Genomic DNA, 72,089 nt, shown 5'->3' with positions numbered 1-72,089 from the left:
AAGAGGCACTGCTGATTCGGGCTGCAGGGTGCCATTCTAGGCACCCTGCTAGCCAGATGAGGCTAGCAAAAAAAGGCTAAGAGGGTCAAACCAAATGATTCCGTGGGCCTTATGCTCCTAGATCCCCATCCCTGCCCTAACCCCAACACCTCACTGACCTATGATCTTATAATGCCAAACATTTGTGCCCTCAATTCATAAATAGAGATGGGGGAGGTATTTTATATAGTAAATGTACAACACACTGCACTGCTAAATCCACAGATTCTCCAGGTTGGGGTTAATTAGGACACAAAGTAAAAGGGAGGGCACCTCTGAGTGCTATATCTTGTGAGATGGCATGCGACATTAGGGTATATTTGGGCACACCATAGTCCCTTTGGGGATACGTTGAATATGCCGGTGGACGGGATCCCGGGCATCAATATACAGACGCCGGAATCCTGACGCACAGCATAATGCCGATAACGATATCCCAATGGGGATTAGGATACCGACCCCCACCATTCCGAAAATAAGAAGACGGATAATAGAATACTTAGCCAGGGGATGGTGGGGTTAGGTTTAGGCACCCCTGGGGGGAGATTAGGGTTAGCCATAGCCCCGGGGAGGGTTAGGCTACGAGAAGGGAGAGTTTGGGTTAGGCACAATTGGGGGGAGGTTAGCTCTAGGTAGGGTGTGGGAAGGGGGGGTTAGGCACCACCAAGGGGCGGTTAGGGTGATGCACCACCAAGGGAGGGTTAGGGGGGGAAAGGGGGAGGGTTAGGGTACTTACCAGCCCCAGTTGGGATCCTGACGGTTCGGGCTTCCAGCCACTGGCATATCGTATCCAACCCGTCCCTTTGCATGCATGCTTATGCACACAAGTTGTCGACATGGAAATGGGCACTCACTAGTTCAGACTACATGTATACTTGGAGCAAGAAAAAGGACAAGAATGAGTCCGCACTAGTAATGAATTTGGTAGTTGTCAAAGAGTAGAAGATTATAAGAACCAACGTACAGGTTGATTGCTTGGATAATCCTACATAATTGGTGGTTGGTGGTGCACCCCTAGACTTTGTGCAGAACACATGAAAGAATATCTTTGCTAGAGACAAAGGCAGGGGGAAAGACAAATAACGTCTATGTTGGGGCACTCTTATATACGATGTAAAAGGCCGTATTGTGATAATATGAAAAGGGTATAAAACTTAACCTTTAATCAAGAACCTTAAAAGAAAAAGACAGAGACACTAAAATACATTGGATATACAGATAGGTAATCAATTAACTAGTCGTCCTATTCAAGGAGTTAGTTAAAGTGGAATGAACAGATCTATCGTAATGATATATCCAGTGAGGTCAATAACATTTGACGTACACACTTAACACATATACACATATGTCATCTAATCAAAAAGATGACAATCAAACTCATGGTACCCAAAGGCATAACAACAGATTTTAGTCACAAGAAAACATCTATTGTGACACATGTAATGACTCTGATACACAACAAATATCAAAATATATCATATGGCGTCACAAAAAGACATCTATTGTGACACATGTAATGACTCTGTTACACAACAAATAACAAAATATATCATAAGGCGAAAATATTACTGATGCAACCCTCAATAGACAAATTGTATTCATCAATTAGAATGACACCACACAACAAAGTAGTATGTAAAGTGCTGATCATAGGGATCATCTGGATATCTGTGATCTCATTAATACATATTAATAACCTAAGCCAGAAGAAGAAAGTAAGACCTGGGATGGAATTACGCCCATACACTTCTGCTGTCACCTGTCTATATCAGACAGGGGATGAGAGAGTGTGTCTGATGAGTCATTCCCAGGTGAAGAGTAAGGAAACGCTTCTGCTTTCTGGGACATCTATATGTAAATCTCCTCTGATACAAAATGCATTGCAGAGGGAGTAATAAAGAAATAACCCAGATGAGAGAGCTTGTTAGAGGGATACAAAAGATATGGGAGTGTGTACTATGGTAAATCCAGTCCGCACCTGAAAATTAAAAATGGTCTCATAGATTAAGCTTATAGCTCATGATGGTACACAATAATAATTATTGTACCAAAAAATAAGGTTATGTGTTAATATACCACTGGTGCTGTAAACATAATAGTAAAACAAATATACAGACAGAATAAAAAAATCAGCCGTCTAGCACCTAGTGTGAGTGGGAAAAAGAAGAAGGAAGTAAGTCCTGTGATCACAAAGGAGCAAAACCCCCTTCAATGTCCCCAGTCAAAATCAAACGGACTGGCAGAGGGGTAGCCGCCAGGGTCACAGGAGAAAATGAAGGAACGCTGCTGACAGCAGAGATGTCAGCTGTGTCGTTCCCCTGTTACCATCGGGCATAGCAGGGGGGGTCACCCGCTGGTGTCCTCTGTGCAGCAGCGCAATAGAGAGATAGAAAGGTACCTGTAGTCTGGAAGGTAGTAAGCAGCACAATGTGTGGAGGGCAGCATGCAGGTTACAAACTATAGGACGCGCATTTCGCCGGAGGGCTTGGTCACCTGATCGCTGGACTCTTGCAATGTCTCCTGTTTAAGCTGTTGAAGGACCAATCACCTTACCATTAGTTCAGAGTGACTGCTCCAGGAGCCAATAAAATATCAAGGGTTAATCAACCTATGAGGATGATGGGAGGAGAGAGAAAAATGACAGGGGGAAATTACCATAAGTAAACAAGCAGCGCTTTCTATGCAGGGCTGTAAAAAAATCAAGCTGTCTTTAGAAATGGACTACTAAGATAGATACCTAAAAGAACTCGGGAAATAATGTGGACATAGAGAATAGTACCCATATACTATAAAGTAAAGTGGGAACTACATACAGGAGAAAAATATTGGTCCAAGTTCATGATATTATTAAATATGATACTGGAAAATAAAAATGTAAATATAGCAAAGGTATTCTTTTACATGTATACTTGGTTAGTTAATTCTAAATATTTGTACTATATGTATACCTGGTTAGTTGATTCTATTAATTTAATGTAAATCCAAGATAATATTACAGACCATTATAGTCCTTAGACTTTTCATTAAAGTGTATCCCTCAAAAAAGGTCTCTTAGCAAATGTAAAGTACATTCTAATTAATAATATTTTTTTTATTTATATGGTGCCACCAAGTGCCAATAAAATACAATAAGTTATGGTGGTCTGTTCCATCTCTGTCATGTACAGTGAGACTCCCCCCATCAGCTCCCACCACAGCAATCAAACAGACCACCAAGAGAGGATATACATATAAATGAATGGATAACCTTTTACTGGCACTGTAAACTTCGAGTTGGAAAATTAATATAGTAGTTCACAGAAGTCCACTCTCAATCAGATTCTAGGACGCCACGTATTCTTATGTTCTCCAACGGGATTGATTTTATTCTGCAAATCATGTGAACAGATAAATTAAATACAGGGATAAATATTTAGTGAAGTATTTTGTAAAAATAACTTATATATACCTGTATACGTGTTCTCATACATTGGCCTGTGAGTGAAAAAGTGACCCCAACTCTGTCTAAATAGCAAATTTCCTAAAATAACTCCCTCTAGATGTACACTTACTAGATCGTAGAAAGTATTAGGAATATCAATACAATTTTCTTTTTCAGCGATTCTCCTAGGGTAAAATGCAAGTAGGTCCCTCCAAATCCATAAATTTATGTCAAAATGAGAAAAACACTCCATAGTGCACATTATCTTCCTTCACATGTATTCCCAGACAGAAACACTTAAGATCAAAAATAAAATGGCACAATGTAGCCCAAATGCTTCTACCAGATGGTGATATAATGTAAGCATATCATCAATCGTTTCTCCTCTTAGCTGGAAAACACCAGGGGTAAGAGAGAAGACTGTGATGCTTTCAGAACGGCATTTAAAAAATGATCATCAGGTGCAACACACTCCTCCACACCAGGAGAAAAGAGATGAGGAGCATTGTGCTGGCAACAGGCGATAAGTATAGTGTGGAGGGAGCAGGGGGAGGTTGGGGTGAGGGCAGAGTGGGGGCAGGCAGAGGTGGCCTGACATATCCATACTACTAGTACAGTATGAAAAGGTTACAACAGACAGTACAGGGTCAAATAAACAGCAAGATAATGATTCAACATAATAAGGGGTAAATTTACTAAGATTCGAGATAGGTCGAGATGACCCTCTCGGGTGATTTATTGATTTTTTTTGTCCTGCTTGCAAATTTACTAAGGGCAAAGTCGGGTGAGTTAGAGAGAGATTTCTCTCATCTCACTCGTAAAACTCAGGTGAGATAGCAATATCGAAATTTATCACCATCGGCCAAATCGGAAGTACTTTTCACCAAAAACATACATCTCTCAAATTTACCAAATATCGTGATGACAAGCTCGGGTGAGATAGGAGCAAACTCTCTGTCAAAATCACTTTTCAAACTCTCAAAAGCCTGAGTTGCGAGATGGTCAGAAACATACACAAATCATTGTGATTTGTGTATGTTTCTTTCTGTAAATGGTGAAAATAGGGATAATATGCAAAAAAAAAAAAAAAAAAGACGTGAGGTCCTCCTCCCCCAAAAGACTAACCAGCTCCGGGCTTGCCAGGCTGTCCTGGTTCTTAATTTACAGGGAAAAAAATGTGTAGGGTTCCACTGTAAATTACGAACCAGCAACAGGCAGTAGGGTCAGAGCTGGTTTTAAATATATGGAGAAAAAAAATGATGTGAGGTACCCCGTATATTTAAAACCAACCCTGGACCCTTTCTAACGGGGAACTGATGCCACAGCAAGGGGTGCCCTTTCACCGGGCCCCCCAGCCACAGCATCAGCCCTGATCGTCAGCCCAGGGGAGTTGGGGACCCCCAATAAAGGGGTCACCCTCTCCAGGGCACCCCTGGCCTAGGTTGATTAGCGCAGTGTAATAGCATGCAGAAGCATGTTGTTACACTGTATCCGGAGCCCGTATTGGAATTCTGCGGAGAACATCAAGGGACCTAAAGGTGAGTATTGGATCATTTTTTTACAGGTAATTCGATGGGATCCTTTACGTTGACAAGGGGACATGAACATCTGGAAACAGGTGAGTATGTGTGTGTTTATGGATGCAATAAAGCTTTATTTTCATGGTGTGTTGTGTGTTTTATTTACCATTTCTTTGCAGGTGCACTACAGGTACCAGTGGACCCTTAATGCTCACATGCTGGTACTTGTTGTTCTCCAAGTACCAGCATGCGAGGGAGGCTTGCTGGGACCTGTAGTTCCACTGTAAAGACAATGATGAGAAATCTAATTTTACACTACACCTTACACTATCACCCCGCCACCCACCACCCAGGGGTGGTGGGGATAGCCCTGGGCTATCAACCTAGGCCAGGGGTGCCCTGGCCTGAGCTGACTAACGGTCAGGGCTGATGCTGCAGCTGGGTGGCCCGGTGAAAGGGCACCCCTGGCTGTGGCATCAGTCCCCCTTTAGAAAGGGTCCAGGGCTGGATTTAAATATACAGTGGAACCCACGTAATTTTTTTTCTCCGTATATTTAAAACCAACTCTGTCCCTAATGCCTTGTGCTGGTTCTTACATTACAGTGGATATCCATACATTTTTATCCCGGTAATGTTAAGAACCAGGACAGGCTAGCAAGCTCGAGGCTGGTTAGTGTTTTGGGGGGGGACCTCACGTCATTTAAAAAAAAAAAAAATTAACCCTTTATTACAGGCCCAACACAAGCAGCTTACACATATATCACTGATATGTGCATGCTGCTTGCTGTGGCAAGTTAAAATGATCAAAACATACCAGCCTGGGTGAAGTGACCTTTATGAAAGTGTGGTTAACTCCGATTATGAAACTTTGCATCAATTCACCAGTCTTTAATTTCTGGGTAAACTAGTGGGGCAGACTTTGGGTACCCCATGGAGTTTTTTTTTTCATAATTTTTTTAAAGCTATTTGCATCAGGGGGGGGGAGTGTACAAAGGGTGCAGAGTGGTTGCAGCAACTCTGCACCCCCTAACTCCATTTCTCTATTTTTGTGCTGCACCTATTCATAGGCAAATCTATTTCGCAGATTAAATTGCATTGTCTTTATGTAGCTGTGAAAAACAAGAGATATGGTAAGAACTTACCTTTGTTTCTACAAAGTCCATAGGGTCCACAGGGTTGACCTTGGGGTATAGCTGGATCCACGGGCACCACGCAGTTAAAGCTTTGCTGCTCCCAGGATGCACTTGGGTCCGTCCTCCTCTATACCCTGCCCCCGAGCCACAGGCACCTCAGTTGGTAAGCAGCCAAGGCCGGAGGAGGAGACTAAACAGAGAGAAGGAAGACTGGAACACACAAGAAACCATACTCACAGAAATGGGAGACGGAAAACCGGTGACCAGCCACACAGCCCATATGAAGCCAGGTGCGTCAGGGCGGGCGCCCTGTGGACCCTATAGACTTCGTAGAAACAGAGATAACAAAGGTAAGTTCTTACCATGGCCCTGATTCAGAGCCGGATGCTCTGACCAGAGCGCTCGCTCTGAATCAGGGCCCACCTCCATAAATATGGAGCGTCCTCCTGGACGCTCGTATAGCTGTGGGTCACCACCCACAGCATATACGAGCGTGCAGGATGATGGTCGCGATGGTCTTGACTATCGCGACCATCGAAACTGCGAGCAGAAGCCTGCGGTTGAGTTTCTCAACCGCAAGGCCAGGAGTGATTTTGGCTCTATCAGAGCCAAAATCACTCCCACTGACATCACTAGTGATGTCAGTGGGGCCGGCTTCAGACGGTAGGCATTCCCTTGGGAACGCCTCCGTCTGGCAGGCACGCTGTCAAGTCAACATCGACAGCACGCCCCCATTGATGAGACACTACGAGCGAAGGAAAGTCCTTCGCTCGTCGCGTCTCGCGCATGCGCACGACGGAGCTCCCTCCGTCGTGCGCATGCGCAGACCATCGACCCACTTGCGAGCGGACAGCCGCTCGCGAGTGGGTCTGAATGAGGGCCCATATCTCTTGTTTTCTACCTCAGGGTCCATATGGGGTCCACAGGGTTGACCTTGGGGATGTCCCAAAGCAGTTCAACTAAGGACGGGGACGCTCCTGTGCTGAAAGGAGTACCCGGCGCCCAAAGGATGCATCCTGAGAGGCGAAGGTGTCAAACGTATAAAACCTCAAAAACGTCTGAATTGAAGACCAAGTGGCCGTCTTACACAGCTGAACAGCAGAAGCGCCACGTCTAGCAGCCCAAGAGGGACCCACAGAACGAGTGGAATGTGCCTTAACAGAGGCTGGCACAGGCAAACCTTCCCGTGCATAAGCCTCACAAATAACTGAACGAAGCCAACGGGCTAACGTTTGTTTGCTGGCAGGCCAACCCCTCTTGTGAAAACCAAAGAGGACAAACAATGAATCAGACTTCCTAACCGAAGCAGTCCGGTCCACATCGATTCTAAGCGCCCGGACTACATCTAAGGAAGCCTCACCAGCTGAAAGATCAGGTGACTGAAACACTTGGCACAACAAGTTCCTGATTGATGTGGAACTTCGAAACCACTTTAGGCAAAAGCTCAGGATGAGTGCGGAGCACCACCCTGTCCTGGTGAAAAATCAGAAAAGGAGGGCGACAGGAAAGCACCCCCAATTCCGACACCCTCCTGGCAGAAGCAATTGCCAGGAGAAAAACGGTCTTAAACGTCAGCCACTTGAGTTCCACTGACTCAAGAGGCTCAAAAGGGGGACCCTGCAGGACCCGTAGCACCACCGCCAAAATACCAAGGAGCCACAGGAGGCACGAAGAGAGGCTGGATCCTGAGAACACCTTGGAAAAAGGTGTGAACATCTGGCAGTGTAGCAATCCGTCGTTGGAACCACATGGACAAAGCGGACACATGAACCTTCAGAGAGGCAAGGCGTAAGCCGAAGGTCCAAACCTGATTGAAGAGATTCCAAGAACCTAGAAACTCGGAACACCTAAGGATCATGGCTTGCGTGCCCTGAGCATGGTACCAATAACCGAACTGGAGAAGCCCCGCGACCTCAAGACGGCTGTCTCAAGAGCCACGCTGTCAAAGACAGCCGACCCAGATCCGGGTAAAGGCAGGGCCCTTGAGACAACAGGTCCCGACGCTGAGGAAGAAGGTACGGAGCGTCGATGGAGAGGCTCCTCAGATCGGAGTACCAAGGACGTCTGGCCCACGCCGGAGCCACCAGCACGAGCGTGCCGCCGTCCTGCTTGAATTTCCGCAGAACCCGAGGAAGTAGGGATATCGGAGGAAACAGATACGCCAGATGAAACATCCATTTCACCGACAGCGCGCCCACCAGACATGCGCCTGCGTCTCTTGTCCTTGACCCGTAAACGGGCAACTTGTGATTGTGACGGGAGGCCATCAAGTCCAGCTCCGGCAGCCCCCATCTGTCCACGAGTAGCTGAAACACCTCTGGGTGAAGCGACCATTCCCCTGGATGCACGTCGTGACGGCTGAGGAAGTCCGCCTCCCAATTGAGGACTCCGGGGATGAAGACCGCCGAGATCGCTGGAATGTGGCACTCCGCCCAAGCAAGGATGCGAGACACCTCCGACATCGCTGCCCGACTGCGAGTTCCCCCTTGGTGGTTGATATATGCCACCGTGGTGGCGTTGTCGGACTGCACCTGAACCGCACGTCCGTGAAGAGCGGGGACGGACGACTGCAGGGCCCTGTATACTGCCCGCAGTTCCAGGATGTTGATGGGGAGAAGTGCTTCTTCCGCAGACCAACGACCCTTAAGCGACAATGAGCCGGTCACTGCCCCCCAACCCCGGAGACTGGCATCCGTCGTGAGCAGGACCCAGACCGGGATCCAAAAGGGGCGCCCCTCGACCAGATGAGCTGTCTGAAGCCACCAAGCCAAAGACTGCCGAATCTCCGGGGACAACACCAGCATCTGAGAGCGGATCCGGTGAGGTAACCCGTTCCATTCCGATAGAATCAGCCCCTGCAGGGGCCGTGAATGGAACTGGGCAAATTCCACCATGTCGAATGTCAACACCATGGACCCCAGAACTCTCATAGCCGAATGGACCGACAGGCGGCAACTGCTCAGGCAACTGTGTATCCACAGCTGTAGGGAGGAGACCTTCTCCGGAGTCAGGAAGATCCTTTGCTGACGAGAATCCAGCAGGGCTCCCAAATGAACCATCTGCTGTGATGGAATCAGGGAGGACTTTCTCCAATTTATCAACCACCCGTGCTCTTGCAGGCAAGCGATCGTCAGGTGGAGATGTTGAAGCAGTACCTCCGGGGAGCTTGCCAGCAACAGGAGGTCGTCCAGATACGGCAGCAGCCGTACATTCTGGTTCCGAAGATGTGCGGCCATGACTGCCATAATCTTTGTGAATACCCTCGGCGCCGTGGAGAGGCCAAAGGGTAGCGCCCTGAACTGATAATGCTGCTGAAGGACAGCGAACCTCAGATACCGCTGGTGCGAAGGTGCTATCGGAACATGGAGGTAGGCGTCCTGGATATCCAGGGACACCATGTAATCTCCAGGTTCCATCGCCAGAATGATGGAACGTAACATTTCCATCCTGAATTTGGGAACTCTGAGGAATTTGTTCAGAGACTTCAAACTGAGGATAGGGCGATGAGAACCATTGGGTTTCTGCACCAGAAACAGAGAAGAATAGTACCCCGTCCCTCGTGATTGAGGAATGGGAACAATGACCCCTGCTTTCAGCAAGGACTCTATAGCCTCCTGAATCTGTAAAGCCTTGGTCTTGTCCTGAGAAGGACTCATGCAGAAAAACTGGTGGGGTGGTCTGTGCTGAAAAGACAGGGCGTACCCCTGGGAGACCACTTCTCGAAACCCAGGCATCTGTGGTGGTATTGTGCCAGCACTGGGCAAATAGAAGAAGTTGGCCTCCCACTCTGGGGTCCCCCAGAGGAAGGCCCGTCCCATCAGGCAGAAGGTTTATCTTCCTGCTTGGAAGAAGGGCGCCTGGCACTCCAAGCCTGCTTCTTGGGCTTAGAAGCGGCCTTGGTCGCCGACTGCCTCGGGAAGGACTGACCTTTGGCCTTGCCCTGAACCCGAAAGGACCGAAAAGCAGAGCTCCGTACCTCGGTAGGTGCAGACGCCGAAGGGAGGAAGGCTGATTTAGACTTAGCTAGAGTATCCACTATTTTGTCCAAGTCTGGACCAAAAAGCAAATCTCCATTAAAAGGTAAGGCCTCCAGGCCCTTTTTGGAGTCTGCGTCAGCTCTCCAAGACCTCAGCCACAAGGACCGACGCTCCGACACAGCTGCAGCCGACACCCTAGAGGTCAGCAGGCTTGCATCCAACGATGCTTCCCCAATGTAGGAAGCCGCATCCCTCATTTGTCCAATCAACGCTCTCTGGATCTCCGGAGCATCATCCGGAAAGGTATCCTCCAAAGCGTTGGCCCAGCTCTCGATGGCCTTAGCCACCCAAGAGATGGCCATAGACGGACGAGCCACCGACCCCGAGAGAGAGTAGATAGACTTTAAACAAGTCTCCACTTTCCTGTCCATGGGATCTTTCAGGGAGGAGATCGATGGCAAAGGCAACGTAGCGCTCTTAATTAAGCGGGTGACATGGGAATCCACCGCAGGCGGAGTTTCCCATTTCCTGCAATGAGCCTCAGGAAAAGGATAGTTGGAAGCCAACCGTTTCTGCGGTTGGAATCTCTTGCTGGGCAACTGCCAGGCCCCCGCCATATGATCCGTCAACTGGTCGGACAGGGGAAAAACAGTCAAAGCTACTTTGGCCTTTTTAAAATTAGGGAACTTCGACCTGGGAGCCGGCGCATCCTCCTCTATATGAAGGATGGCCCGCACCACCCTAACCAATGCCGGCACATTAATGGAGGACTTAGCCTCCACCTCCTGGGCCCCGGCATCCGAGTCAGAATCTTCATGGATCTCCCCGTCATCCGAAGACACGTCCGTGAACTGCGCTGCCAGTGAAGCCGAAACGGGTCGCTTGGACGCCTTTGGGGGCAAATCACTGTGCAACATAGACTGAAAAGCCGATGACAAAGCCGCCAGGCTCTGAACAGAGCTGGAGAGGACATCCACCCAGGGAGGGGGTACCGTTTGAGGATACCCCTGAAAGGGTACCATCGACTTCTGCATGACCATGGGAGATTGCACGTATACAGGCAATCCCGCATAAGGACCCACAGTCTGAGACCCGGGAGGAGACTGCACCAGACGCATCACACCCGGTGAACAGGGGATGGTAGGCTGGGGCAACGCCCTAGAAGGGACCGCAGTTGGGACCGCAAGCCGGTCCACGATCGACGCCAGCACTTGTGTAAACATCGCCCAAGGAGGATCCTGAGCCGCTGGGGTTTAGAGGGACCAGGTACCAGCTGGCACCGCCCACACAGACCGTCCTGAGACAAATCCGCCCCATCAACCCCTGCCGAACAGCGTCGGCAGGAAAACAACACAGGAGCCACGGAGCGCTCATTCTCCTCATCAGACATGACACAAAACTTTTGCAATAAAAATGTATCACCGAAACGAGGTAAGGCGTATAACACCTGCGCACTCCCAAGTATGCAACACAAACAGCCCACAATGTGGTACTGAGTAGCACACCGCTGTATGTGACGGACCTCACAAATATGTAGATCTATATAAGCGAGGTACACAGAAAGAACACCCCTCCCCCACGCACCTGCGGGCCGTAGGAGAAGGAAAGGGATAGGTATAAGCTGACAGTAAGTAGAAATAAGCACAGACAGGCAGCACTAGCAAAAGTCACATACCATGCAGAGAAGTTAGTACTCACTGCACCTTCAGCTACAATCAACCTCCCAGATTCAGTGTCTGGGAGGGCTATAGTGCTGCGAACACTGTCCTTTGTAGGGGAAGAGATACGCAGGGGGACCGGTCCACTGTATACCGCCTGGGAGCTCTGCGATGCTGCCTGGAGAAGATGGCCGCCAGAGAGCTCTGAGGAGGAGTGGCCGGGAGATTACAGCCCAGCGACGCCAGCGCGCTGGGCTGAGGGGAGGAGCCGCTAAAGCAGGGAAGGCTGCCTCCCCTGCTAGTAATAAACCCCCAGGGAAGCCGGTTCCCCGCCGGTACTTACACCCTGGTGGTCCAGCGGTCATGCGGGGTATGCCACAGAGGGGGGAGCCCGCCGCCGCTACTAGCGCCGCCGGTCTGTCCCCAAAGACTGCCTTTGAATCCCCCGCGTGCAGCGCTTACCTGGCCCTGTGTGTCTGGCAGCAGTCTGTGGGAGGTCCCGGAGCCACGCTAGTACTCACTCCGGGGTCCCGCTGCGATCCTTAGATCAGTACTGGTGTCGCAGCGCCAGGGGGGCTGTTGGAGCGGCAGCGTGGACGTCCAGATGGACAGTCTGATGCTGCCGCTCTAAAGAATTAAAAATAAATAAATAAAATCTTCTTTTTAAAAAAATAAAGCTATGGAGCTGCTTATGCAGCCCCACTGCCCAGGGTGACCTGACTCCGGCTGGGCACCAACTAAAACTGAGGTGCCTGTGGCTCGTGGGCGGGGTATAGAGGAGGACGGACCCAAGTGCATCCTGGGAGCAGCAAAGCTTTAACTGCGTGGTGCCCGTGGATCCAGATCCAGCTATTCCCCAAGGTCAACCCTGTGGGCCCCCTATGGACCATGAAGTAGAAAGTCTATGTAATTGAATCTGTGTAAAAATGCTAAGGGGCCAAAAATTAACCACGGCCAATCAGTTTTTCCAAACCCAAAAAAATCAAACCTTTAAAAATACGGAAGTCATATTTTCATTGGAGTCTCCCTGTGGTCCCGGGTTTCATTTCAAAGCCACCAGGCCCAAAAAAAAAATACACACTTTTTGCAACCACCTATTCAGTGTTGCTAAGTTTTCCCCTTTTGTTACCTAACACTTTGCACACCTGCGAAAAGGCAGATAACTTCACATTTGTTTAAATACAATCTTGCGAAAAACAGGTCATGCCCCTATTTTTTGCCCTTAAAAAACACTTTGCAACCAAAACAATAATAGGCCCAAAAGTAACTAAACTAAGTTAACAAGCAAAAAGCGAAAAACATTACCAGATAACACACTTCCTCTGACATGCCAGTTAAGTTCGGATTGGCTGGTACATTCTTAACCTTGTGCTTGGATAGGCTTTTAATTTTAGCCAACAAAAAAACAACTAGAACTGTACATAGTGCATTTAATTTTACTACAATTAACATCAAAACGGTATGTTTTGGCAAATTCTACACACAGATGAATAATACATACAAATATTTTCGAAAAAATAGCAAATTAATTCAAAAGGCAATTACAAACAGAAATTAAATTAAAAAAACATGTTTTTTTTGTGGCAAAAAACCTTAACTCAGCCACATTTGCACATGTATATTTTTTGTATATTGTTGGCATAAAAAAAAATCATTAAAGTGTTGAAAAAGTATAATTTTTTTATTAAAAAAATAAAAATGATCCTATCTAGATTTACCCCTGCCACTATAGCCAGTTTGGGTACCACCTCTTGTACGGAGGGTGTGTTGTGGTGGTGTGGCACTGTGTGAGGTTGTGCTTTAAGGGATGTTGGCTGCTGCCTCAGGTAAGCGATTGACTATTTGGTTGCCTAGATTTTGTAACATTGCCGTAAATTCATGCTGTGTTGAATTTTGCTGATCAATTACTCTTATCAATTGCTCAGTAAAGCGATTCTGAGTTTCATGTTATTGAGATTTGTTTGTTCAAAATATAAAATGGCTTCACGTATAGATTCCATTGTATTTGATTGGTGGGTGATTTCCTGCCTAAGAATTTGCATACTTCTATTATGCCTGTGTCCAATTCTGGTGATTGTTGTGTTTTGACTCACATGTGTGATCAGTAAGTCAATTTGTTGCTGCTGTAATGCAGCCATTTCAAACCAGTAGTTATCATGTGGGTGGGGTAGAACTGGCAAGAGTGTTGGAGAAGATGGTCCGAGTGGTGTGTTAGGCATTTGTGGGGTGTATGGTATTCCATTGAGGGTTATAAGTTACTCATCTTCTTTTTGTTGTCCTTCTTGTAGGCTTTGGTCTCCCAAACATAATGGTTCTGGAATCCCTGCCATATCGATGGAATCTGCAATACAGTATTGTGTAATTTTGAGTTCGAATTTCAGGTTAATTTTAGAACCATTTAAAGAGGCTACAGACATGAGGTTCTGTTTTTGTTCTACCTTTAGAAAAACAAAAAATTGCAGACTTTAACCAGGCACCCGGCCCATTTTTCCAAAAAAATATACTTGTCTCCGTAAAAGCTAGCCTGTCTTTTAACATTAAACAATGTTGAGTTTGTTAAAAAAAAAAAAAAAACAGAACAATTTAAAAACACATTCTATGTCCAAACTCAGCTTATTATCTATGGCCAAACAAATGAGGTTCAATGTTACTAATGTAACATTGTGTAAGCACAGAAAGCACTGTGAATAAAAAACACAAGTTATGTGGACACCATAAACGGACATTAGTTTCCCTAAACTGCATAAAAAATAAACTCAGGTTTTAAGCTGATTTGAGATAAAAAGAAACATATTTGCACAACATTGTTAAGGATATATCCCTATTTGACAAAGAATGTAACAATATGATGATATTATATTAGCCAACAGACAAATAACAAAATGAAGAGACCAAAACAATATATTGTAGAGTGCAATTCTTGATCCAGGAAAAAAAAAAGGTATAGGTTTCTGAAAAAGAAAGAATCACACACTCACCATCCATATGGTGAGACAAATGACCAGATGCACTTGTTTCAGGGGCCAAAATTGTGGCTTCAACTGGTGATGTTGTCAGAGTGTCCCTGGGCAAAGATCGAGTTGGCCTTTTTTTGGGAGGTTGGTGAGATGGGCCTACAAAGCATAGTGTATTGTCATATTTGATTTTATCATATTTCTTTAAAAATTAACTTACCTGCCTCCTCTGAGTCTGGATCTTGCTGTTGTCCGCTTCTTTTTCTTGTAGTTGCTGTTGCTTTATGTGTGCTTAAAAAATACATTAGTCATGTTTATTTACAATTATTAATATATGCCATATTTTAAATTTTTTGTTTGCCAAAATTTTCAAAGTTCAATGGTATGTTTCTGACACTTTTTTTTAAAAAACTCACAGATTTTCTGTCCTAATTAAACGGTTTCTCAAACTACATTCATGGTCAAAACATTTAGAATAAAAATTGAACAATCTAAAGAGACAGCTGGAAACCTATAAATAGTTTATACAAAGTTGGTTTACATACTGTTGTTGTAACTCTGGGCCGTAATCAATTTTGATGGAAAAGACGAGATGAGCGATAAAGTTTCGCTGATGACGTCATTTCGCCAGGCGGAAAAGTATCGCCGTATTCAAAGACTTCCGCCTAGGTGGAAAGTTAATGCAATGTAATAGGTGGAAAAGTATCGCCTATGAATAGCAGGTGGGTAAAAGTGTAGAATTGTGGTTTTGGGGTGCAACATTGCAGAAATGCCCGTGCAGCCTTCAGACAGTCACACAAAGGTAAACTGCGTCTAAAATTTTTTAAAAAACATTTAAGGACACCCCAAAAACACTTTGCAATTCTGTGTGCAAAAAAATAAAATATGTGGGGGTACAAACTAAAAAACAAGCGAACTTGACTCTGGGGGGGTACACAAGTATGCCCCATGAGATTTGCTCATTGCAGGGGCTTGCGGCAGGTGGTTTTTTCACGAATATACCAACTTCACTTTAGCAACTTTAAAATAAGCTGACCCTCATTTTCAAGTAAAACAAATTTGCAGGGTTAAGTTATTTTAGAGCAAAACGACCGATTTAGTGCCAGCCAAAAAAACAACACAGGAGAGATAACTCGCTCGAGCTTGCTTACAAGTCACCTGACAATCCCGACCTAAATATAGCATTCAGTGACTCCATGTCTGGGAAGGGTGGACAGAAAGGATCAGAGTTGTGGACTGTCAGTGGAAGCACAAAATAGACAAGGATAATGTAGGGTGAGATCCAAGAGGGAAGAACTGGGAACAGATGTGGACGTAGGACATTGTATGTGAGATAATAGTGTGAGAAGGGCTGGCAGGCTGTAAAGAACAGGTGTGTTTTCAAGGCACATCTGAATTCTTCCCAGTGAGTAGACAGTATAATAGAGTTGAGAGTTTGGGCCTGATTCAGTAAGGATCGCTATTGTGATCACAAATTTGATTACGCATGCAGTTTCACTGCAAAGTTATGCTAATGTTTGCAATGCCATACGCAGCCAAACATAAGGACACCCACTTTGATTTAGGAAATCAGCCAGGAGGCAAGGTAACAATCCAAGGAAAGGTGGAGAAAGCATGAGGGTGTGTGGATGGAAATGAGGTTGGAAGATATTTGAGGGGGAGGAGCAATTGAGTGAGGTATGAGAAGAAGGAGAGTGTGGGTGTTATGGTTTTGTGATGTGCATAAACCCAAAGACTGATACAGAACTAGATGCAGGTGCATAGAGGGTTTAATATCCACAGCACATGTGAATATAGGGTTATATGGAGCCTTTGGGGGCTGAACAGTACAACAAACAGAACTCAGAACACAGTTCAAAGTATGCAGACAGAATAATCCACAATATAAATACAAACATAACTCAACAATGGACAGCAATGTAGTTTTGTCACTTCCAGTTGTTTTATTTGTGCCAATAGGACACACATTTTGAGCGAAAAAGATGCTAGACGTGGCCAAGTTGCCCAGGACTCGGCACCAACAGCGGTTGTTTGGAGCGACTTAGCCACAGTGTATGAGAACACGTCTGTACACTCCATCTTCTGGACATAGTTGCTCAGGATGACTACATTTCTACTTTTTACGTTTTATCATTTAACTCTACATAAAAGTTTAGCTTCAACTTGCTCAGATTGCTAAATAACCCTTATTCTATAGAGCAACTTTTTGGGAGTTCAACGCTAAATCCTTAATCACTATTCCTTGTGATCTAATCATTCTTCACAATGGTGATCCACAAAGAAAACATTTATATTTGGTTTAAAGGGAAAAGGGGCTAGGGTGGGCGTGATAAATAGTTTGCAGACCCTGTCTTTATAATGCATCATCTACTAAGAGTGCTGCTGCCAACAAACAGGGTTTCCTTATATAAATAAATGTGCTGAAGCGCTGTGCAGCTTCCAGTGCCTAGCTTTCTTTTTTTGTGCTTGCCAAACAGCTCTGACAAAATAACACAACATGTTAACCCTCGCCTTTCAGAGCTGGAGCGCATAGCAGACAAAACACAATTTATTTATTATAAGGGATGATGTGGTGAACATGTTTGATACTGTAGAACATTTACACATATGTATATGTAAGTGGTGTTCATCTGTCACATCCTGTGTCCGTCTCCTACAGCTGTTGCTAGCCAGCCGCTCTTCAGCTCGGAATGCAATGCATCATTCATGTTCTCCTAACCTACTTACCTACTGAAAGAAGAATATTCATCTCCTATCCTACGTTGTCCACAGATGATGGTATCTTTCCGAGTAACAAAGGATATCTGAAGATCACCTCTCAGAACCAGACCAAGAAAGGGTGCTCTAAGCCTGAAAAGAAACTCCATGCTTATCTACTCTCCTAGAGACTCACAATTTTTCAGGAAGTCCCCCGGAACCCCAGGAGAGTGGGTGGTGGATCTCCCTCATCCCTTCCACTTCCTAGTGAAGTGGGTAGAATTGAGAGTGTAAGACGGGTAAAGTGGATCCAGTCCAACTTTTTCCGGAGAGGTTAGAAAAGTCAGCAATTATGGAACACGCTAAAAGTGCATGTTTTCCAGGTCTCCTCACAGAATCACAAGTGAAATAATTTTAAAATGTGTCAGTCAATGAATACATCTGTGCTACAGCATGGAGATATGTCCCGAAGCCAGGATTTGAGAAGTACTGGACTAAAGGGCCACTTTTCCTGTTTTTTCTCACTTTTCACTGAAATATTTCCCTTGCTCTAACAAAGTCACATCACTTCTTACAACCTGTGGGCCTGATGATGATTGGACAATGGCAAGTTTATGTACAGTAGTTTAAAATATGCAAATTAGCTTTTCACATCCCTACAAAATAAGACATACAGTATGCATATGCATGTATGCAGATTTGCTCTCTATCTGACACAGAGATTTCAGAAGCTTCCCTGTCCCTTGGAGAGATGGGACAGGGAAAGGATTTTCTAACATAGGTTCTAAGATTGTGTCCTCATAATTGTGAACAGATACAGTACCGACCAACACTGTCAAAGCCACTGCAGGTGCCTGAGGCCTAATGCAAATACACACTGATAATGAAAATAGTGGCCATAATAGTTGGTGTTTGTACATTTACACACTTTGACCAACTAACGGCAACACTTAGGGCCTAATTTAGAGATGTACACAAACTTATTTTGGAGTCTGCGCATGCACAGAACATGTTCTGCGCATGTGCAGGACGGGTCCTGCTATGTTGCTCGCAGATCCCCAAAGCCACAGCATGATTAACAGTTTACTCAGCCTGGCCAAAGAAGCAACCATCGCAACCAATGGACGAGATGGTTGCCATGGCGATTTGAGGCAGCATCTATGGACACTGCACTCGGATCGCAGATGCAGCAAGGAGGTGTCTACTTCCTACAGACACCTCCTGCTGCATTTGCATTGGACGGTATTGCACAGCTGTTGCCTTGCGTGAAATACCATCCATCTCTGAATAAGGCCCTTAGCCTTTTAGTGTAAGGGGTATGATGGGTAGACCCCCCCCCCCCAATGGCAGCAGTGCCAGATATTGGAAGACTATGGGTCGAGCAAAAAAGAAATGCATAATGTGTAAAGTGCACCATTTTCAATGAATTAACAGACTTACAGCTTGTACATATTTACATACATACTGTGTGTGCACATGTATTATTTACTTCAGTTGCTTTATTATTTAACAAAAATAAGTAATGGAAATAATTGCAGATTTTAATCACATTGCTTTTCAGTAGTATTATTGTTTTGGATCAGAGTATTAATCAGGGAATGTTGCAACTAATTATAATAGAATGCTTACATTTGTCTAGGAATGCTGTGTGCAAACATTTATGTGCAGTAACTGTCTGGAGTTAAAAATATGCACAGACTATCAGTCCAACTTTGCAGTACACATACTGTACAAGAAACAGCCAAACAAATTCCCACAATTATGAATTTGAAGGGTTCATTCTAGCTCTCATATTGGAAGGGACCCTCCAAATTAGACTTTATTGAGCTTATTTTCAACATTTCTTGTAAACTTCAACATTAACTTGGGAAAACAGAAATTGTGTATCAAATAAGTCAGTTTTTGCCTAATGGTTATTTATAAAGTTCAAATAAGGTATACACACATAGGGCGCAATTCAATTGTTTTGGCCCCCCCTCGTGCCCAACGGGGCTATTCAATTGTTGCTCCTGCCGGGCACGAACAGCTGCCGGCATTTCAGCCCGCACCAAACACCCTTCCCCCCCCGAGGGTGGCAAGCTGAGATGCATGAAAAGTAACCCGTTCGGGCGCCCAAACTGCACTTTTTGCGACCGCGCTCTGCACTTTGGTCGGGTGCAGCCGATTTACGTGGCTAAACCCAACCTCTGGGTGCGTTCGATGCAAAGATCGACATCAATTGAATACCATCCCGCAATCTCCAGTCACTTTTGACAGATCAGGAGCGCAAAAACAAATTGCATTGCGCCCAAAGTGCTACTGCCTGTCCTACTTTGTTACACACCGATCCCTCCATTCAGATGCTCACAATGAAGACAGATAAACTAACTTCAATTTTGTTATCTTGTTACATAAGGACAGGGATGGGGAACCTCAGGCCCGGGGGCCATATAAGGCCTGCGGAATCATTTGTTCTGGCCCTTGGAGCTTTTTTCTGCTAGCCTCATCTGGCTAGCAGGGTGACTAGAATGGCACCCTGCAGCCATAATCTATGCAGCAGTGCCGCCTGGAGCATCCTTTGGACGCTTCAGACGGTCACACCACTGCCCTTACAGCTCCAGAGGATGCTCCAGGCATTGCTTTAATCACCGACAATTGTGACCTCACCCCTGTATGACGTAACACAGAGGGGGCCTGGCCTGCACCACACCGTGAATAATGTTATATATATCAAAATAGCCCTCAGCAGAAAAAAGTTTCCCACCCATGCATTAGGAGCATACATTATCAATGAGTTTTATCATTCAGAATAAATTATAAAACTCGTTGCGTATGATTAATGGTGCTCCAGCCAATTAGCTTGCAACTGTCATTTTTCAAACAGATGACAGTTTGGAGCTGATTGGGTGGAGCACCATTGTCATATGCTACGAGTTTTATCATTGATACATGAGTCCCATAGTGAGGGATAAGTGTTATCCATTTTACCGGTCACTCCAAATGTGTAGACCAGCTATTCTTAACCTATATCCTAAGTAGTTCATTCTAAGTTGAACATATATGTATAGGTACATTTATAATAGGTACGGTCATCATCAGGCTTAGTCATCAATGAAACACAGGACACCTTTTAAGCCAATCAATTTTATTTAAAAACGCAAGTATACAATGAAAATGGTGCATACTGTGTTTAAAATGAATACAATTGCCCGAGCCTGGACACATTAAAGCAAAACGACCGATTTAGTGCCAGCCAAAAAAACAACACAGGAGAGATAACTCGCTCGAGCTTGCTTACAAATCACCCGACAATCTCGACCTACATCACCATTGGCAAACTCGTTTAGCCTCAAATCGCCTGTTGGTAAATTTGGTAAAAGAAAAGGGATTAAATCACCTGAATTTTGGCGAGGTCAAGCGAGATAAATCACTTTGAAAATCGGGACCATCTCGAATCTTCGTAAATTTACCCCTTAGAGTTATCAAAAATAGCATTCAGTGACTCCATGTCTGGGAAGGGTGGACAGAAAGGATCAGGGTTGTGGACTGTCAGTGGAAGCGCAAAATAGACAAGGATAATGTAGGGTGAGATCCAAGAGGGAAGAACTGGGAAGAGATGTGGACGGAGGACATTGTATGTGAGATAATAGTGTGAGAAGGGCTGGCAGGCTTTAAAGAACAGGTGTGTTTTCAAGGCACATCTGAATTCTTCCCAGTGAGTAGACAGTATAATAGAGTTGAGAGTTTGGGCCTGATTCAGTAAGGATCGCTATTGTGATCGCAAATTTGATTACGCATGCAGGTTCACTGCAAAGTTATGCTAATGATTGCAATTGCAATGCCATACGTAGCCAAACATAAGGACACCCACTTTATCTTACACACATCCATTTGCTTAGCAAGTCTGCGAAACCATCGGTAACATCGAGTACCATCGCAGCCTCACACAAGTGACAAGGTCTGACCGACCGTCAGCATCCCGACTGTCTAATCCCGGCAAGTGTCTAATGACAGGCGTCATAATCCCGACGCCTGTCATCAGACCTATGCTGGGAGCCCGACACCCGGTTACCAGTCGAAGGTAAGCCAGACGCGGACAGCCGCGGGGGTGGAGGGCTAGGGCCTCCCGGGGGGGGGGGGGGGGACAGGGTTGGGCACCCCCAAGAGGTTAGGGTTAGGCTAGGGGAAGGGGGGGTAGGTTTAGGCATCCCCGGTGGGAGGTTAGGGTTAGGCTGCGGGGAAGGAGGGGTTAGGGTTATGCACTTAGAGGGGGGTTATGTTTAGGCTTTTAGGGGGAGGTTAAGGCTAGGCACCCCTAAGGGAGGGTTAATGTTGGGGGGGGAAGGTTAGGTTAGTAAATAGAAAAAATACTCACCTGTCGGGATCTTCACTGCCAGGCTTCCGCTGTCGGGATTTGAACCGCTGGCCATGCGGCCTGCGGTAAATCATACTGGTTCCTAATCTGCATATGGACATAGGCGTACACCTACAGTATTTTGTGGGCTTATAAAGTTACATATTTTCTATAAACAAAATCACATACACCCAACTCAGCATGGGCCCCCAGGAGTTTTACAAGTGTATTAATACAGGATCGGAACGAAATACCGCCGGACGCATGTCCACCGATTCAAATCCCGGATGCTGGAAGACCGGCAGTGAAGAACCCGACAGGTGAGTATTTTAACTATGACTAACCTAACCCCCCTCCCTAACCCTCCCTTAGGGGTGCCTAACTCTAACCTCCCTCCCAAGTGCCTAACCCTAACCCCCCCTGTAAGTTCCTAAACCTAAACCCCCCCTGCCCCGCAGCCTAAACCTATGTCTCCCGGGGGGGGGTGCCTAACCCTAACCCCCCCTTCCCCTAGCTTAACCCTCCCGGGGGGGTGCCTGACACTAAGTCCCCCCTGGGAGCCCCTAACCTAACCTTCACCCCCCCGCAGCTGTCCGCACCCATCCGCCCGGGCTTACCTTCGTTCAGTATGCCGGTCGTCGGGCTCCCAGGGTAGGTAAAATGACAGGCGTCAGGATTTCGATGACTGTCAGACCCCTGCCGGGATTAGACAGTCGGGAAGCCGGCGGTCGGCATTTCGACAGTCGGCTTCCTGGTTGCATCCCATTAATACAGTGCATGTAAAGTGCATGAAACTTAACTAAAATCATTATACCAAATGAATCTATACCCTTTAGAATTACATTCTGTCAGCATTTGTTGGAATCTACTTGTTGCATTTCTATGCATTTGCCAATGTTTCAATATATTTAAACTACTCTATGACATGCTTGGAAAAACAGAAATAAAAATTCATACTGTATATTGAGTGCTTTTGGATTTGCTATGTCTCTACTAGCATTAAAATAACACAAACTCCAATGGCCATGTATAAATTCCAACTTCACATGTTTTAATTGTAAGAAACGTTACTTTTAAACACACTGATCAAAACTCTTGAAACTATAGCACTGTACAGTAGGTGGTCACACATCACACTGCTGTACAGCAAGAGTCACTTCTGTGACCTGTGATCCCTGGAACCATTATGATTTGGCAGGCTGTGCTTTGCTTTAGAAATATTTACCCACAATTTGCTTCTCTGTTTTGCAGAGCTTATGTTATTTTACTTACTTGTCCTCATACACCTAGCCTATAGCGCACCGACTTTTTCTTAACATTTTGCAACTAATGCGTATTCAGATGCAGCGAAACACCTCTCACAGTGTACTAGAGATGCTGGGCTGTGACTTTGACTGCGCAGCAATACGTTTTAAACTAGATATGTGCGCTGACCCCCATATTTTGGATCTAGATTTATCTTCATGTTTTGGATCTGCGTTTTGTTTTCAAAAAAATTGATAAAAAGTTTTAAAAACAGCTAAAATCATATGATTTATGCAATCCAAAATACGAAATTCAGAATTAAAATCAGAATATGGAGCCACGAAAAGATCAGAACAGCAACACGGATTTATTTGGATCTCCTCAGGAGGTCAGAACCGCAACTCAGATTTATCCGGATTCACGAAATGTGGGTGGATTTGGATCTCTGCAGAACCGAACTGCACATCTCTATTTTAAACAAGTACTAAGTCGGAGAAGAAGCACAATGGAACTTGGCATGATAAAAAGCGGCTGCCAATGCATAATAGTACTTTGAATTCAGATTTATTCACAGATTCGCACATCAAATTGATCAGTGCAATCTGGAAAAGTAGTTTTGTCTCCTCCAGAAGTTTTATTGGTGTGAATGAGATGCACATTTTGATAGAGAAAGACACTCTGCATGGCCAGGTCTTCCTGGTGGGGCTATTTGGAGCTACTGAAACAACAGTGTATGAGAACACATCTGAATCTTAATCATTGATGAAGAAAACACTTTTGATTTCATATCAAAACTGAGATTTGGAAGAGATTTCAAAATGTATTTTTGTTACAATTCCTGATTGACCTGATTATACAATATTTATGATTTATTTTTAAAGATTTATTTATATAATGGCAGCATATTCAATTGCTCTTTACAATTAGGAATACAGTACAGTAATAAAGCAAGACTGGGTATGAACAAAAAGAGAAAGAGAGGTAAGAGTTCACTGCTCACAAGTTTAAAATCCGTAGAATAAAAGGAGTTTAATACAGAGGATAAATTATACATATTGCATATTGGTCCAGACAGATTGCAGTGGTAATAAGTGCATAGTGGGCTAACAAGATCCATGTTGGCATGGGGTCAGGGGGTTGCTTTGGTATGGAAAGATTATTAAATGTTGTGTAAATGTTTTGTGTCTGTGTAGAGAGGCGGTAATTGGGTAGAATAGCTTATAGAGGCTAACTGTGCAATTCTGGAATATAATAAGCTTGCCTGATGATGTGGATTTTCAGAGAATGCTTAAAGGTTTGGAGACTAGAAGAAAGGTTGTTATGTAAGGGAGGGCATTCCACAGAGTATGTGCAGACCAATGAAAGTCATTAAACTGGAAATGGGAGGCAGCATTGTATGTGCATGAGCAACACGTTCTTGTGCAAAGTTACAAGATATGTTTTAGACAAGTGAAAAGATGTGTGTGGGTGTAGTCTTGCTTATTGTCTTGAATATTAGTAGAAGTATTATAAATGGGATTCACTAAAGTATAGGTAGCCAATGTAACTGACAGTGGGAGCATCAGTAAAAAACAGTTTTGCTAGGAAAAGGAGTCTAGCCACTGCATTCAAAATACTAGCGTTAAAAGTCTTGCATTAATAGACCAGTATGAAGGTAATTGCAATAAACAATGGAGATAATGGGCTTGTCATGTTTATGTTATACTTACCAGCATGGTGACCTGCAAATTACTCTTGATGTGTAATGTCCAGCTGCAGGGCTATTTATTTGAAAAGATGCAATATGAGGGGGAAGCTGACAGATGTATGTATAGCCAAATAGGACTTTCAGCAAAGGATTCAACAGGCAGATAATGGTAAAATTATGGGGTGTACACATTCTGAGTTTGACACACACACACACACACACATACACACACCAAAGTAATGTTGTTTCAACACTCAGACATGTGTTGCGCTATGGGAAATGGGTATTTCTGGGTGGCACCTGGGCATATGCACAGAAGAGAACAATCACCTGGGCGTGTTATGGGTCTTTTACTAGATTTACCATTCTCAGTCATGTGTATGCCGTATCTCCTGTACTCAGCATAGAGTAGGAGTAAATGCCAATGATAGTGTTGACTGCAGCATACGCAGATGGAGCTGCTGGGGCGTTGCATACACAAAGATGCATACGGCTCAGAGTACTGCTGTATCATTGCTTATGCTTACTAATGATAATGTGCATGCATTACCTGTGACTCAGAATCAAGCCCCATGCAGTGTCTTGTGTATGATGTGGGTGTATTCTGGAAATAGCTCTGGTGTATGGAAGAGGATTTGGAAATAGATTAAATGTGGACAGCAAAGGTCAGTTCCAAGTCATGACACAGATGGGTCCATTTACTAAGCTGTGTTAGGAGATAAAGTGAACGGTGATAAGGTACCAGCCAATCAGCTCCTAACTGCCATTTTTTAAACACAGCCTGTGACATGGAGTTAGGAGCTGATTGGCTGGTACCTTGTCACCGATCACTTTATCTCCTAACACAGCTTAGTAAATAGACCCCCTAGGCAGCAGATTGGTTTGGTAGGGTTGATTGTTATGTTACAGGAAAAGGTATAAAAAGACTCCTTGTGTCGGGGCACTGAGAGTGTCCAACATGTGAGTGTCCAGCGTCATCAGGCTGTGACTGTTTGTTTCCATTCCTGTGTGTTGCAGAGAGGTCCGTGTCTTGATCTGCCTAGACTGAACGAGTGAACGTTCAGTCTAGGCACAGCACTAGATATACAAACGAGAGCACGATTGCAATGGCGTAATCGTGCTCTCGTTTGTATATCTAGTAGTGATACCCGCCTTAAATTTTCATAAAACTACCATCTACAGCCTCTCTATATATTAGTACTATAATTATTCTAATAAAATGTCTGGGGCCTTAAATTATACTTCACTATCTAAAGATTCTTGATATATTATCTATGGCCATATGTTTCTGGTGGTGCCCATGAAGAGTTGAAAGCCAACCCAGGTTTGATGTCCACAAATAAACTTATTTACTTCTAGATCTCCGAATTCTCCATTAGTTGTTTAACATGCATCTGTGTATTAAGAGCAGGACTTCTAGAAGGATCTCCTTCTTTATTTCAATAGGTGCTCCCAGTTGTAGGATTAAGATTATTAGCTGTTTCCACTTCATATGAGGTTATTAGTTGTCTGTTGTATATAAGGTTAATGATCTGTCTTTTGAGCCAATAATATTAACAGCTGTTTCTAAAGTAGGAGAGTGCAGTAAATAGTGCTCTTTACAATAGATCCTGCACCTCCAATGATTAATATTACCCAGTGTGAATAAGGATGTTGCACACCTTGTAACTGCAGTGCTGTGTCAGCACCATTTACTGATTGGATACCTCCAGAGGACTGGTACCCTTCCAGTGGGCTAGGACCCAGCAGATAGCTCCAGGTACTGGGCAATCTTCAACTGCAGCTCTGCCCTCAGGGAAGGACTCTGATCTTCTCCCCTAGGGGCCAATTTATCATTGCCTATTCGAGGTGTAATCCCAAAAAACATCAGTTTTCAGGGGTTAATCACAAATATTACGTTTCCCCCGGATGTATTAAGGAGGGACTACAGCAGGTACAGATACTTGCAGCGATCCCTCTATTCCCGCAGGCCGCCACATCCCCAATAGGTTTCTATAGGGGTTGCGATGTTGCCAGATTTACCAACATCCGGAATGTGATGCATTCCGGATATTGGCCCCCGCAGCTAATGCCATCTGAAGAATATGATTGCATATTGCAATGCGATCATGGGCGTTAATGTCATGCCCAGATCTCATTGCAATAGCTATCATTAATAAATGGGGGCCCTAGTCCTTTTGTGCTCTTGCTCCCAGCCATGTTGTTGCTGAAAAGTGAGATAACCAGCACAGACTGCTCACTACTTCAGGTACCTCAGACATACTGCCACTCACCAACTGCCTCTCCTCTTCTATCAACTATCCCCTGCCTTCCAACTAACTTCTCACGGGAGTCCTCTCTACCTGCACATGTGCACAATGCTGCTTCTCTGCTTGCGCACAGCAGCCGTAATACCCCACGTCGGGGGTATTACCCTTATATACCTGATAATGATATCCAAAGGAGCTTATTATATGACATCACCTGGAGATCCTTCTAACTTGCTTACAGCATATATCCAATCGATTGCATTTAATAAATTCAACAATTAAATTAATATTGTCACTAAGATTTGAATTTAGACCATTCTCTATTATATAGCTTCCTGGTGCAAAACTGGTGTGGTAGATATTATGCATACCAATTAATATATGGTATTTTCCAAAGGAGGGTTAATTTCCATACCTAAAATGTATACATTAAAGAATGACTTCTGTCTTTCCTCACATTGCCGCCAACATTTCCCTCCATATATAATTATTTAGCAATGCTTCCATAGGCAACACTTGGTGGTCAAATCTGTATACATGACAATACCAAACAACCATAGTTATTTGCTATTTCCTCTTCTAGTTTTCAGAAGTTTCTAGATAAAGCTTTTCTGGATGATATATCCCAAACCTGTATATATTTTAACTATTATTATTAACATTTATTAATATAGTAAATTTCATTGTGCATTACAATTACACAGCTTCTAAAAAATATATTTGAAATGTAGACAATATACAGCCTCAGTAAAGAATATTTGTTGTCTGTCGTAAATATGAGTGTCCCCAGTCCAATGCACGCTTATGTTAAATGCTTTAGTGAAAGGCTTGATAATTTGATGCTCAATATAATAACAGTGATTGCTTGTTATATAGCTAATTGTTTACATATAAAGGTGCTTTACAAGCATTTTTTTAATTACTGTGCAGTGCAATCATTTCCTTTGCTCAATAATAAAATTTAATCTCCTCACATCATGTGATTAATTTTGTCCACAGAGATTCATTTGATGTGCAACTAATTACTAATCCCTGGAGAGGTAAATTATTTAGGGCAGGAAATGTTCATTTTATATAGAGAATACAGGATTTTTTTCTTTAAAAGGTAATTAATCTTCTGTAATCGCATTTGATCATATTGTGTTGTCTTAAGCAACTACTTGGATGCAAATTAGTGGTCTAGTAACGTCAAACTGTATGTTACTGCTTTTTCTTGTTATAAAACCATCTGAATGGTGATGATGCTCCACCATATGCAGCCAGGCCCGGTATGCCCTGTGTTTAATACCAACTAAATCAATAACTTTAATTGTGCAGGAGGGATATAGCACAAGTTAGATTCCTGATACCTATTGTGAGATGTAGTTTTACAAGCAGTCCAGTGCAAACTGAAGTTTGCCCTGCCACATGGGCAGGGTCAGTATTGATATACAAGCTGTATTATGACCAAGTTCTCTGAGCGAAATGTATGTCAACACTGACCCTCTACATCTGGCACGGCAAACTGCAAGTGTGCCCCAACAGGCAGCCAGCGGCACTCATTTGGGGTCTTGTGCCATGGGTGACCGAACCGGCCCTGTAGATTACTATTTATTAACAGTTATACACACACAATTAGGGCCTTAGTGGGAATTGAAAGAACTCAGTACTGTGAGGCAGTAATGCTAATCACTACACCAGCCATGCTGTCCAGATTGTATTAATGAAAGTGCTATACACTAATGTTTATTGAGAACATGGCACTGCTCCAAGCTATTTCAACAAGAATGATGGGTTGTGTTTAATAATGCTAGCGTTTAAAATGTGAACTGAGGGTATACATAAAGCATATGTAAATATTTTATTTCCGGTCAAATGTGTATTTTTTAATGTACAGTTTTACAAGGAGGAAAGTACAAGTCTGTCATCGTTAGGACATTAGTGTTGCTTCAAAAGTGAGCTGAAGCCTGGACTGTTTTATAACGTCCTATGATTTAGCTGTGAAACACTGTATTGCTTCCTTTGTGGCACTGTACAGGGATAGTATTAAAACCAAGTTAGAATGATACAAATATAAAATTCCTCCTTAGAGATGAGAGAAGATGCAGTAAACTTTCATGACAGAACAGGTCATTACAGAGAAATGTGAACTTCAGAAGACACAGTCATTAATATTTGTTGTTGCTTTGCCAATGAACACATACACTGTAGATTTGAATGTAAATGCATTTTATGGGGGGGTTTCACACACAGAATGTATTTTTGCACGCTGGAATCCTGGTCGGCGTAGGGCAGCAGGCGGGGAGTCCTCAGCACCTGCTGCTAGTGTACCTGTCCCTGCTCCTTCTTTTCCCCTGGCGGCGTAAATTTCAGTCGGCCGCGGCTCCCCCTATGGGTGTGCTCGCCGACCTGCAAGAAGATTTAAAGGGACAGACATGCCAAACATGACGTCACATTTGATGCAAAGAATTGAACTCCTCCCTATAAAGGGAGTCTCTGGGCACTAGGCAGATGCCAGAGTACAGACTCCCACACCATACTCCAGTGTTTCCAGTGATTGCTGCTGCTCGTTCCTGACCTTGGCTACGTTCGTGACCTGAATCTATCTCCTCCCTGGTACTGCGCTTGCATTCCCATTTTGACCTTGGCTATCCTCCGTGACCTGTTCTTGTCTTCTCCCTGGTACCGTCTTGCCTATTTGATTCTGACCTCGCTTGTTGACTATGTGGAACGCCTGCATTGCACTCCACTCTATCCAAAGAACACCAGCACCTGTACAAGGGAACCACGTCTGAGGGCAGCGACCTGCATGTCGGATGCAGCTAAGTCCAATCCTCCTTGCAGGGGTCCCTGGTGAATACCACCGGCGTGTTAGACTCCATACCTCAGTACTGGGTTTCGGCAATCCTGAAGTACGGGCTAGTATCCACTATCCATCTGTGAGTTGCAACAACATCTCAGTCTATTAGCAAACTGAGACATATACTCCCGTGGTGACTTAGTAAAGGGGCAGGTTGACCGAGTACAGTCAGTAGTGGTGTGTTAGAACACAATACATCTGATTCAGGGTTGAGCAAGTTGCAGATATGCCTCATCAGGAGGTATATCAGTTGTGACTGCCTCTATACCAGTGCAAGATCAGTGCTGCTAATAATAATGATCACCATCATGGATTTTTTTGTTACATGCAAAAAAAAAAGAAAATTTAAATAGTCAGGGAGCAAGGTCACACATTTTTTCCCAAGTACATTTTCTGCTGGTGGGTGAAAGCATGGGTCAGTCCAAAATTGCTACTACCAGCACTAAACTTTGCCAGCCAAGGCTGAGACCCACAGTGTTGTCCCCCCATAGTGCCAAAACAGTCTTATGGAGCATACACACGGTCAGATTTGTCAGACTTGTCAGATTTGTCAGATGAACGACTGAACTATTGAACGATTTGAACGATTTTACCAAAGTTTTGAACGATTTGAACGATTGAACGATTTTTGACTGCATTAAAATGAATGGAATCGTCCAAGTCTGACTGCAAACCCATCAGATGTCAGATATCGTTATCTGACAAACGGGAACGCGCATCGTTGATCGTCCATCGTTCAGGCATGTCAGATATGAACGATTTTCCTTCAGATATGAACGACTGAACGATTTTTAAATCGTTATCGTTCATATCTGAAGGAAAAATCTGATCGTGTGTATGCACCATTAGGCTATTTAGCAGAGGCTGTATTTTCTAGAGAAATAGGGCCTGCAAAAAAATTGTGACTACCCACCTTTCTAGGAACAACCAGTACCATACTAATAGCACTAAAGCTTTTCCCAAAAAGGGAGGAAGAATTAATTATTTGGGAGATTTTCTCAGTAGGTTTAAAATGGCAAGTTTATTAAAGGCAAAACAAGGCATGTTGGGTAGGAAAAAGTAAATTTCCCTACCTACAGATGTGTCCTCGTACATCTAGCCTCCTTGCGCGATAAACAGCCCTTCTAATCGCGCCATGCATTGGCGTGACTCGGTAGCGTCGAGCTTGTTTCATGCGACATTTTACCTTCAAAATGCTTGTGATAGCTATTCGCAACACTGTGTGAATAAGACGCATTTGAAGGTAAAAAGTGCAAAGAAAGATGCTCGGCACTACCGAGGAACATGGAGTTCCGGTGTTGTGTGCCGCGACTTGTATCGCATGGAGGATAGATGTATGTGGACATATCTGTAACATGCTGGGTATTCTTTTAACGTCTATGGTGGCTTTCTAAATAATAGGTTAGCAACCTTACATCATATAATTAAAACACTACAATACTACTGTATTAACATCATAGAAATATTTGAATGGAAGGATTCTTAATAGAGGGATACAATTGATCTACAATAACACCATACATCTATTATATATAAAGAGGCATAGAGGCTTGTAATGTGTTTTGATGCAAAATTAAAACGGGAAAATAACCATTTAATTTGCTTATATTAACATATGATTTACATTTATCTGCAGTTGAGTGGTAGTGCATGGATATCATTTTTGCTCCTAGTTTTGCTAATTTGCTAGTAGGCATTTTTGGAAAATATGTTAACGCATATAATGCTCACAGACAAAGGGTAATCACATGTCCTGATAACTAAGGCTTTACTAAAATTAATGGTGCGTACACACTAGACGATGTGCTCACTATCCGATACCGTGAGCTATTTCACTTGAACTCACTCCAGCATATGATGTGCAGCAAAAGTTGCACGATGTGTCACAAGATCTATCATGCACAATCTAAAGATTTGCCGATCTTTAGATTGTGCAAGATTGCAGACAGATGCTTGCACGGGTCAGGGAGATCCGTGATGCATACATCTGTCTGTAAAAAAATAGACACAGATGCACAGACGGATCAGTAAGATCCATCTATGCTGCTGTGATTAAAATAAATAAAAGCCCTTGTAAGAAAAAAAAAAAAGAAACCAATGTGGCACCCCCTCCAAAAGAACAACCAGCACTGGGCTTTGGAGATCTAGTTCTGGTTGTGCAAAATACAGGGGACAAACGATGAAGGGGTCCCCTGTATTTAAGCACAACCAGCATCGGGCTAGTCAGAACCAGCCCTGATTGCCAAAATACAGGTGACAAACTATGTAGGGCTCCCCCATATTTTGCGCAACCAGCATTGAGCTCTGATCCGATCCTGGTTCTGGAAATACAGAGGAAAAAATGCGTAGGGTTCCCCTGTATTACCAGAACCAGCACCGGACTTTTTCTAGTGGGGGGCCAATGCCACAGCCAGGGGAGCCCTTTCACCGTGTCGTGTCCCCCAGCCGAAGCATCAACCCCGACCTTTAGTCACCCCAGGCCGGGGATTCCTGGGGAGCTCCAATAAAGGGGTCCCCATCTCCAGGGCACCCCGGGCCTAGGCTGATAGCCCGGGGATATCCCCAGCACCCCTGGTGGGTGCCGGGTTGATAGTGTAGTGTAGTGCATTTGAATGTATTGGAAATATTGTATTTTGCTGTGGAACTACAGGTCTCAGCAAGCCTCCCCCGCATGCTGGTACTTGGAGAACCACAATTACCAGCACGCGGGTCATTACAGACCCGCTGGTGCCTGTAGTTCCGCAGCAAAAGCAATATTAAAATAAACACAGGACAGACACAAAGTACAAAGTATAAGTTTATTAAACATACATGTACACACACACACACTCTCACATACTGTACTCACCTATATATACCTGAAGTCCATCAGTCCTCTTCTCCTAGTAAAATCCATAAGGTACCTGTAAAAAAAAAATAAAAAAAAAATAAAAATATCCATACTCACCGTCTCCTATGCGAAGTTCGGGTCCTCTTCGTTCCATGTAGGCAAGCCATGGGGTCTTGGCTAAACAAAAAAAAATGCAAATACGCTAACCACTGGACACAGTACCATCCTCTATGGACAGTACTTCCCAAATGAGAGCTCAGTGGCGGGATTTCGTTGATAAGCGCTCATTGGCTGAAAGAGGCGAGCCTTCCCGCCTCTCAGCCAAAGAGCGGTTCCCACCATTGAAGTCAATGGTGAGAGCCGCAAAAGTATCCTCAAGTTACATTTGCGGTTCTCACCACTGAAGTCAATGGTGGGACCCGTTCATTGGCTGCAGTAGGCAAGATCTGAAGATGCGATGTATGACCCGCGGGGTCGCGCATCAGCGAGTGGCCACTCACGATTTGAAAATATTTTATACGATCTGTCATTGTGATTTGTCAGAATCGGGCAAATTGTGTAAAATATCATCTAGTGCAGAGGTTCTCAAACTCGATCCTTAGGACCCCACACAGGTCACATTTTCCAGGTCACCCAGCAGGTGCACAGGTGTATTCATTACTCAGTGACACATTTTAAAAGTTACACAAGCGGAGTTAATTATTTCACTTGTGATTCTGTGAGGAGACCTGGATAGCATGCACTGTTTGGGGTTCCAGTTTGCAAACCTGTGGTCTAGTGTGTATGCACCTAAATAAAATAGAAATATCTGCTGGAATCTTGTGAAAAGAAAAAAAGTTACTTTTATCTCCAGGTTTAATTATCACAAGATGCTCAGTAGAAATTCCCCAAATAAAATATGTAATATATTTAAAATGGAAGCCATTTTGAAAAAGTTACAGTACTGTACTGTATATCAGACAACCCTGATATAGTTTAAAAAAAAAATAAGTTTCAAACTATTTTTTTATCTCAGTTTAATAATACAGATCAGAAAACAAACAAAAATAATGTCTGCAAATATGCATTAATCTAAAAAAAAAGTTTTCTATCATTTCAATAATACTAACGAGCATAAAAATAAAAACTTGACTTGCATGTCAACATATGCAAAATTTAGTTGAATGTTATTGTGGAATATGATGGATGGAAAGAAACAAAATAAATACAGATAAAAGAACGTATACATAGCGTTAAAAATACACTGAATATCCATGCTTTATAATTGAACAGATCAGAATTTTTCAGTAAAATACTCTCATACCACATGGCTTTAACAAAACTTTTAAAAAATGACATTTTTATGAGTGTTTTGTATAAATATTCTAGGGGTTTATCATATTACAGGTTGAGTCTCCCATATCCAAATATTCCGAAATACGGAATATTCCGAAATACGGAATATTTTTAGCATGACTGAGAAAGTGAAACCTTTGTTTTCAGACGGTTTAATGTACACACACTTTGTTTAAAGCACAAATTATTAAAAATAGTGTATAACATAACCTTCAGGCTGTGTTTATAAGGTGTATATGAAACATAAATGAATTTCATGTATTTACGCACACTTTTTTTGATGCACAAAATTATTAAAAATATAGTATAAAATGACCTTCAGGCTATGTGTATAAGATGTATATAACACATAAATGCATTCTGTGTTTAGATGTGAGTCCCATCCCCAAGATATTTCATTATTTTATGCAAATATTCCAAAATACGGAATATTCCGTTATCCAAAATACCCCTGGTCCCACGCATTTTGGATATGGGAGACTCAACCTGTATATCACATTTATTATCACTTTTTTGTATGATTCCCAGAAAACTGAAGTATCCCCATAAAATAAGCAGGGGTGAACGCAGCAGATAAACCCTCCATTCTCGATGGAGATATCAGTTGGAGATATCTGCTGCGAGCTCTCCATAGTACATCTAGGGGATACTTAACATTTGCGGGTATCCCCCAAATACAGGTGTTTTCTGGAAACATGCTGCAAATATTTAATAATAAATAGACCCCTAAGAGTTTACTTGTCCACAATGAAAATATAGCCTGGTACAATCTGTCTTATACACCTTTTATACCAGAGCAAAAACCTGGGTTTTTGCTGGATCTACCTGAGTTGCAGATCAGAGTAAAAGTGTCCCTGAAAAATAACCCGGGTCAAGCGACCCGGCAATCCAACCCAGGTAGCTACCAGGGTCAGACTCAGGATGGACCGGGTAATGGTGCAGTGTAAACCGTGCAACCCGGGTTATCCGACCTGGGTCATGACTAAAATGAGTTGATTGGTGGTTGTGGAGCAGTCACCTCCCACTTTCTATGACCTCACAAGTTTAGTAAGGCAGACCCAGGTTCAGTGTGAACGGGGTTGACCTGAGAATAACCCAGATTGTTGGTGCTGTGTAAATGGTGTCTGACCTGGGTTGGATCCATGTCTGAAAAACCAGGTTGGACCCGGGTTTTTGATGGAAAAGAGCTACAAGTGTCCTTAAACAAAAAAGTTGCCTTTTTTGAAAGTTGAACTTTTGCAAGCCATTATATAGTAGATCGATAGATAGAATATAAAACCTATTTTAATTAGCTTTGTGTTTAATGTCTGATCTAGCACGAATTTGGAATTAATTACGAAGCAATTACACCAGCAGTTTATGCCATAGACATACCAATAATAACACAGCTCTGCAAAATTTAAGGTATTGAAAGCTTTCTTAATAATACTTTTATATTCTTAATTATTCTCCTGTGTACATCAAGAAATAGTATATTTAAAAAAAATTACCACATCACATTTACCTATAAGGGGGTTACATACATTTTTAAGAAAAAACAAGAAGTTTAATTGTTTTTTACAGATTTATTTGTGAAACACGAAGAAGTGTAGATGATATCACTGTTTTTGTCTTAATTACATAATAAAATAACAATAAAATGAAACAAAACCATAATTATTGAAAAAATCGTTAATAACTTGTTTTTTTTGTCTTCAAACTGCGTTTTTCGCTTTTCGCTCATAAGCTTTTTCTGTGTTGTCTCTGTGTATCATCCAGCAGTAGTCAGCCATCATGCTGACGCCCAACGACCCTGGTATCTTTTTGCTACACCTTTAACGTCTTGATGGAACCGTTTACCCTGTTCTTCACTGTAGTCTCCGAGATTATTGAGGAAATGCTCAATATGGGAATTAAAAAAATGTACCTTTAAACTCATATTGCAGCCAAGGTTTCTGTAACTATTAAGCATTTCCCTGACAATTTCTTTGTATTTTGATTCCTTGACCTTGCCTAAAAATTTTGAAATCACTTGTGTTGTATGAGTGGTGTGTACTGTGTATGTACTGTGTGTATGTGTGTGTATGTGGTGGTAGGCAGGTGTTAAAATGAGCTGGTACAGGGCAAAACTGTGTTGCATCTGTTGTATTTGGTTCTACCTTCACCAGCTCACCTTGTAGTTGTTGTGTGTCTGTGTGCAATGTTCCTTTAGATAGTATGGGGTTTAGGCCCTTTTTTAAATTTCAACTCCAGGACCATGTGCACCTTAATCTGGCACTGGGTGGGGGGAAGTTTTATGACGAGAACTAAATTGCAACGTTCTATACCACCGACTGAATTAATTTAAGACAATGTTTTATAATAAATGTAGGCAGAATACATTTATTACTTTAAAGAATATGAATAAAGGACATTCATAAATACACGTTTTGCAGAAAAACGTGATGTAATATGCAAAATCAGAAGCCAAAAATCTATAAGTATCCCATGAATTCATTAAAAAAGCATTTTCATCGCAGACCTGTGTAATTACCTTCTACTAATAAAAGGAATGTCACTAAACAATAAAGAGAAAGTAGACTTGTGTAGCTTTGCACTGTACAAAGGGAATCGGTATGATTAGAATCCCGACAGCGGCTGCCCGATATGGATGAAAATCCTGATCGTCCCCAGGTAAGTATTTACTAACCTAACCCCCCCCCCCTAACCCTCCTTAGGGGTGCCTAACCCTAACCTTCCTCCCAGTGCCTAATCCTAAGTCCCCCGGGGGGGTGTTAACCCTAAGTCCCCCCCGGGGGTGCCTAACCCTAACCCTCCCTCCCCCTAGCCTAAACCTAACCTCGTGAGAGGGTGCCTAACCTTAAGTCCCCCCCGGGAGCCCTAAACCTAACCCTCCCCCCCGCGGCTTTCCTGGCTCGGCGCCCAGCATCACTTCGATCGGGATGCCGGGCGCCGGTCTCCCGGCGTCGGTAAAATGACAGGCGTCTAGATTTAGACGCCTGTCATTTAACCCTCGCCGGGATAAAGCAGTCGGGAAGCCAGCCGTCGGGATTACGTCAGCCGGCTTCCCGACTGCATACCGTACAAAGTGTCAGTAGTTAATTTTATCGAGTGATGGAAGAATGTGTTTTTGTGTGTGTAAAGTAATTCACACATTCATATAGCACAGTGCATTTTCAGCTCTATATTTGTAACAAAGTAACACATCTGTGAACTTACAATACGGCCTGAGAACAGAATGAGTACATCCACTATGTACGTAAATACCAATTACAATGGTGCATATTTCTGTCCCATCATATGCAATATAATATATCCATACTGATGTTCTTTCCCTACAGGTGCATTACCACCTAGCCTGCCACACCTATTGAGCTCATCACTTTAATATAGCTGTGGGGGGGGGCGGGGGGGGAGTGTAAGGGAGAAGACCCATTAGAAGACACGATCTTCATGATTGCAAGTTGTCATAACTCCTTCCTCTTTCTCCCTCACTCAGATTTTGGGGTCTATTTACTAAGCTGTGTCACGAGATAAAGTGAACGGTGATGAAGTACCAGCCAATCAGCTCCTAACTGCCATGTCACAGGCTGTGTTTGAAAAATGGCAGTTGCGAGGTGATTGGCTGGTACCGTATCACAGTTCACTTTATCTCCTAACAAAGCTTAGTAAGTAGACCCCATAATTTTCTTCATATCTCTAATGCTGGGCATACACTATACAATTATCTGTCCAATCTGGCTGGTTGGAATGAAAATCTGGTAGTGTATGGGATCAAATGTTAATTGACCATTTGCTAATGAACACTGGAAAATAGTCTAAAAAGTTTGATTTGACTAATTTGTCTGTACAAACATATTTAACCAATCTGAACAATCGGTTTTGTCCATTTTCATGTGTTTGGGACCAGATGGTCGAATCTCATTTGCTCCCATACACTACCAGGTTTTCATTCCAACCAGCCGATTGGACATACTGTATATCTGACAGATAATTGTATAGTGTATGCCCAGTAAGTAGTCTCATTATATTGTCATATAACTAATGTTGTAATATTCATTTAGAATTACTCATATAGATAATTGTGGTAATCAAACTAAGGGACCTATGTAAATAATTGCGGCACTGCAGCGATTATTAACACTGCATCGTGGCGGATATTATCAAAATGAATAGAAATATCCCCGCTATGTACTAAACTGAACCCACAGGTACAGCGGTAGCGATAACCGATGTCCCATCAAGTTTTTTTCCCTGGCATTTTGGAGGAGTCTGTCACATTTTGAAAAGACTCCTCCATGAGAATCTGACACTGCACATGCGCACAGTCTCATTTTCCAAATCCAGCCAGAGGCTACAGGGGAGGAATCGAAAGATCTCTCTCCTCCGAGTAAAGCCTCCATAGGCTTAAAGCGGTTTACACCATCTGAAGATTGTGTAAACTAATAGGGCCAAACTACGAAAAGCTTTGCTTTTATGAGTTTAATACATAGGGGTCAGATCATAGTCCCCAATGGTTATAATGGGGACTACGATCTGCAGTACTAATCAGCCTTGTGCTGAAGATTTCTCTGAAATCTCCTGCATTAAACTATTAGTACATAGCAATAATTCATAAAATTATGCAGAAACTGCAGTTTCTACAGTACATCATTTTATGGAAAAAAAACAACTTGATAAATAGGCCCCTAAGTGGTGATAAGGTCTATGAAAAATATGATTCTAATCACAAACACAAATACAGAATTTGCTTTGGATCTTATCAGTTGTTTAAGGAAACATTGTATACAGACATGACAATATTGCTACAGATCTGTTATTATTGTAAAGCCGACCACACACAAACACACGCCAAGCGTCAGTTCAGTGTCCAGTTTGACCACACACCGTGTCTGGAACACTTCTACCATCACTGGCTATTGGAAGATTAACTCACACAGGTTGAAATGAGTAATTCTCCAAATTGCAGCAGTTTGTATGTAATCTCCAGTATAACTCATCTCTAATGCTAAACACAAACAACCATTTAGGATACTAGTATTTATAGATGAACAATATTAATATATTTTTTAGAAATGAAGTCAAACACACTGTATTTCTATATTCTCTCTCTGCCAATTATGTTGGTATACCTTAAATATACTATAGTCCTCCATTACTGAATTAAATATTTTGTTAATGGTTCTAAGGTGTTACACAATTGTATAATATCTGTGATAGTTACCTTTACCACTCCCAATCTACACGAGTAAGGGTAGGTCTAATCACAGTATAGTGTCATAGACACGATTCATTTAAGCGCCTGAGAATCCTTCTTTCTATATCTATCTCAATATGTGTACAACTCTGCATATGGGCGAGTATATTCTAAAAATACATGTGTGTATTGGAGATATGCGCAGAGCCCCGTTTTTTGTTTTGGTTCTAATTCATCATAGTATTTTGGTTTTGGCAAAACCGCCCTCAAGCGTTTTGGTTTGGATTTCCTTTTGGTGCAGTTTTGGATTCCTTAAAATTTGATTAAAAAAAAAAAAAAAAAAAATTCGATAAAACTGCTAAACTCATGTAATTTGGACATGTTTAAATCCCAGTTCCCCAAACCAAACCGGGACTCTGTTCTACTCTGATCCCCACAGTAATTCAAACCTGGGACTCAATTCAATTTGGATCCCCAAGGTTCTGGTGTGTTTGTAATTCAGGAAAACAGAACCACATATTTCTAGTGTGCATACAGTTATACAACCACAGTTGGCCAAGTGTATCAATAATAATATCTGCTGTCATTAGGCAAGGCAAATGATTGCAAGGCGATAGTAATTTTAAAAATACAACATGCTTTAATTCAAACATTCACTCAACTGCAAATTTACAATAGTTATATTAAAAATCAAGACATACATTATCACTGGAAATTGTTCATATAGTAAAAAAACTGTGGGTATCAGACCATAAATATACAGTAATTAGATTGTATTAAGTATAGAACAAACACACATATAATTATTTAGTAATAGAACAGATGGTAATATCAGCATATTAGTAAAATGGAGATCTTAGTACATAAGTCTGTATATAAAGAACTCTAAAGCCGGGTACACACTGGAGCGATGTCGGCTCGATATGCTGTTTCGGAACGACAAATCACCTACATTACTTAGTGTGTATGCATGATTGCGTGCTACCGCGGTCGCTAACTGCAGTCAAACATCAAACCTAGTGATATCGCAAACCTAGTGATATCGCAAGTGACCAGTGCATTGTTGATGAATGACGTAACGGTGCTCGTTCCATCGTTCATTAAAGTCGTCCAGTGTGGACTCACAATCACTGTTCACGGCATTCGTTCCAATGTCGGACCGAATCGCCATTGCTCCAGCCTATACCCAGCCTTAGCTGGAATAATGCTGCCTTAGGGATCAGCAATACCGAATCCTGTGTAAATGTAGATGTTACCTTTTGTACACAGCTTTGATTTTGTTTAGAACTGAAGTAAAGCAGTAAAGCTCCATAGCTTAACATGGACCACTACATTGTATAAATACTGAAGTCTCTTGCCGGCATGCTGAAAACAAACAGTTGCAATCAGGGTTTCACTTTAGCTTCAGTGTTGCCATAGAAGAGTTTCTAGTGGATAAAGAACAATGCAAGTCAATGCACTTCATTCCAATGCTGTGAACTTTCTCAAAACATGTCCATTACTCTAGGGGGTACATTTACTAAGGTGAGAGTTTTTAGAAGTGGAGATGTTGCAGATAGCAACCAATCAGGTTCTAGCTATTATCTTCTAGAAGGTGCTAGTTATATGTTAAGTAAAATCTGATTGGTTGCTATGGGCAACATCTCCACTTCTAAAATCTCTCACCTTAGTAAATTTAGCCCTAGGTTTCCCTTTATTATAGGGGAAGTGGGTGTGTTTTTAAACTGTAGGTTTCCCTTTATGATAGTAGAAGTGGGTTTGTTATTCTGCACTTTAATACTTAATTATTTGATTCCTTTGCAAATAACACATTTTTCACATTAAATAAAATGTAATACAGACAATAGCAGCCATATTTATAATAGTTCATTTGCTCTTTTTTTTTATATATACACAATATAATATATTGTGTATATATAATATATATATATATATATATATATATATACACACACACATACACACTATATATGTGTGTACTTGTGGCTACTGCTGTAGTACACCACAATACGTGGTGTAATACATCAGGTGTCCTTGTGGACTTCTGTATGTAGGGAAAACCATCAGGCAATTTTGCGAAAGGATGGCCCTGCACTACAAGGTAAGGATACTGAGCAACCAGTAGCCCGTCATTTCAGAGAAAGCAGACACAACCTGTCTGCTTTACGCTACAAAATGATAGATCACATCCCTGATAGCTTAAGAGGTGGTGTTAGAGCAAAAAAAATACTTAAAATGGAAGCTGTAGAATGAAAAAAGAGAGAAGAAAACTCTTTTTGTTGGGGGAACAAAGTTAATATAATCTATTAAAACTAAGTCTATTATGATATCTTCAACTTACAAACATACATAAAAGACATGACACCATATATAGACTGACAAATTACAAAAAATATATATGCGTCACACCAGATAAATGACAATAGACGGATAATTCTTTCATATTCTGGTCACATTATGGCCATAGAAAATTCACATTCCAGTCCAGAATATATCCTCCAAGTGTGATCCACCGTGCTCCAATGTCAAAGCAAAAAAAATTATTGGAACATATAAAATGAAGTATTAAATGAGAATATCAACAGACTATTCCCTTAAGGTGAAAGGTGATATATGTCAAAGATTTGACTGAAAAAAAGAATAGTGGGTTTAAAAGAACTGCACAGATTGAGGAGTGAGATACTGCTGTTAATTCATCTGCATGCATCGAATGATATCAATGAGTGTTAACCTCCTCAGTGGCAGTTATAATAGTCAGAAAATTAGAATTAAGTTGAAGATATCATAATAAACTTTGTTTTAATAGACTATGTTAAGTTTGTGCCACCAACAAAAAGAGTTTTTTTCTCTCTCTTTTTTCATTCTAAAGTATCTTAACTCTAGGGGAGCACCGCCAATCTTATTTATTATTTGATGGCATTTGATTCAGTGAAATTTCTCATTACAATTTAAGACTTATGATCCATTGTCATACAATTTCAAGTATTTGGCTACATTTATCTTAGCTTTTAAGCCTGTGCGGGGACACTCTCTTTGTTTTTTGACTACTTAAAATGGAAGCTCACTGGATGCATGTCCTGAGAGCCAAACCTGTGCTAAAATATATATACACACACACACACACACATACATTTATTTGCCTACTCTGTCGGGGTGCCACTCCTGGAGCCCCCCTTACAGGGCGAAAGTGGGCTGTCGGGTGGTGTGGGGGGAATATCGCATTGTAAAATGGGGCAGGGCCGCAATGATGCCACCCCCCCGCACACTTGAACCGCCCCCCCACTACACTGACCTGGCAGCCCCCTGCCAGAATGAAGTGTGAGATACAGATATATATATATATATATATAGTACTTAAGATATATTAAACTGAGCAAATCCATCCACATAACCTTTAGAAACTCAGAACATACAGTGGTACAATAATTACTTTGATGAGTAATTCTCCCATCAGATCATGGTTTTAATAAAGAAAATAACATATGAAGGACAAAAAGTGAAAGAACATGTATACAGTACAACAAAGCTTACTACCAAATCTGTTTCATAGCAACAGATGAAGGCTCGATTCTAACATGTGACATTTTCTGCAGAAAACAAAAATCTAGAATGGAATAGCTCCACTATTGGGACATCAGCAATGTACAGTCTTGCCTTTCCCTTTCACATAAAGTCTTACTGGAGAATCATAATGCAATAAAATACTGCGTGACTAGAGTCACACCAGAGTTTAAAGGAAAATTATCCTGCCAGTCGTGCATTTATGATTATTAAATAAAATAAATGTGCACCATTCATAAACCTGTATGTGATAAATTGTGTCTCCTTCAAGATAGTCCTGGGAAATGTATTCACTAAAGGATGATTTTGTATTTCAGGGTCTAAATCATAACTAACATGACTTGTGACATATTTCTTTTAAGCCATGTCAAAAGTCATCTGTTAGTAAATATGTGATTTAGGGTTATATTTACTGAAAGTCGATTTGGGCAGATTTTTGGTCGATGTTGGGTCGATTTTGTGTTTCAGGATCTGACTTAGGCCCTGATTCAGAGCCGGACGCTCTGACCAGAGCGCTCGCTCTGAATCAGGGCCCACCTCCATAAATATGGAGCGTCCTCCCGGACGCTCGTATAGCTGTGGGTCACCACCCACAGCCTATACGAGCGTGCAGGATGATTGTCGCGATGGTCTTGACCATCGCGACCATCGCCAGTGCGAGCAGAAGCCTGCGGTTGAGTTTCTCCACCGCAAGGCCAGGAGTGATTTTGGCTCTATCAGAGCCAAAATCACTCCCACTGACATCACTAGTGATGTCAGTGGGGCCGGCTTCTGACGGTAGGCGTTCCCTTGGGAACGCCTCCGTCTGGCAGGCACGCCCCCGGCACGCCCACCAAAGGGGGCGTGCTGTCAATCAACATCGACAGCACGCCCCCTTTGATCAGACACAACGAGCGAAGGAAAGTCCTTCGCTCGTCGCGTCTCGCGCATGCGCAGGACGGAGCTCCCTCCGTCGTGCGCATGTGCAGTGCACACCATCGACCCACTTGCGAGCGGACAGCCGCTCGCGAGTGGGTCTGAATCAGGCCCTTAGAGATTAATTTTTGACATTGTTTAAAAGAAAAAAAAAGAAAAAATCATGTTAGTAAAAGGTGTAATTTAGACAAAAAAAACAACCAAAAATCTACCAAAATCGACTTTTATTAAATATACCCCCTGAAGTCAGCTTTGGCAATGATGTACTTATCTCTGACATATTCTTCAAATTTCCGTGGTCTGTTCTACACAAACAATGAAATTAATTGTATTTATAAAAGCCCCACAATGCAGTAATTAATACACAGAATCAGACACCAAAAACACTGAAAAACCGTTGGCCTGATTCAGAGACGGACGCTCTGAAAGAGCGCTCACTCTGAATCAGGGCATTTTTTTTTTTTGCGGCCTCCTGGCCGCTCGCATAGCTGTAGGTGACCACCCACAGCTATTGCTAGCGGCCAGGATGATGGATGCGATGGTTAAGACCATTGCGACCATCGGGGCTTGCGACGAGACCCTTGTGGTAGGGTCTCGTGGCCGCGAGTCCCAGAGAGCATCTGGCTCTAATAGAGCCGGAAGCTCTCCCACTGACATCACTGGTGATCTCAGTGGGGCTGCCCACAAACGTCAGGCGTTCAGTAGTGGACTTACTGCTCTATTAGAGCAGGAAGCCCACGACCCTCCCGCAGGGTCTCGACGCAAGCCTGATGGTCGCGATAATCGCGACCATCACCAGGTCGCCTTTGCAAGCGGCCTGGAGGCCGAAACAAACAAACAAAAAAACTCCCTGATTCAGAGCGAGCGCTCGCAAACAGCGAGAGCCTCTGAATCAGGCCTTAAATCTTTATTTCTAGTTAAATGAAGACACTTCTGCATGTAGGCTTATGTGCTAATGAATGAAATACACTACTGCAAATGCAAAAAGATCTGGTGAAGGGACGGGCGACCCCACGGGAGAGCGCAATGCACGATATCAAGCATACACACGTAACGATATTGCTGAATTATCGTTCTAATCCGTTGGATCATTGGCAATTCGTACCGTGTGTAGGGGCTTTTAATGCAAATGGTCTTCTGTAAACAAACGCTCAAAAAATTGTAGGGTTCCAGGAAGTTTCAGAATGATAAGACTTACAGTTAAGATAATGAGAAAATTACACCAAATAGTAATAGGGTCAGCGTGGGTGCACGCAGACTTCCTGGCCTCGCAAACTACCAGGACTCGGTCAGGCTGCGGTAAGCTTCAGCTACCTAAGCCTGGCAGAAGGGACAACAATCTTGACTGATGGTTGTGATTGGTCCGATAGTGATCCCAGGCTGCGACCTCGGTCATAAAGGCTGCGATCACACGGATGCAGTAAGGAGGTATCTGACATCTCCTTCTGCATTTGCATTTTAAATGGCCGAAATTTACAGCCGCTTGTGTGCGCCTGTGCAATTCCGTCCATCTCTGAATCAGGCCCATAGTGCCCCTGATTAAGATTACACCAAATAGTACTGTAGTGCCCCTTATTCACGTTACAACACACAGTAGTGCCCCTTATACACAATTCCCACAGTAGTGCCCCTTATACACAATACCCACAATAGTATTTCCCCTTATACAATGTCGCCAGTAGTAGTGCCCCTTATGCAATGCCTCCAATAGTAGTGCCCCTTATGTAATGCCCCAAATGCAGTGCCCCCAGTAGTGTCCCTTACCCATAAATACACAGACACACACACATACACAACACTATACTTACCTGAATTCCCGCTCATGCGCCCGCCGCCGTCCTACTGCTCCTAGTGCACAACATTATTAGAGAGACATCATGATGTCTCTCCCTTCACCCCTCAGGAGCGAGCTCCAGCCTCCGGCTGCAGGAGAGGAGCTACCAATAAGAATCTCCCTGACTCTTATTGGCTGTTGCTGGCTGCTCCCTGATGTCCATCGCCATCAACCGATCACATGTCTGCGGTCGACGCTTTGTCCACCCTCAGCTGTAGATTATTATGTAGTTATAATTAATGGACTTCTCCCAGTATTCTTTTGTAAATAGTGTTATTTTATCCTATTTATTATGCTTTATTACACAATATTGTTTTATTGCCTAATCCTATTTATTAGCATTATGGGGGTGATTCAAGCTCTGAGGCTATTGCTATCGCAGTTGCTACCATGGTAGAAGCTGCGATAGAACTATTATGGTAATGCAGCAGAAGGCATCACGCCTCCTGCATGCATTACTGTTCTGCTGGCGCAGAACGGGTACAATCGGAGATGTACAATAACCCGATGGTGATGGTTAATGCACATCTCTGAATTAGCCCCTATATCCCATTCCCCAAAGTCCTTGTCCGTCAACTTTTCTCAAGGCAATATAGGAGACTTGCTTTATCAGATTGCGATAAACTTTGCAGTTTTACATTCCTATTCATCATTTTACTAAAACAATTTCAAAAAGGGTGTTTTCACATTACTTTAGTTTCACTTGACTGTATTAAAGGGCTTTTGGAGCAGTTTTAGTTAAAAAAAAAAACTACAGTACTCCAAGCCCTTTAATTCTATATATTTAGTAAGCAAATGCTTTCTCATTCTTAAAATAGGAAATGTGATCTGCTCAGATATACAAAAAATTAATTGTAAAAAAAGCCCTGTGATAATATACTGTATAGGCTTTCCCCCATTTCCCCGACTCCTGCTCTGCTCTAACAGGCACAGCAGAGCCGGCCACTGTGATCAGCTTCATGTTTCTAAATAGACCACAAGATGATCACTTTGCGGTAGCAGGGGGGTGGCGGGGGTTTAGCTAGTGGTGCATGCACGGTCATACTGCCAGGGTATTGTTTTGTAAAAAATACCCTGATTTGCAGGGACAGAACTTTCTCGTAAGCTCTGTCCCTGCATGCGATATTCAATAGCTCTTTGTGATGTATTCAAATATTGCAATGCAAATGTAGGCGATATTGTCACAACTCATCAGCATTTTAGATGTGGATTGTGATAAATAGAGCCCTAAGTCTTATTTTGAATACCGCCAAGATCAGAATATATTGGTAGTGTGTACTCTAGGTGCAGGGTGCTGATCAGTGAGGGGGCATATTTAAATTTTGAAGGACAAAATTTTAGACGTGATGTATCACTACAGCTGCAGTGATTAACAGCAATAGGCATTTGTACATCGTGGTTTGCACATGGTTTGCTCTGTGTAAATGCAAATTGCTGTTAATCACGGTAGATATACATCACCTCTAACATGTTGTCCTTCAAAATATAAAAATGCCCCCCTCATTGATCAGCACCCTGCACCTAGAGAAGCTAAAGTGAATGATTACATAACAAATTAACACACATCATGTTGTGCTAAAAGAGCTGACATGATTACAGCAAATTCAGGACACGTCTCATGCAAGATCAACTCGGACTGTACCAACATGGTATCCCAAAACTAACGGCACACATCTCTTACAATCTGGTGTATCAGTAAAACCAAATCCTGTTATCCCATCACATTATCACTCGACTGCGCCTACCACCACATCATTAAATTGTTGCCCCGCCCACCTCACGCCCCCAGTATGGAGGCACTGATCTCTTTATGTGCTTCATGCTAAAGGCCCACATACATCAGCAATTGATTGCAGCAATCGTGCAATTTGCAATCGATTGTGTATAAAAATCTTTCCCTTTTTCAATAGATTGTGGCAATTCTGCAATCGATTGAAAAAGGGAAATATTTTTATACACAATCGATTGCATATTGCACGATTACTGCACTCAATTGCTGATGTATGGGGGCCTTTAGCATGAAGCACATAAAGAGATCAGTGCCTCCATACTGGGGGCGTGATGTGGGCGGGGGTTAGGGGCAGGCAGTTCTTGGGGAAGGGAGGGGGCAAGGGTAGATAGCAGCTGGGGCAGTACTGCCGGCCAGGAGGAGGTTATGGACAGGCAGTGCTGGGTGTAGGAAGGGGGTAAGGGTAGATAGCAGCTAGGGTACTACTGGGGGTTCAAAGAGGGGGTTAGGGGCTGTGCTGGGGTCAGGAGAGCAGCTGGGGCACTACTGGGGGTAGAGAGGGGAAAGTGTAGATAGTAGCTGGGAAAATATGGGAGGTAGGGATGAGGCAAGGGTTAATAACAGCTAGGGCAGGACTGGGGGTAAGAAAGAGGTTAGGGGCAGGCAGTACTGGGGGCAGATAAGAGGGGTGAGCAATAAGTGGCCCCCAAGCTGTTGTGGAACTACACATCCCACCATGCCCTGCAACAGTTTTACTATTTGGCCATGATAAAACTGTTGCAAGGCATGCTGGGATTTGTAGTTCAAAACAGCTGGAGGGCCACTTATTGCCCACCCCTGGTAGGTGCAGGCAGTACTGGGGGTAGGGAGGGGGGTAAGGGTAGATAGTAGCTATGGCAGTACTGGGGGGCAAGGAGGGATTTAGTGGCAGGCAATACCTGGGGCAGTCCTGGGGGTAGGGAGGTGGTCAGGATAGCTGCTGGGGCAGTACTGCGGGTAGGGAGGGGGTAAGGGTAGACAGCACTTGGTGGTTACTTACTTGCTTGCTTTTGCTGGGAGCCCCGGTCAGGTCACTGTTGCAGCTCCCGTGCAGTGTCCACATCCCCGCCTACTGCATGCAGGAAGCTCAGCTGGCTAAATGAGCGCAGGCTGCTAGAGGGGTCCGCCACCACAGACAATGCTGCTGCAGCCAAAGAAGAGATGCCCGATGCAGTGCAGACAGTGACAGACTCGGGGAGAGAGCGCTGGCGGGGATAAGGAGGTATCAGGACTCAGGAAAAATAAGTTATGGTATGAAATACCTTTGTTAACTCTTTTTCTTCGCGGTCCATGGGGTCCACAGCCAATACATGAACCTCGGTCACCAAACAGTTAATACAAACGAGCTCTCTGCTCCCTCCTCATATACCCCACCCCCTGCCTCAGGTAGCCAGTTTGTTACCAAACTTAAGCAGGCAGAGACAAAACAAAGGGTAAGAAAGAAGCAACCCATATTCATAAGTCCAGACTCTCAAGAGAAGACATTTTCCGGAAAACTCCCACGGAACTACAGGTGGGAGTCCTGTGGACCCCATGGACCTCGAAGAAAAAGAGTTAACAAAGGTATGTCATACCATAACTCTTATTTTCTTCTTCAGGGTCCATGGGGTCCACAGCCAATACGTTGGGGCTATCCCAAAGCACTAACCCTACGGGCGGGGACGCTCCTGACTCTTGGAAGAGAGGAGAATCATACGCGCGAAGGAGGCATCCTGCGAGGCAAAAGTGTCAAAGGAATCAAATTTGACAAAGGTATGGATGGAAGACCATGTGGCTGCCCTGCATAATTGCTCAGAAGCACACCGATGGGCCGCCCACGACGGACCTACCGCCCTAGTAGAATGTGCAGTTACTGAATCCGGTATCCGCATGCCAGCCTGTGTATAAGCCAATGAAATTGCCATGCGAATCCACCTGGCCAGTGTCTGTTTATTGGCTGGCCAGCCACGCTTATGACAACCATAAAGCACAAAGAGTGAATCAGACTTCCTCCATTTGCTCGTGCGTTTCACATAAATTCTTAATGCACGGACCACATCCAGGGAAGCCTCTCCTGTCGAGAGACTAGTGCCCTGAAACGCTGGAACTACTATTTCGTCATTAATATGAAATTTTGACACTACTTTCGGAAGGTAACCCTCCCTAGTACGTAGTACTGCTCTATCTTGATGAAACACCAAGAATGGCTCACAGAAGGAAAGTGCAGCTAAATCCGTCACTCTGCGCGCAGATGCTATAGCAAGAAGAAATACTGTCTTTGCTGTTAGCCACTTCATGTCTATTGAATTTAAAGGCTTGAATGGAGGAGCCTGTAAAACCCTCAGAACTAGAGTCAAATCCCACGGAACAACCGGGGGAACAAAGGGAGGCTGAATCCTCAACACTCCCTGAAAAAAGGCCTTTATATCTGGTCTCAGAGCAATTTTTTGTTGGAACCAAACTGAAAGAGCAGACACCTGTACTCTCAAAGAGGCCAGGCGGAGCCCTTTTTCCCAGACCGCTTTGAAGAAAATCAAGCACCCTGGAGATCAGAAATTTCTCTGGGTCATACCTTTTCAGTTCACACCACTGAAAGAAAGTATGCCAAGTTCTAATATATATACGAGCTGAGGATGGTTTCCGTGCCTTCAGCATTGTCCGTATGACAGACTCGGAAAACCCCTTCTTCCTCAAGATGGAGGCCTCAAGAGCCATGCCGTCAAAGATAGCCGATGAAGATCCGGGTACCAGCAGGGACCCTGTAGTAACAGATCCGGTCTCAATGGCAGAGGCCATGGAGTGTCTATGGAGAGAGACTGTAGATCTGTGAACCAGTGCAGTCTCAGCCATGCTGGAGCTATTAATATCACGGTACTGCCCTCTTGTTTGATCTTTCTGATGACTCTGGGAAGAAGAGCAAACGGGAGGAACAGATATACCAGCTTGTAATGCCACTTTACTGTTAGTGCGTCTACAAACTCGGCTCTCGGATCTCTGATCCAGGATCTGTACCTGGGAACCTTGTTGTTCCTTCTTGAAGTCATAAGATCTATTTCTGGTAGACCCCTCCTGTCCGTGAGGTTCCGAAAAAACTGTGGATGTAGGGCCCACTCTCCTGCATTTATCTCCTGCCGAATGAGAAAGTCTGCCTCCCAATTCAGGAACCCCGGAATGAACACGGCATATATCATGGGAAGATGAGTCTCTGCCCACACCAGGATTTTTGATATCTCTGCCAAGGCAGCCCGACTCCTTGTGCCCCGTTGATGATTTAGGTAGGCAACAGCGGTGCGATTGTCTGACTGTATCTGCACCGGCCTGCCCTTTAGGATTTCCTGAGCCTGCACTAAAGCTTTGAATACAGCTCTTAGTTCCAGGATGTTTATCGGTAGCCGGCTTGCCACCACTGACCACATTCCTTGGAAAGTGTGTGACCCCGTGATCGCCCCCCAACCCTGAAGACTGGCATCGGTTTTGAGCAATGTCCAATACAACACCCAAAAGGGGCGACCCTGCCTGAGATGCTTTTTCTGCAACCACCAGGACAGGGACAACCGCACCTCTGGAGAGAGACGCAGCAACTGAGACCTGATCGTGCAGTGATCCTTGTCCCAGCAAGACAAAATTAATTGCTGCAGTGGTCTGGAGTGGAATTGAGCGTATTCCACCATCCTGAAGGTGGCCACCATCGACCCCAAGACCTGCATGGCCACTAGAACGGATATCTGCCTGCTGCGGAGCAATCTGCGTATTTGCGATTGTAAGGCAAGAATCTTCTGCTCCGGCAGATATATTTTCTGCACCACGGAGTCCAATCTTGCTCCCAAGTGACATCTGTTGTACCGGACAGGGTGACGACTTCTTCCAATTTATTAACCAGCCGTGACTGTACAGACATGACACTGTCAGCCCTAAATGATCCTGTAACTGCTGCAGGGACTGACCTAGCAACAGGAGATCATCCAAGTAAGGCAAGATCCTGATGCCTTGGCGTCTGAGGCATGCCATCATCACCGCCATCACCTTGGTGAATACCCAAGGGGCTGTGGACAGGCCAAAAGGTAGGGCCCGGAACTGATCCTACCTCAAAACGAAGAAATTTTTGATGAGCCTGTGTGACTGGTATGTGGAGGTAGGCATCCTGTATATCTAAGGATACCTACCATATAGTCCCCCTGCTCCATTGCCAATACAATTGATTGCAATGTTTCCATCCTAAACCCGGGGGCTCGAACAAATTTGTTGAGCTCGGTCAGATTCAGAATGGGCCGGTACGACCTGTTCGGTTTTTGAACCAAGAATAGATTGGAGTAAAACCTCCTGAGAAGAGTCCTGTGCCTGTACCTCGGAGGAGGAGGCACTGGAGTACTCACCCATGTGAGATGGTAAATGGCGCCTAGATTTAGTCTGCTTTGGTTTGATAGCCTGAGAAGGCTGAAAAACCCCCGAGGATGATGCCATAACCTTACCAGCACCAGGGTCCATCCAAGGCACCCACATCATGGGCATAGGATGCATCTGCTGAGGCAAACCCCAAACCAGTGGTACCGGGGCAGCCAGCCGCTCCGCCACCTGAGCCATAACCTGATAAAATGATGCCCAAGGGGCTCAGAGCCTGTAACAGGCAAACTTAATTGGTGTGGTGGCTGTCTAAAACAGTTCCCACAAAGCCCATTTTGTAGAAAGTCCTGTGGGGACAAGCCTGCCTTGTAGGCTACACAGGATATCAGCAATGGGGCTCCCGCCACCTGACCCTCAGACTCCTTAGACATGTCAACTATGCCAATGGTTCTGAGTGTATATGTGCTGCTTTCTACTCTCAACCCACACACCTGTAGTAAGGGAAGGGGAGAGGTAGTGACAGTTTACAGTAATTACAGTTGTTTTACAGAATAAACAGTATCCACAGACAACAATCACATGTCATGCATAAACACTTCTATGAGTCATACGCATATAAGCTCTCACTATCATAATCAGCGCTAGGGTTAGTAGGATAGAGCCCTTTAAAACCTGAACCAGCAATAGGAAAGGTATACAGAGAGACTGCCCAGCGTCCTGAAGGAGCAGTGATCAGAGAGCAGCCGACATACACACTGGCTGCCTTTTATGGAGGCTGGGAGGAGCAACCCACCCCGCTGCGCCAGAAGACTGGACTAGCGTGTGGATTTGGGGAGGGCGGACCTCCCCTATGCTGCTTGGACCTGCCCGGTAAACGGACATGGCCACCGCCACAAGCCCCGGCTTGTCAGGAACATCACATCTTGGCGGTCTAGTGTAGGCGACAGGCTGTTCTGCCTCTGACTGCAGCTGGCCCCCGGAGGCCGGACCGCCACGTGGTCCCGGCGTCAGCGGCTGCCGCGACCACCCGCTTACCTGCCATCCCCTTGATCCGGATGCGGTCCAGGGCATGAGAGCCCCTACCAAAGCCCTAGCCATGGACCTGCCAAGGCTAGCAGTGCGGCACCGGAGGAGGTAGTTGCAGCGTGTGGCCGATGCATCTCTGATCAGACGCGAGGCTGCTTCCAGGACAGCTCAGACCACCCGCCTAGATGGAGAGTAAAACTCTCTTTATTTTTGTTACTCGTCTGCAGGACTGCTCCTGCAGTCCCACTGTCTATGTGGTGTACACACCAAACAGGAAGAACTGGCTACCTAAGGCAGGGGGTGGGGTATATGAGGAGGGACCCGATGCATCATGGGACCAGAGAGCTCGTTTGTATTAACTGTTTGGTGACCGGGATTCATACCCCAACGTATTGGCTGTGGACCCCGAAAAAGAAAGGAGGTATCAGGAATCAGGGCAGCGATTGGCTGGGGACACGCTGCCAGGCCGCGATTGACTGTGGACACACTCTGTTTTAAAAACTGGGTCCACAATTGCCTGTAGCACGTAAAAATGCACTATAGCGCGTATTTTGCGATCACTGGACTGTATGTTTTTCTATATACATTGCTATGGAGCCCAGAGGCAGTATTTTGCGTAGGGCCCTGTGGGACTGAGCAGAAGGAAGGAAAGGTGGAGCCATGGGCAATAACAAAGAGGGAGGAAGAGGCGGTCCTCTCCCATCATCACCCCTGGCTTCTCCTCTTTGCCACCTCTGAGGTTGGTCCCACCTACCACACCCCTAGCCCTGACATCAGCTGGCCCAGTTCACATGGGGGAGAGAAGAATGGCGACTGTGTCCCTGCTGCTGAGGGGAGGCCTGAGCCAGGTGCTGCTGCTGCTGTTGAGAGCCTGGGTCGTGGCATCCATGACTGGGAGGAACCTGAACAGTTAGTTGGTGAGATCATGCCTGACTGCTCTGATGCCACATGCCAATGGCAGGTGTATAAGTAGCACTCCTGTGGCGTAAGGTGTATAGAGGGCACTACTGTGGCATAATGTGTTTAAGGAACAGTATGGTGGCATAACGTTAACGTTAATAAGGGACACTATTGTTAGGCATAATGTGAATAAGGGGCACTACTGTGACACAATATGAACTGCGGGGACATCTGTGTAGCATAATGTGGAAAAAATAGACAAAACTGTGGCTTAATGGGCACTACTGAGTGGCATAACATGCAGTGTGGGCATTACTGTGTAGCATAATGTGAATATGGGCACTACTATTGCGTAATGTGAATAAAAGACACTACTGAGTGGCATAATGTGAATTGCGGGCACTACTGTGTGGCTTATGTTTTATTAGTGGAATTTGTTTTGTGGGTTGGACTATATCTAGCCATGCATGCCCGAGTTTGATACTGTTCCCTTTAATGTGCCCCTACATGCTGGACAAACCCACTGCATGGCACCTGGCACATTTGGGGGAGGAGGGGTAGCACCATGAGTACATGCTACACCCCTGCCCCCACCCATCACACCAGACTGCACCCTCCACCACATCATTACACCAGGCCACCTCCCCCCACCACATCATTACACCAGACTGCCCCCACCCCCCCTATTACAGCAGACTGGGCCCCCCCACCACCACCCCCTTCCCATTGTTACACCAGACTGGGCCCCTATCACATCATTACACTAGACACCCCCCCCCCCCCCCCCAATCATTAAACCAGACTTTTACGTACCTCCCACCCACCACATCAATACACCAGACCGGACAAATCAGTAAACAATTACATAGCACCTCACCGCACCATCCCCCATTCGTTACCCCACAGCATCGCCCCATTTTACTGGCAACTCCTCACTTTCCGTCCCACATACCATGTAGTAATGGACCAGCTATAAGTGTGATGAGCCTCTCCTCTGCACAGGCTCCGCTAGTAGCGTGCCTGATGGGCTAACAGCACTCAGACTGGGATCCGCCAGATACGTCCTGCCCTGACGTGGGGGAAGGGCCGGAGCGCACGCTAACCACGCCCACCGGGAAGAACTAGGATGCTCAGCAAATTTCATGGCTATCGCTTTAAGCCAAGCCACGCCCACTCCAACAGATTTCCAAATTTCCCACTCCCAGTAGCGAGAGATCTTCCGTTCCCGTCACGGTGATGGTCACGTGCTGTATGTACCCCAGTAATGTAATGTAATGGTGTCTGTATGTCACTAGCATAGCATGTGTAAAACATCAATGCCATTAACATCGGAATAGAGTATATTTACATGTCACTTGCATAGCAGGTGTAAAACATTGATGGCATTATGGGGCCCATTTATCAAAGTTAATTTGAGGTAAATTCCCCGAAAACACCTGTTTTCTGGGGTTTACCTCAAATATTAAGTATCCCCCAGATGTATGAAGGAGGGTCCGCAGCAGGTATCTCCCGATACCTGCTGCGATCCCTCCATTGCCGCCCGCAGCCGCCTCCCCCATAGGTTTCTATGGGGGATGCGATGCTGCTAAATGTATCAATATTGGGAATGCGAAGCATTCCCGATATTGGCCCCAGCAGCTAACGCTATGTGAAGATGGCGTTAGCCGCTGTAGTCTATGGGGACTTACCGCATTTCAGCCGGCGGAGCGATCTCCCAGATCCCTCCGCTGGCAATGGGCGCCGCTCATGTGCAGTCCGCGGGACTGCGCTTTCGCAGCAGTCCTGCATGCACTCCAGCCACATCGCAGGGACGGGCTCCTTTCGGAGCCCGTCTCCCTGCATGTGCCGGATCATACATTCAGCCGGTATGATCGCATTTTGCAATGCGATCATGGGCGGTACTGGATGCCCTGATCGCATTGCAAAATGCGATCATTAATAAATGGGCCCCTAATATTGGGAGAGAAAGGGGTTCTCTCTGTTGTGTCTCTTACAGCTACAGTGCCCTGATACCACAGCATGCTGATGTGGTGCACTGCAGGTCAGTAACCCGTTATTACCTGGAAGTGACACTTCTGTTATTTTTCCTGAGTACCCTGTAGGAAGCTGTGGGCAGGAACTGAGCCAATCCTCATTGGAAGAGAAGCATTGGGGGGAATTAAATTGTATGCAATGTGCCACTGGGCATTGCCACGATATGTCAACTGCGCACATATTGGCCATATACAGTAGGGCCGGCATTGCAAGTTTTAACTCAGCTCCATGGCATGATGTGATGTTACAAAACGGCACATAGCATTCCTGAATTGATTCCCCCCCCTCCCCCATTGATGGTTATTAAACTTCGAAAAATCACCAAACCACCAATGGTTCCGAAATTACATAATTGGATTCCCATCACTAGTGTATGAGATAGTGGTCAGTGTTCTCCTCAGCTTCAGTTCGGTCTTTTTTTTAAATGCCGTCCAGCACTATCCTGCTTCAGGGGTCTGAATGTCAAAATCAGAAATCGTAATTAAGAGGCAGGGTGTTGTTTGGATGCCAGGAACATTACAGAGAGGGTAGACGGAGAGTGCAGATGTGCACTGTGTCTCAGTGTAAATTGCTGGACACAGTTATACCTGTGTCCATCCAGCAATGAGCAGTATCATTATTCCACAGTAATACACTGTCTCCTCCTGGATACTTCTTAATGCCACCCAACTGGCAACATTTTCTTGGGAGAACACTGGCTGTATATACCACCGTTATAGTGTTTGAGATACAGTCAGTGCTATATGCCACACTTAGGGGTAAATTTACTAAAGTGAGAGTTTTTAGAAGTGAGTTTTAAAAGTGATGTTGCCCATAGTAACCAATCAGATTCTACTTAACATTTAATTAGCACCTTCTAGAAGATAATAGCTAAAATATGATTGGTTACTATTGGCAACATCACTTTTAAAACTCACTCCTAAAAACTCTCACTTTAGTAAATTTACCCCTTATAGTGTATGAGATAGTCAATGGTATAGCGTTCCCGCTAGGGTGTTTCAGCAGGGCGTTTCACCCTGCCCGGTTTTAAAAGGCAAAATTGCACCTTGTTCTTATGGAGGCGCCCCACTGATCACAGCCTGATAGCGATGGGCCCATGATGCCCGACCTTCCACTGCTCCTCTAACTGTCCGCGTCGCACCGCTCCCCTCGTGGGAGCAGGGAGAAGTTGAGGGAGCAGAGGGTGAGTAGATAGTTTGCCCATGCGCACAACATCTATTCACAGTGTGGGGAGAGATTGGGGGCAGCCCAGCATCTCCGTGAGTGCTGGGCATGCCCCCTGAAATGATGTAAAGGGGAGGGGTAATGTGAGGCCACGCCCCGCACAAGAGGCCACATCCCTTTCCAGGCACGCACGCAAAAGTGCCCTGCTTCTTTATAAGCATCCTGCCTGAGCCAAGAAACTAGAATAAACACTAACTGTATATATCACATTAAAGGGCATATTAAATTACTTTCCTGCCAATCCTCCAAAGACATTCGCTTGAGGCATTTATTATGTAATGGTGATATTAATTATAAGGGTACTGTAGCAGATATCAGAGATCTGCTGTGGTCCCTTTTCTGTCATTCACAAATGTAGTCCCTACTCCCTTTGTTGTCTATGGGGTTGTAATACCCTCCTCCACTTCCTCCTCCTCCTCCTCCATGAGTCACAGTGTGAGACTAATGGTGCGTACACACGGTACGATAAAAATGCACGATATGAATGCTAACGATATAGTTATTGTTCAGATCGTTAATTTTTTTGGTGCCTTCCAACCCACGTATGGACGCGGGCACGTATGGACGATATCAACCATCAGCATGCCGGCCAACCTGGTCGATATCAACCAGGTTACATAGGGATCGCGGGTCACTGGCTCATCGTTGGTGGTGTGCTGGATGAATGATAATTATCATCCAGCACATCGGGAAGGTGCAGAACGATCAGTCAGCGATACCGTTATCGCTGACTGATCGTACCGTGTGTACGCACCATAAGTCCTGGCTGAATTGAAGTCTCTTCTGTTTCTAGTTGTCAGTGACATCTACAGTCTGAAGCCCTGAGGTACTGTAGTGTCAGTTGTAATATCAGCTAAAATTGAATATATGTACTTTAATATTTATTTTAATCCTATTTTGTTTTTCATTTTTAAATAAGAAAAACATGAAGGTCCATTTATTAAATACTATTATACCTGTTGCTATGTATATTTAGCACTGTTGTGTGGTGGAAGGGTGTATTAAAGACCATGGTAAAATTGTTATTATTACATGGTTATAGATATTTCAAATAAAGATAAAGTGCATATGATGTATACACTTTTTAGTGTGTAAGTCAATATCTTAATTTAAAATATGTTTAACAATTATCATTACCGTCGTCCTCAGTACATGCATCATCTCCCTCCCTCAGGGCCGGCCCGACCTATACGCCTGGTATGCTGCCGTGTAGAGCGCCAGACTGAGAAGGGCGCCCCGGCAGTTATGGACAATGAGTAACCGTCCCCCACTGGACACTGATAGACTACTCTTACATGCAGACAGCTGTTTCGCTATTCAGAGGAGACTTTGTACTCAGTGCTCCACCTGCCAGGAGACCGCCCTGACTGGGAACCTCTGGCAGCCCAGAGCACACAGCAGCAGCCAGGAATATGATTTGTGCTAATTGCCTGAGTGGGGGCTCAGTGTTTTGTCAGTGCCGGCTCTCGGCGGGGGAGATGGGCTGAGACTGCAACTGGGCCAGGAGGTGGTGATGGAGGAACGCTACTTCAACGTCCCATACTGTACTTAGTTGAACGACCTCCCCAGCCCTCCCCCGATGCCAAGGAATAAGGAGAGAGAGAAGGCGAAGATGCCTTGGTGCCCTCCCAAAGGTAATGTACAGCAATGGAAAAACAGGCGGCGCTCAGAGGGCTTGTATATGTATAACACAGCACACAGTCAAAGGTAGATGTGTCCGACGTTTTGATTTTAATAAACTCCTTCCAGGACAGATATCTATCTATATATTTTTAGACCTAATAATAGTAATTATATATTTGTACATATGTGAACATGATTTAAGGCCCCCATACATCAGCAATTGATTGCAGCAATCGTGCAATTTGCAATCGATTGTGTATAAAAATCTTTCCTTTTTTCAATCGATTGCAGAATTGCCACAATCGATTGAAAAAGGGAAAGATTTTAATAAACAATCGATTGCAAATTGCACGATTGTTGCAATCAATCTCTGATGTATGGGAGCCTTTAGGTATGTGTAAAGGCCCCCATACATCAGAGATGGATTGCAGCTATCGTGCAATTTGCAATCGATTGTGTATAAAAATCTGCAATGTATGGGCTTCACAGATCGCAGATTGCAACCAAAAAGTGATTGGAATTGTTAAATCTCATTGTCCAACATGTTGGATTTCACAGATCGATTGGGGCTGTAGATTGCTAGTGTATGGCCATGATCAGCAGATTTGCAGACCGTTACCAGTAAAATGATGGGCCTTTCAAGATTGTCCGATCTGTGTTTTCTGCAATCGATCTGCAAATCACTGAAAAAGATCTGTAGTGTATGGGTACAGATTGCTCGATTGGGAAATCCTAAGATCGGGCAATAAATCTTCAAATTGTTCAATTGTGGTTTTCAGATTGCTGATGTATGGGGGCCTTTAAGCTTTTCCCACAAGACCACGCCCCCTTATCTTCCTCAGGCACGCGCCACAATACCCCTTGGGGCAATGAAAAAAATATTCGCTTACCTAAAAATTTGGGCTTGGGCCGGCCCTGCCCTTTCTGGATCTCTAGGTATAATCCTCTCCTTGTGTCTCTAAGTATCATCCCCTCCCCGTGTCTCTAAGCATCATCCCCTCCCTGTATCTCTATGCATCATGACCTCCCTGTGTCTCTTATGCTGCGTACACATCTAAAGATTTACCTGTCCAATCTGTCTGGTGGGATGGAAAATCTGGTAATGTATGGGAGCAATTGATAATAGAAATTTGCTCCCAAACACTAGAAAATGGACCAGATTTTCTTTCCCACCAGACAGATTGGACAGATATATCCAAAGGAGTAGCGTGGAACCATGGCGTCCGGAGAAAGTGCACGTAGCAGCACCCTGCTCCCTGTACTCAAGTGTGCCAGTGGGGTATGGCCAGCCTGCGGGGGAATACTGAAGTGAAGAGAAAGACAACAACAAATAGTAGCAGTATCACGCTGGGCAAAAGGTCCCATTGGGGGAATGGAATGCTTCGGTGATGCACATCTGACATTAAGGGGTAGCTCCTTTGGCACTGCTTTATTTATGTATAGCACCTAGGATCTGACTTTTATCTCATTTGAATCATTGTTATTAGTTAATAGAGCAGATTCTATTATATATTCTGATCATTTAACTTAAATTGACAGAATACATGTGCTAGAGTGAGATTCCACAGGGTGCACAGCTTATTACTGCAATTACTGCCCCAAGCCGTATTCACTGGAGTGGGAGCACCTATGGGAAGCTCCATTCTCAGCTATGCTCCTACTTTGCAAATATACATTGCACCTATGTTAATGTGAGTACTAATCATGTTCTGTTTACCACCATTATTTCAAGTCTCCTAATACAGTATTTTTTAAAAGACCTTTCAAATAACACTTTGTGGTCATGCCTAGCAACACCTCATTACTTTACATAGCAAAGCAGTGACTTTTTATTAAACTCATACCTGCCAATAAGAAAAGGAGAGGAGAGGGGTGGAGACAGAAGCCAATAAGAACGGAGAGGAGAGAGGTGGTGACAGAAGCCAGTAAGAATGGAGAGGACAGGGGTGGTGACAGAAGCCAATAAGAACGGAGAGGAGAGAGGTGGTGACAGAAGCCAGTAAGAACGGAGAGGAGAGGGGTGGTGACAGAAGCCAGTAAGAATGGAGAGGACAGGGGTGGTGACAGAAGCCAATAAGAACGGAGAGGAGAGAGGTGGTGACAGAAGCCAGTAAGAACGGAGAGGAGAGGGGTGGAGACAGAAGCCAATAAGAACGGAGAGGTAAGGGACAAAGAGTTGATCAGAGAGGGGTGGTGACAGAAGCCAATAAGAACGGAGAGGTAAGGGACAAAGAGTTGATCAGAGAGGGGTGGTGACAGAAGCCAAAAAGAAAGGAGTGGACAGGGGCAAAGAGCCGATCACATAGGGGAGGGAATTAAAGAGGTGAGAAGTGAATATAATCAATGTGACAGTAAAGAAGAGTTGACAGAAGATGATCATAGAGGAGGGGAGACAATCTGGGCAGCTTGAGGGAACATGAAATGTAGAAATGGATCTCAGATTCATAACTTATATAGGATATAGAGCAAACAAACCAATATAATACTAACAGGCGGCCATCATACTGTGCAGCGCCCCATGAATTTCGGAAACCTGAATGGAGCCCTCTGTCCATTTTGGCGCCTGGAGCTCATGCTCCACTGGAACCACCCTCAATACACCCCTGGATATATCTATAGGTGTGTACGCAGCCTAAGCATCATCCCCTCCCTGTATCTCTATGCATTATCACCTCCCTGTGGGGTCTTATTTACTAAGCAGTGTTAGGAGACAGAGTGAAAAGTGATAAGAAAGTGATAAGGTGCCAGCCAATCTGCTCCCAACTGTCATTTTTCAAACAGCCTGTGAGATGACAGTTGGGAGCTGATTTCCTGGCACCTTATCACTTTCTTATCACTTTTCACTCTGTCTCCTAACACTGCTTAGTAAATAGACACAATCTCTAAGCATCATCTTATTCCTGTGTCTCTAATCATCATCCCTACCCTGGTCCATCCTCTGGCTCCGGAGGCTGGTCTGACAAGTGTTCTCCCAGCAGAACACAATAAAGTTTAGAAAAAAAAAACTCATCATCCCCTCCCTGAGGGCCTCATTCAGAGGCGGTCGGAGGATGCAAGCGGTCGCTCAGAAACTGGACGGCCACTTGCATCCTGACCGCCCGCCTCTGTTGCGGTCGTTAGGCTGTGGGTTAACACCCACAGCTCTAACGACTGCTCTGGTGATGGTCGCGATGGTCAGAGACCATCACGACCATCGGGGCTTACGATGAGACCCTAGGGTAGGGTCTCCCTTGTCGTAAGCCCCGGAGAGCTTCTGGCTCTGTCAGAGCCGGAAGCTCTCCACTGACATCACTAGTGATGTCAGTGGGGCCGCCCCCAAACGGTAGGCGTTCCCATGGGAACGCCTCAGTTTGGGCTGCCACCCCCCTGGCCCGCCTTCCAAACGGGGCGAGCTGTCAATCAACATCGACAGCTCGCCCCCTTTGGATCGAGATCCGCTACGACCGGCGCTGTCGGTCGTAGCGGGTCTCACGCATGCGCACGCCGGCACCGGCGCCGTCGTGCGCATGCTCTGTGGGGGGCCATCGACCCAGTCCGAGCGCATCGGCGCTAACGACCGGGTCTGAATGACCCCCTGTGTCTCTAAGCATCATCTTATTCCTGTGTCTCTAATCATCATCCCTTCCCTGTGTCTCTAAGCATCATCACCTCCCTGTGTCTCTAAGCATCATCCCTTCCCTGTATCTCTAAGCATCATCCCCTCCCTGTGTCTCTAAAGGTGCCCACACACATACCGATGTCCTCACGATACGATTTTATGGACAATTTCCTCATGAACTTTCACGGGAGCTCCCTTGCCGCCGTGATCACGATTTGGAGTTAAAAATGTCCAATCTGACTAAAGATCTATCTTGCAGCCAATGCATTGTATCCCAGATTGGCTAATCTGCCCTACAGCACGGCAGATCAGAAGAGAGTCTCTAAGCATCATCCCCTCCCTGTGTCTCTAAGCATCATCACCTCCCTGTGTCTCTAAGCATCATCCCTTCCCTGTATCTCTAAGCATCATCCCCTCCCTGTGTCTCTAAGCATCATCCCCTCCCTGTATCTCTAAGCATCATCACCTCCCTGTGTCTCTAAGCATCATCCCCTCCCTGTATCTCTAAGCATCATCTTATTCCTGTGTCTCTAATCATCATCCCCTCCCTGTGTCTCTAAGCATCATCACCTCCCTGTGTCTCTAAGCATCATCTTATTCCTGTGTCTCTAATCATCATCCACTCCCTGTGTCTCTAAGCATCATCCCTTCCCTGTGTCTCTAAGCATCATCCCCTCCCTGTGTCTCTAAGCATCATCCCCTCCCTGTGTCTCTAAGCATCATCCCCTCCCTGTATCTCTAAGCATCATCCCCTCCCTCTGTCTCTAAGCATCATCTTATTTCTGTGTCTCTAATCATCATCCCCTCCCTGTGTCTCTAAGCATCATCACCTCCCTGTGTCTCTAAGCATCATCCCTTCCCTGTGTCTCTAAGCATCATCCCCTCCCTGTGTCTCTAAGCATCATCCCCCCCTGTGTCTCTAAGCATCATCACCTCCCTGTGTCTCTAAGCATCATCACCTTCTTGTGTCTCTAAGCATCATCCCCTCCCTGTGTCTCTATGCATCATCCCCTCCCTGTGTCTCTAAGCATCATCCCCTCCCTGTGTCTCTAAGCATCATCCCCTCCCTGTGTCTCTAATGGTGCATATACACGGTCAGATCTTTCAGATGAACGATTGAATGATTTTACCAACGAGTTGAACTATTGAACGATTGAATGATGTTAGACAGTATTAAAATTAATGGAATCTTCCAAATCTGACTGCAAACACATCAGATGTCAGATTTCGTTATCTGACAAGCGGGAGCGCGCATCGTTGATCGTTGCAGGCTCACATATCAGATTTTCTTTCAGATATGAACAATTGAACAATTTTTAAAATCGTTATCGTTCAAATCTGACAGATAATCTGACCGTGTGTATGCACCATAAGCATCATCACCTCCCTGCGTCTATCGGCAACATCCCCTTCTTGTGTCTCAATGCATCAACCCCCCCCTGTATCTCTAAGCATCATGATCTCCCCATGTCTCTTTACCTGTCCAATCTGTCTGGTGGGATGGAAAATCTGGTAATGTATGGGAAATATGCTCCCAAATACTGGAAAATGGACCAGATTTTCTTTCCCACCAGACAGATTGGACAGATATATCTATAGGTGTGTACGCAGCCCCTCATCATCATCCCTCCCTGTATCTCTATGCCTTATCACCTCCCTGTGGGGTCTATTTACTAAGCACTGTTAGGAGATACTGGGGGAAATTCAATTCAATGCGCTTCGGGAGGGACTCCCGAAGTTATTCAATACACCGTGCTGTTTGGGCGCGCTAAGGATTTCTTCTCGCACCCCCCCTGGGGATGCAAAGAGAGATCCGACCAAAGTGCCGGGTGCGCGGCTGTTTTTCTGCATAGCTAACAGCCGCGCGCCTGGCACTTTGGTCAGAGAATGCCGGTTATCGCGCCTTAACACCCTTGTTAAGGCACGAAGACCGCGATAACCAGCATTCTCCGACCACACAGCGCACTGAATTGAATAGCTCCGGGAGCTCGCTCCCGGCACTATTCAATTCGTGTTGAATTGAATCGCCCCCATTGTGAAAAGTGATAAGAAAGTGATAAGGTGCCAGCCAATCAGCTCCTAACTGTCATTTTTGAAACAGCCTGTGAGATGACAGTTGGGAGTTGATTGGCTGGCACCTTATCACTTTCTTATCACTTTTCACTCTGTCTCCTAACACTGCTTAGTAAATACACCCCTGAGACTTTTCAGAAACTGCATGTAGCCATAGGTATCATTGTGCCTTATAACCAATTCAGGGAAATTATACTAATGATCCGATTTGAATGTATATAACAGGTTCATAATGGGAGCAAGGTGCAATCAGTGAGATTGATAAATGCTTCAGGGAGTCAGGGAGATTGCAGCTATTTCAGGGAGTCTCCCTGACAATCAGGGAGAGTTGGTAAGTATGATTTTAACCAATGTGTCTCTATTCTCTGGCCCCTGCATCCACTTCTAAATAAATAGGCAATACTGTGTGCACTAGTAGTTGGTAACTATTAGTCCGCTGTGGTTTCTCCATGTTAAATTCTGTGGATCCTTAATATTTGCAGGTACCCCCGAAAATTGGTGTTTTCGGGGGATATCTTCCAAATTTTAGTTGATAGTCCCCTACTGTATGTGCTTTTTTTGTTTGTTGCTGTCTATTAAACAGTGTAACCTATGGCTCCCCAGAGGCAGTGATAAGCATAAAGTATTGTTGCCTGGAAGCCACCTACCTTACAGCATGCAGTCTGGACAGTCTGCCTCACCTCTGTAGCTTCTCTGTAGCAGTGCAGGAGGGCGGATTCCATCCACATGGCCAGCTTGTATTTGCTATACAAAGTAAATATGATATTTTAAGGGCTCTAGAATAAAAAAAGACCCCTTCTTACTAAGTAAAATAAATGGCTAAAAAACATTATGGCCAAGTAGGTGGCACTTTCTCATGTATTATTGGGTTTTAGACTGGATAATTAGGATGTCATTTATAGCCTCTTATTGTGACAATAAGTAATTCTTTACCGCCCGTATGTTTTAATAATCACGTCCAGAGACAGAGGATCCAATAGTAAAGTGATCACATCAGGGACCTACTGCATACGCACAGTCATCAAACAGTGCAGGGGCTATTACCAGGGTGGGGTCTCGAGGATCGCTTTCCCAGTTAAATCTGTGATTTGTAGCCTATGGGCTACAGTACCAAAGACAATCATAAGATGGTGTTAGCTAACAGGGCCAAGCTTAGTAAATCCCACAATATAGCAGCCCCTATAGAAACCTGCAGATCCCTGTAATACATCCAGGGGATACTTGGCTTAATAAATATATCCAGTAGGATTCTATTTATCAAGAAGACAACAAACCCCATCTGCCATCATATCTCCCCACAGTGTCCATCTGACCAACAGCATTAGGATTGCCCGACGGGACCGTCTTATGACCAGTGGGAGAACACAGAGTGACAAGCGCCATAAGGAGAGGAGCGCGCTTCAGACACTGGACTGAAAACTCTTAGACCCACCGTCCACATAGGCCTCACCCAGGGAGGTGTATCCACTGTGTGAAATGGCAGCAGAGACATCCCAAAAAAAAGGGGGCAGACTGGATGACAACTCCACTGGACTGCCAGAGCCTGGGCTACATCACTTAGCGGTAAGCTATAAGTGCGGGACGCCGCCTCTGCCTATAATAACAGTGCCACACTGCACAAAGGCATACCACATTGCAGAAGGGACACGTATGCATTTAAAGTACATACGGAGAGAGACCCCCTAAAAGGGCACTCTCACATCCCAAAACAAACAAAGAAGTTGTCACACTAGAGATGTAGACATATACTGTAGGTATAAAATATGCACTGCGGAAAGAGGCACCCTAAAGGAGCCATCTTATTTCCCAGACAGGCATAAACCCACCATTGACAAAACGGATGGTTCACCCCTATATGTAATACTTTATGAGAGCACTGTGTCACCAATTTATTAAACTAGGAATACTACCACTTTAGGTTGTCAAGTTCTTTTTTCTTCCATCACATAACTAATCACACAAAGGTGCAGCGCTAAGTGCAAACCCTACATACAATAATGTAAAAATATATACATATATACATATACTGGCTAGCCTCTATTAAATATTGCATGCTAAAGCAGGTAGATACATAAGTTAGGGACCCCAGGTATTTAATAAACAATTAGGTTTGAGCAGGGCCAGTGCACGATTTCTCGGCACCCTAGGCTAAACGTTTGCGGCTGCTGTATTGGGTGTTTGGCAGTGCAGGTGCTCTGTCCTGCACCGTATCTCAAGCAGCTTGAGGGAAACTTCACTCGCCAGTTCTCAGCGGGACTTGTTCCACTGGCCGCCCGACATCTCTCACAGCAAATGCCGGGACATCCTGTGCATGCACCTTGCACCCACTGCAAACAACTTCCCTGCCGGGTCTAGCTGCGTGGGGATTTTTTTTTTCCTTGTCTGGGGGAGGGGCGGGTGTAGATGGGCTCCCATCGCTGGGGTAAGCAGCCTTTACCGGGTGTCCTCAAAGCTCTTCAGGGGGAAGGTCCCCATACATCAGCAATCTGAAAACCACAATTGAACAATTTGAAGATTTATTGCCCGATCTTAGGATTTCCCAATCAAGCAATCTGCGCCCATACACTACAGATCTTTTTCAGTGATTTGCAGATCGATTGCAGCAAACACAGATCTGGCAATCTTGAAAGGCCCATCATTTTGCTCGAAACGGTCTGCAAATCTGCTGATCATGTCCATACACTAGCAATCTACAGCCCCAATCGATCATGTGAAATCCAACATGTTGGACAATCTGATTAAACAATTCCAATCACCTTTTGGTTGCAATCTGCGATCTATGAAGCCCATACATTGCAGATTTTTATACACAATCGATTGCAAATTGCACGATTGCTGCAATCCATCTCTGATGAATGGGGGCCTGGAGGCAAGACCATGCTCCCTCTAGAAGGCAGCCTCAGTGGGCCGCCCATCAGGGTCCGGCGCCTTTAAGGCCCCCATACATCAGCAATCTGAAAACCACAATTGAACAATTTGAAGATTTATTGCCCGATCTTAAGATTTCCCAATCGAGCAATCATGCGCCCATACACTACAGATCTTTTTCAGTGATTTGCAGATCGATTGCAGCAAACACAGATCTGGCAATCTTGAAAGGCCCATCATTTTGCTAGAAACGGTCTGCAAATCTGCTGATCATGGCCCTCATTCAGAGCCACTCGCTAGCGGCAGTACGCTTGTTCCGAGCGATGTTCGCACATCTGCGCATGCGTACGGTTTTTAGTACGCATGCGCGAATCAGTCAGTGCGGCCAAAAATCATTTGTACGCAATATAGCGAGTGCCTGCTATTTTGAGTGACAGAATGAGGCGTATGTGGGTGGTAACAGGGGAAGGTGCTTGAAAACGGGAGTGGAGATCCGATCGCAGGCGTGCTTAAAGGTCAAAACGGGCGTTTTATGGGTGTGCATAATTAATACAGCAGCGTCAATGACCACGTCACTTGGTTTTTTTTAACTCAGAACTGCTCGCAAAATAGCAGTTGAAAAAACCAACCACAAGAATAGCGAGCAGTTCATATCCTGTTCGATGTACTCGATTAATCTAATAAATAGCGGACATGACGCATGGTGCGAGCGGCCAGGGGGCGTTTTTATCAAATAAACGAGCGTATGTTTTGCTCGCTCGTTCAGACTTAGAGGTGTGAACAGATTGCAGTGTGCGAACGGATCATTTGCATAGCCACCCCTTGTTTTTGAACGAACGAACGCAAATAGCGAACGGCTCTGAATGAGGGTCCATGTCCATACACTAGCAATCTACAGCCCCAATCGATCTGTGAAATCCAATATGTTGGACAATCTGATTAAACAATTCCAATCACCTTTTGGTTGCAATCTGCGATCTATGAAGCCCATACATTGCAGATATTTATACACAATCGATGGCAAATTGCACGATTGCTGCAATCCATCTCTGATGTGTGGGGGCCTCTCATTCAGAGGCGGTCGGAGGATGCAAGCGGTCGCTCAGAAACTGGGCGGCCACTTGCATCCTGACCGCCCGCCTCTGTTGCGGTCGTTAGGATGTGGGTTAACACCCACAGCTCTAACGACCGCTCCAGTGATGGTCGCGATCGCGACCATCGGGGCTTACGACGAGACCCTAGGGTAGGGTCTCCCTTGTCGTAAGCCCCGGAGAGCTTCTGGCTCTGTCAGAGCCGGAAGCTCTCCACTGACATCACTAGTGATGTCAGTGGGGCCGCCCCCAAACGGTAGGCGTTCCCATGGGAACGCCTCCATTTGGGCTGCCACCCCCCTGGCCCGCCTTCCAAATGGGGCGAGCTGTCAATCAACATCGACAGCTCGCCCCCTTTGGATCGAGATCCGCTACGACCGGCGCCGTTGTGCGCATGCTCTGTGGGGGGCCATCGACCCGGTCCGAGCGCATCGGCGCTAACGGCCGGGTCTGAATGACCCCCTGTGGCTCTAAGCATCATCTTATTCCTGTGTCTCTAATCATCATCCCCTCCCTGTGTCTCTAAGCATCATCACCTCCCTGTGTCTCTAAGCATCATCCCTTCCCTGTATCTCTAAGCATCATCCCCTCCCTGTGTCTCTAAAGGTGCCCACACACATACCGATGTCCTTACGATACGATTTTATGGCCAGTTTCCTCATGAACTTTCACGGGAGCTCCCTTGTCGCCGTGATCACGATTTGGAGTTAAAAATGTCCAATCTGACTAAAGATCTATCTTGCAGCCAATGCATTGTATCCCAGATTGGCTAATCTGCCCTACAGCACGGCAGATCAGAAGATGCGATATAGGACGAGCGGGGACGCGCATCGGCATCGTGCTCGTGAGTATAAACTCACGATTTGAACTTTTTTTACCCGATTCGTTGTCACGATTCGTTGAAATCGGCCAAATCGTGTAAAATGTCGCTATGTGTGTGAGCACCTTATGCATCATCCCCTCCCTGTATCTCTAATCATCATCCCCTCCCTGTGTCTCTAAGCATCATCCCTTCCCTGTATATCTAAGCATCATCCCCTCCCTGTGTCTCTAAGCATCATCACCTCCCTGTGTCTCTAAGCATCATCCCTTCCCTGTATCTCTAAAAATCATCCCCTCCCTGTGTCTCAAAGCATCATCCCCTCCCTGTGTCTCTAATCATCATCCCCTCCCTGTGTCTCTAAATATCATCCCTTCCCTGTGTCTCTAAGCATCATCCCTTCCCTGTATATCTAAGCATCATCCCCTCCCTGTGTCTCTAAGCATCATCTCCTCCCTGTGTCTCTAATCATCATCCCCTCCCTGTGTCTCTAAGCATCATCCCCTCCCTGTGTCTCGAAGCATCATCCCTTCCCTGTATATCTAAGCATCATCCCCTCCCTGTGTCTCTAAGCATCATCCCCTCCCTGTATCTCTAAGCATCATCCCCTCCCTCTGTCTCTAAGCATCATCTTATTCCTGTGTCTCTAATCATCATCCCCTCCCTGTGTCTCTAAGCATCATCACCTCCCTGTGTCTCTAAGCATCATCCCCTCCCTGTGTCTCTAAGCATCATCACCTCCCTGTGTCTCTAAGCATCATCCCCTCCCTCTGTCTCTAAGCATCATCTTATTCCTGTGTCTCTAATCATCATCCCCTCCCTGTGTCTCTAAGCATCATCACCTCCCTGTGTCTCTAAGCATCATCCCTTCCCTGTGTCTCTAAGCATCATCACCTCCCTGTGTCTCTAAGCATCATCCCTTCCCTGTGTCTCTAAGCATCATCACCTCCCTGTGTCTCTAAACATCATCCCCTCCATGTGTCTCTAAGCATCATCCCCTCCCTGTGTCTCTAAGCATCATCTTATTCCTGTGTCTCTAAGCATCATCCCCTCCCTGTGTCTCTAAGCATCATCCCCTCCCTGTGTCTCTAAGCATATCTTATTCCTGTGTCTCTAAGCATCATCCCCTCCCTGTGTCTATAAGCATCATCCCCTCCCTGTGTCTCTAAGCATCATCCGCTCCCTCTGTCTCTAAGCATCATCCCCTCCCTCTGTCTCTAAGCATCATCCCCTCCCTCTGTCTCTAAGCATCATCTTATTCCTGTGTCTCTAATCATCATCCCCTCCCTGTGTCTCTAAGCATCATCCCCTCCCTGTGTCTCTAAGCATCATCCCCTCCCTGTGTCTCTAAGCATCATCTCTTCCCTGTGTCTCTAAGCATCATCCCCTCCCTGTGTCTCTAAGCATCATCTTATTCCTGTGTCTCTAAGCATCATCCCCTCCCTGTGTCTCTAAGCATCATCCCCTCCCTGTGTCTCTAAGCATATCTTATTCCTGTGTCTCTAAGCATCATCCCCTCCCTGTGTCTATAAGCATCATCCCCTCCCTGTGTCTCTAAACATCATCCGCTCCCTCTGTCTCTAAGCATCATCCCCTCCCTCTGTCTCTAAGCATCATCCCCTCCCTCTGTCTCTAAGCATCATCTTATTCCTGTGTCTCTAATCATCATCCCCTCCCTGTGTCTCTAAGCATCATCCCCTCCCTGTGTCTCTAAGCATCATCCCCTCCCTGTGTCTCTAAGCATCATCCCTTCCCTGTATATCTAAGCATCATCCCCTCCCTGTGTCTCTAAGCATCATCACCTCCCTGTGTCTCTAAGCATCATCCCTTCCCTGTATCTCTAAGCATCATCCCCTCCCTGTGTCTCAAAGCATCATCCCCTCCCTGTGTCTCTAATCATCATCCCCTCCCTGTGTCTCTAAGCATCATCCCTTCCCTGTGTCTCTAAGCATCATCCCTTCCCTGTATATATGTATATCTAAGCATCATCCCCTCCCTGTGTCTCTAAGCATCATCTTATTCCTGTGTCTCTAATCATCATCCCCTCCCTGTGTCTCTAAGCATCATCTCCTCCCTGTGTCTCTAAGCATTATCCCTTCCCTGTGTCTCTAAGCATCTTCCCCTCCCTGTGTCTCTAAGCATCATCCTCTCCCTCTGTCTCTAAGCATCATCTTATTCCTGTGTCTCTAATCATCATCCCCTCCCTGTGTCTCTAAGCATCATCACCTCCCTGTGTCTCTAAGCATTATCCCTTCCCTGTGTCTCTAAGCATCATCACCTCCCTGTGTCTCTAAGCATCATCCCTTCCCTGTGTCTCTAAGCGTCATCACCTCCCTGTGTCTCTAAACATCATCCCCTCCATGTGTCTCTAAGCATCATCCGCTCCCTGTGTCTCTAAGCATCATCTTATTCCTGTGTCTCTAAGCATCATCCCCTCCCTGTGTCTCTAAGCATCATCCCCTCCCTGTGTCTCTAAGCATCATCCCCTCCCTGTATCTCTAAGCATCATCCCCTCCCTCTGTCTCTAAGCATCATCTTATTCCTGTGTCTCTAATCATCATCCCCTCCCTGTGTCTCTAAGCATCATCACCTCCCTGTGTCTCTAAGCATCATCCCCTCCCTGTGTCTCTAAGCATCATCACCTCCCTGTGTCTCTAAGCATCATCCCCTCCCTCTGTCTCTAAGCATCATCTTATTCCTGTGTCTCTAATCATCATCCCCTCCCTGTGTCTCTAAGCATCATCACCTCCCTGTGTCTCTAAGCATCATCCCTTCCCTGTGTCTCTAAGCATCATCACCTCCCTGTGTCTCTAAGCATCATCCCTTCCCTGTGTCTCTAAGCATCATCACCTCCCTGTGTCTCTAAACATCATCCCCTCCATGTGTCTCTAAGCATCATCCCCTCCCTGTGTCTCTAAGCATCATCTTATTCCTGTGTCTCTAAGCATCATCCCCTCCCTGTGTCTCTAAGCATCATCCCCTCCCTGTGTCTCTAAGCATATCTTATTCCTGTGTCTCTAAGCATCATCCCCTCCCTGTGTCTATAAGCATCATCCCCTCCCTGTGTCTCTAAGCATCATCCGCTCCCTCTGTCTCTAAGCATCATCCCCTCCCTCTGTCTCTAAGCATCATCCCCTCCCTCTGTCTCTAAGCATCATCTTATTCCTGTGTCTCTAATCATCATCCCCTCCCTGTGTCTCTAAGCATCATCCCCTCCCTGTGTCTCTAAGCATCATCCCCTCCCTGTGTCTCTAAGCATCATCTCTTCCCTGTGTCTCTAAGCATCATCCCCTCCCTGTGTCTCTAAGCATCATCTTATTCCTGTGTCTCTAAGCATCATC

General features: G+C 44.8%; 1 long non-coding RNA gene across 1 annotated transcript; it reads right to left on the bottom strand.

Moving 5' to 3' along the window:
• Positions 1 to 13,388: 13,388 nt before the first annotated feature.
• LOC148475858 (uncharacterized) lies at positions 13,389 to 54,466 on the bottom strand. Its single transcript, XR_015872745.1, has 3 exons — positions 54,370 to 54,466; positions 14,727 to 14,861; positions 13,389 to 14,089 (listed from the first exon to the last, which is right to left on the bottom strand). It is a non-coding gene; the product is annotated as an uncharacterized LOC148475858 (long non-coding RNA).
• Between the last annotated feature and the right edge of the window lie 17,623 nt (positions 54,467 to 72,089).

Source organism: Taudactylus pleione, unplaced genomic scaffold, assembly GCF_031769625.1.
Source record: "Taudactylus pleione unplaced genomic scaffold, aTauple2 ptg000774l, whole genome shotgun sequence".
Lineage (NCBI taxonomy): Eukaryota > Metazoa > Chordata > Amphibia > Anura > Myobatrachidae > Taudactylus > Taudactylus pleione.
Note: the sequence above shows the minus strand (reverse complement) of the source record. Positions and strands in the feature narration are given on the sequence as shown.